The sequence below is a fragment of the Eleutherodactylus coqui genome, chromosome 9 (genome assembly GCF_035609145.1).
Source record: "Eleutherodactylus coqui strain aEleCoq1 chromosome 9, aEleCoq1.hap1, whole genome shotgun sequence".
NCBI classification, from domain to species: Eukaryota; Metazoa; Chordata; class Amphibia; order Anura; family Eleutherodactylidae; genus Eleutherodactylus; species Eleutherodactylus coqui.
This window is the reverse complement of record NC_089845.1, coordinates 157,144,196-157,216,284: the sequence shown is the minus strand read 5'-3', so window position 1 is coordinate 157,216,284 and position 72,089 is coordinate 157,144,196. Positions and strand designations below refer to the sequence as shown.

Here is a 72,089-nt window from a genome sequence, read left to right as displayed (position 1 = left end):
TCTTATCGGTGGTCTGGGATTTTCAGGTGCTGTGAAGTCTTCGGTTATTTATGGTGAAGCCGCTCTATATGTATCCAGTAAATTAAAGATGGGGCTCCATCATTCCCGGCATTGATGACGGATGTTTTTGTAACGGGCCACGCAATACATCAGGAATCTTTATGCCAAATTTGCAAGAATTACTCAGAGTCGGCATTGATTTTTCTTTGAGTGGATGTAAAAACGAAGGCTTTTTATATAGGACGGAGCGGGAAGTGAATTTTGTCTCCTCGTTTAGCTTTTCAGGCTTTAAAAAATGTAATAAATAATATTTGAGGTAATTTAATTTTTTTTCTATTCTTTAGGGATTCATTTTTCATGTTTTCTTAGTTTGACTTCATAATGAGTTTATTAGGTTGTTAAAATTAGATTTTAAAAAATTCTCACTAATTTAAAAAAAAAAAATATTTTATTTTTTGCTGCATTTTATTTTTTTTAAGTCAGTACTATTAATTGCCGTTTCATACTGGACCGCTCCTTGGTTACTGATGTTTGTGCTCTGTATGGCCACGTCCTCTTACTGCGGCTTTGACACTGATTTTCTATCCGGACTCTCTGCGTGTTAAAACCAGAGCGCTTACAGTAGCAGCAATGTGGAGAGATGTTCAAAATGTCATCCACATACTGCTGAAAAAATCCGCATGAAATCAGTGCAGAAATTGACCTGCAGAGGGGTTTTAAAATCCCCAGCGTGTCCAGTCTATCAGTAGCTCTGCGCTGCAGTAAAATTTGTACCAAATCCACAACAATAGCCACAGATTTGAAAATCATCCGTGTTTGATGGATATTATAATGCACTTTCATAGCTATTGTGGTCCATAAATACGTTCCAATGTGGGACATGCTATGTTTTCTATGTGGGTGCTCAATCCATGTGAAAATCGCCAATGTGAATTGCCGAATTTGCTTTAATGGGTCCATCTGTTGTCAGTTGTTCAGTCAGTTAACGACACAGACAGCACACGGACGGGACATACACCATTAGTGGACCCTCACAGAGATCCAGCAGGCAGGAAGAGGATGTGGGTTAGCAGGCTGGCTAGATAGTTCTCAAGTCTCAGCCTCTTGACTATCACAGCTCTTCTTTTGTTCCTAAGTTCAGCCTATGTTAACCCCTTAACGACACGTTAGTAAAGTTATGTCCTGTGCATTTGGGGTTTGTATAGAGGGGGATCGGGAGCCGATCACTTGCCATACAATGCGGGTGCCTGCTGTTTCTTACAGCTGACACTTGCCCACAACAGCCACAATCAGAATAAATGCTGATTTCTGCTGTTAAACCTTTAGGCCTCATGCCCACGGCCGTGTTGGACTCCGCCAGCGGAATATCGCAGCGGAGTCCGACACGGCTCCCCCAAGGACCCCTACTCACCACTCTGGATCTGCCTCATGGCTCCCATCTGATGCAAAGGCGCGCATGAGCAGTACAGCTTATGACCTGGCAGCAGTGGGTGATGATGCGGCTGGAGGTGGGCGGTGACGCGTAATCACGCGATACTTCTGCTGTGCTCACAGCGGAAGTATCGCGTGACGGTCGGCTTCCATTGACTACAATAGAAGCTGGCCGCGGGTTTTTCCGCAGCAATTAGAGCATGCCGCGATTTCTTTCATGCTGCGGAATTCCATGGTAGAATTCCACAGCATGAACATCCAGGTATTAGGTTTAATAGAACCTAACAGCTGCGGGATAACGCCGTGGATTTCCGCCAGGGAAACCACACTTAAAATTTCTTTAAAAGTTAATGGTACCAATAAAAAATACAATTAGTCTCACGAAAAAAGCCCTTATACAAGTATGTTGACAGAAAATGTTAAAAGTTATGGCTCTAGGAAGAGGGATGAAAAACATGAAAACAAAAAACTGAAAAATGGCTGTTAGTTAAAGGGTTACAGAGGTTGTCTGAGATTAGAAAAAACTTTTTTTCCAAAGAGGGCCCCAGTGTGTAAACAATAGACCTCTCACAGAGCTCATACTACCCCATTCCCGCTTGTCCCCCCGCTGGTGGCTCTGGTCTCTCAGCTAATATCATCTTTGCAGACTGCAGTCAGCCTGAGCTGACTCATAAACAGGCTGCTGCAGTCAGTGACTGAGCTAAGTGATTGTTGCTGAAGCCTATCATTGGCTGCAGCAGCAGGTTTCCGAGATGGCTCAGGCTGACTGCAGCCTGTGTACACCACAGCACAGTGCATACCTGGGGGGGACAAGCGGGGAGAGGTGCGTATAAGCTCTTTATTATGTTTATATACTGGAGGACCCCTTTTGAAAACTTTTTTTAATTTCGTTATCTTGGTCAACCCTTTTAAAGACTCTTTCACATTGGAGGTATATTTCCACCAGGACCAAGTGGAATTTGCAGATTTTGCCTCAAAATCCATCACAGAATCGGATTACACAATTTCAGATCTGTGCATATGAAGCAGGATGGATTCATTTTCGAGTCAGATTCTCAGTTTGTGTGATGCTGTTACATGGATCTACCGCAGAAACTGCCTAGAGGGGGGCACAGGAACTCTTATCACAGTTACGGTCACACAGGTATAATAGAAGAGATCACAGCTCATCCTACTGACTGTATACTTATGGTCTGTAGCCTATTTTGGTGAATACAGAAGGTAAGGATTATTAAACTGTCCCTCAAGCAAGCAAAACGTTTTAGTCTGCTGTGCTGATGAATCATGGGATGGATGTGAAAGTAAAAAAATCTCACTTTCAAGATGGTGCCTGATAAGTATCAGAGAGGGGCCAACAGACTGACTAACGCACTGGAAGAGAGCAAGTTGGAGCTGTCCTGTAGTTCTTCATATCATTGATCACCAGTGCATGTAGAAAGTCTCTTCAATTGTGCTACAGTACAGCTACCATAAAGAGTTCGTAAGTGAGGTCGGACCTCAGTAGAAAAACTGGCGTGTGAACCTGAAATGATACACTGATAGGGACTATGCAGGCCTGCTAGTCACCATACATGATTCAGTCCCACCCAAGTAAACTTGTTGGCTCGTACACATACTGAAAGTACAAGAACATTTCCAGAGCTGAGCCAGTTCTTTGCAGGATTTTTAGTATAAGTGTGTACCCATTACGGACTAGCTTTCAGACACTTATCTTGTTAACTTGGACTGAGTGCAGCAAACCACCATTTAGGAATCTTAACTTATTGACGTTACACTCATTGTCAGAAAACAACAGGCAGCCATTATACTCCCTCAACACAATACAGTCACGGTATAGATTTCACTTAGATCTCAAAGCAGAGTTATCCGAATCCTCATTCTGTTCCCCTTCCTGTTTTTTTCCACCTCTTATATTATCCTCCCTTCCATTTTTTCTCTTTTTTTTCCCCTTTTTTCTCTCTCTTGCTGTACATATTCACAATTGCAAATTTTGACACCAAAGATATAAGAAATCTTAGTGTTTTGTAAAGCTTGCATTTCCCCATCTCCATTTTCTTTTTTTGTACCCAATCCAATTTTATTAATAAAAAATGTATACAAAAACTTTAAAAAAAAATTCTTTCACCTCGCCTAGACAACTCATCCGAGTGCTTGATTTTCTTGACAATGAGTGTATATAACCTACTTATTGTTTGAAGAGTGTTACCAATATTGCAACCACTAATTGCTAATTGCTGAGCACATACATCAGAAGTTGTTAGTGCCAGTTGGCTAGCGACAGAACTTTGGGACGGAACCGCTAACATTGCGTGACTTGTCAACAGGTTATCATTCAGACTTAAAGGGGTTGTCTCGCGAAACCAAGTGGGGTTATACACTTCCGTATGGCCATATTAATGCACTTTGTAATATACATCGTGCATTAAATATGAGCCATACAGAAGTTATTCCACTTACCTGCTCCGTTGCTAGCGTCCTCGTCTCCATGGTTCCGTCTAAATTCGCTGGCAGCTTGCTTTTTTAGACGCGGAGTCCGGTCTTCTCCTTTCAGCACGAGCCGCTTCAGTGTGCTCCCCGCTACAGCTCTTCTGCACATGCGCAGACGAGCTGTCACTGCTCGGGAGCGCGCTGGAGCGGCCATTCTGTACCATCCTCTGTTAGAGGAAGGTGCAGAAACTGGAGCTGCCCAGCGGAGAAGCCCAGCCCAGCCCAGCAGCCCCGAGAAGCCGCCCAGGTAAGTGATGGGTCGGGGGGTGATCTTCTCTAACAGGTGAAGGCCCCGGAACCTAGCGCTGGGCTCCGGAACCTAGCGCTGGGCTCCGGAACCTAGCGCTAGGCTCCGGAACCTAGCGCTGGGCTCCGGGGCCTTCACCTGGGCTCTGGAACCTAGCGCTGGGCTCCGGAACCTAGCGCTGGGCTCCGGGGCCTTCACCTGGGCTCCGGAACCTAGCGCTGGGCTCCGGAACCTAGCGCTGGGCTCCGGGGCCTTCGTCTGTTGTCAGGGTCTAGCGCTGGGGAGCCAGGAGTGTAGCGCTGGGGAGCCGGGAGCGTAGCGCTGGGGAGTCGGGAGCGTAGCGCTGGGGAGCCGGGAACGTAGCGCTGGGGAGCCGGGAGCGTAGCGCTGGGGAGCCGGGAGCGTAGTGCTGGGGAGCCGGGGGCTAGCACAGGTTACCTGCTGCCTGGCGGTGGGTGACTGGTCGGCGGCTGCAGGGCGTCTGGTGGCCATGGAGACACAGCTGGTAGCGTCTCGGGAGCGTGCACGTTGGGCTACAGCAAGCGATGGGAAAAGAGCTGGCGGCCATCTTGGGGAAACTTTTATAAGTTGCTGAAACGCTGGAACGGTAAGTACAAACCAGCTAGAAAAGTCATTTACAGGGGTAATTAGTAATGTATGCTTAATTAGGGGGACTGGGCAAAAAAAAAAATTCACTGCTTCCTTGAGACATCTCCTTTAATTATATTTCACTGCTGTTAATAGTTGTAATAAACATTCATATTCTTGTAAGTCTGATGTCTGCCTTGTACCCTGATATTTGTGTCACCCACCACGTGCCGCAACATCCCTACCCAAAGCCAGAACTTCCACCACCCAGTAGGAGCTGGATCCTTCACACAAGACGCCCAACATAGTTTACGCCACTTACAACCAGGGTCTACCTCGCTACACCTCCTGCTCTCAAACTCTGTCCACGTCAGGTGAATTTCTGCACCATGAAATCACACATTTATATATGTATCACATTAATCGATAATAGCTATGTTCTCTATGCAAGATGCTACTACCAATAACAAACCCATCCCCCCACCTGCGAACCACCTAAGGAACATCTTTAATGGTGTGCACACCTAGCTGAGGCTGAACCTCACTCACATTTTCTTAATACACCCCCACAGCGCAGCTCAGTAAGTACAGCACCAGAACCAAGCTCAGTTCATAAATACAGAACCAGAATCAAGCAGTACATATATATAGAGCTAGTAAAGTCAAGTCAGCCTCTGCTATTCTAGTCTGTACTTACTAGTACAATGTGTATAATGGCAGTTGTTACTCAAATCATCACTCAAACAGACCGCACTCTACAGACTACAGTACTGATCAGAGGCAGAATAAACAATGACATTGTGACTCATATGTCACATAATCTCTAATTAGCATTGCGTTTTTCTTCTCCATCCAGTCCAGACCGACATGACAGCTTCTCACGGATGCAACTTGTCTCTTCTGTTGTTGCCACACAGATGTTTTTAGTTCTTTATATATATTTAATAATGCCACACATGGCTACCCTAGATACTATATAACAGGGCAACTGTAACCCCCCAATACACTTATAGTTAGTATGGCCGGAGGCCTTTGGTTGTCACAGTGACACTGCACTCTATTTGGTCACTCCGGATGATGATGACGCAGAAATAATGGAGACCAGTCCAGTATAGCTTAGTAAATTGAGAGTGAGCAGTTTTTCTAACTTTGGTATAGGTAAACAACAGGTTAACTTTACAACTTTCTGTAGAGGTCTTTATCTTAGGTGAACAAGGATGCAATACAAGACAGGCAAGATACAGTAAGATGAATTTGATGATTCGCTGGTTTTCAATGCTGTCTCTATCATTTAGCTGAAGACTGATTCACGAGACAATTTTCCCCACTACTGAGTTAGATTAACAGGTTTATGTTTGCTTTGACTGAAGGTGTATTCTGTGCTGATCCTGGCTTTCATTTCACTGAGCAGCTGTAACTCACTGAAGATGCACCTCGGAAAGGGTCTTCTGGAACTCTGCTGTGGAATAGCAAGGGAGCAGGCGGTGCACCACGCTCTACCTTGGCTAAGAATGAGGGCTCACACTCACTTGCGATAACGTTTTTGCGAGAAAAAAAATTGCAGCGATATCGCAAGTGAGAACTTACGTTTTTTATGCGATTGCGATGCGTTTTTGTTCTCTGAAAACGCGCATCACATGGTAGGAGTATTTAATTAATGCCTCTTGCATTTTTTATGGTCTTGCTTCTGTCCAAACTTCCTCCGCTCTGCTGATGTACTGCTGTTTCCTTGTAAAAGCCCGACCTTCCCATTAGTCACTGTTCCACACAGAAAACATAGCATCATCGCATCGCATTCTCGCACAAGTTATGCGTTTTGCGATGCGATATTACAGCACTCCATTGACTTACATGGGAAAGAAGAAAATAGCACATCACAAAGAAATAGGACCATAGCACGCAAAAAAAAACCCTCACAGACGTGAAAACATCGCAAATGAGCACGGCTACATTAGACTCAATGCATTTCAATGTCATACAAAAAAAGCAGCCTCGCAACATCGCAAAAACGCTATCGCAAGTGAGTGTGAGCCCTAACTTGCTGAATACTCCATCTTGCCAACTACAGAAACTGCAACCTTCTCCTTACACACTCTTGGCTGAGTCTGCTAACTGCTCTGCGTCACTTCCTTTTATCATCTCTCTCTCTACCCGCCCACTTGTATAGGAACTTGTATCTTTGTTTCCCGCTCTTGGGCTCTGTACCAGTAAGATTAAACCTGACTGTCAGCCAATGAGAGGCCAGCTGACATCAGTGATGAGCTCTAGCTTAGAGCAGAAGGGGAGACACAGGGTCTCTCCCACAGACGGCACCTTCTGTATCCAGGGACAGCATACAGACAGGTGAGACAGGACAAGTGTGCTGTGAGTGTTCTGTAGAACCCGCTGGGCCACTACACAACTAACAGTCCCCTGAATAATGAACAACAAGCCACACTGCCCCCTGTAGCAAATAAGGAGCCAGTGTCCCCCTGTAGTAATATCTAGCCCTAATGTCCCCCTGTAGTAACGTATAACTTTATATCGCTGGCTGCACCTAGTGTGCTCTTATAACTAACGGAAGGTTCAGGAACTAAACAGATACTTTTATAAACTTTTGGATCCTCCTGCAGCATAAAGCTGAGGAGCGTGAGACAGATGCTGAATGATGCTGAATCATTGGGGCCCCTCTGTTCCCCTGATTTTAGACTCTTTGGTTCTCCAATGACCTCCTCCACTTTAACCCTATAGTGGCGCCAATATGCCTTTTTACTGACCTTATTAATAGCCTTTTAAGGCCTCGGTCACACGGGCGTTTTTCCCCGCGATTTGCGGATCGCATAACGGATGTGCATCCGCAAATCGCGTGACCGGGCCGACGATTCACTGAAAAAGCTGCACCTAGCAGCGTTTTCAGTGAAACTGCCCCACACTGCCCGCTATCCTCTGCCACAGCAATACAGCCGGCTCCATTGAAAGCAATGGGCTGCTGAGGGGGCGGGAGCTCAGTTCCTGCTCCTGGCTCTTCCATCCTCCCCCCCTGCAGATGAGGATGACGTATATCGGCTCGGCATGAAAACCGAGCCGATATACATTCGTGTGAATGCAGCCTTAGAATGCGGCGATGCAGAGTCAGTTATTTTTCTTTAAAGATGTGTTTTTATTGTCCAAAATTAGTATAAAAAATCTGCTACTTGTGGGTTATCTGTCACCACTTTTTAAATTAATTTCACAAATATTTCACCAATACATATGCGTTAAAAAAAACTATTTATTTCTTAACCCCTTAGTGGCCAAGCCTGTTTGCGCCTTAATGACCAAGCCAAATTTTGGAAATCTGACATGTCACTTTAACATGGAATAACTCCGTAATGGTTTTGCATATCCAAGTGATTCTGACATAGTTTTTTTCGCCACATATTGTCTTCAATTAGTTGGTAAAAATAGTCTGATAGAATTTGTGTATATTTATTAAAAGTGCAAAATTGGGAACATTTTGAAAAAAAGTGTCATGTTTTCACATTTTCAACGGCAATATGTCAAATATGGGCAAACATACTGTACAAATTACAGACATATATTTTCATCTGTTTACCTTATTCTGGAAGCACATTTGAAAAACTTTAGTTTTTTTTTAACTATTTAGGAGATTACAAATGTAACATTAATTAGAATTATGAATGAATAGCTAAGCACTAGCTGTAATTAGCTGAGCGCTCAGCCAATCAGTACAGCCCTTTCATGAGGCGGGGATTTTTAAATCCCCACCTGTTGAAAGTGCTGGATAGCAGTGTCGGGGAGCCAGCCAGAGGATGCGTCTGAGCGGTGGAGAGGTGAGTAATTTTTTTAACTTTTTTTACCAGTTAATGATGATTTCCCGGGAAGGGCTTATATTTCAAGCTCTTCCCCAAAAATCATACTGCAGGGTTTGCCACAAACCACTGCTTTCAATGGGACCTGCAGCAGTGCCAATCCCGTTGAAAGCAATGGGATAGCATGCTGCACTTCTGCCACAGCTGTCACAGCTGTGGCAGAAGTCAGCGGTATTCTCCCTATCTTTTCAATGGGGCTAGCGCTGCTGCTGCTGCCACTGGCCCCATTGAAAAGACTAGCGAAAAGGATGTGAAAAGAACTGGTATGGAGGCGCAACACTCTAAGCTACTAGAAGATGTAGATCAAAGTCCAATGTGTGATGGTGAAAGCACTTCTTTTTTATTATTTTTTCAGAAATTAAAAACCAGCAATGGAATACGCGTTTCGGGGAAGAACCCCTTCGTCAGTTCGGCTGGATAGGACAACAGGATGCCTAGGGGTGACACGATTCCAAAGATGTATAGAATGTGTCAGAGGTCCTGTGTGCAGGAGGACAGGGGAGAAAAAAAATGCTTTAACCTTTTTTTTTCTCCCCTGTCCTCCTGCACACAGGACCTCCGACACATTCTATACATCTTTGGAATCGTGTCACCCCTAGGCATCCTGTTGTCCTATCCAGCCGAACTGACGAAGGGGTTCTTCCCCGAAACGCGTATTCCATTGCTGGTTTTTAATTTCTGAAAAAATAATAAAAAAGAAGTGCTTTCACCATCACACATTGGACTTTGATCTACATCTTCTAGTAGCTTAGAGTGTTGCGCCTCCATACCAGTTCTTTTCACATCCTTTTCGCTACACTTACGCCCACACTGGTGGAGCGTCATCTGGTTGGCAGCACCTCCACCATTCAAAATACTCAATCATTGAAAACTCTTTGTACTCCATAAATATTCCACCACCCTCACTGGGTCTTGCTCCACCCTCCTTTTTCATTTCTTTTACTCCCATTGAAAAGACTGGCGATATCCCGGTCTCATCCCAGCGTCTTTCCTGCACTGCGAGTCGAGTGTTTTCACTTGCTCTAGCAGCGCAAGATAGAAAAAGATCGCCAGTGGGTTTCCACCCTCAGGGTGCCTACCCACTACAGTTCTTTTTCACTGCGAAAATCGCAGTGTTTTTTTTTTCTCCAGAGGTCTATGGGACTTGTTAATGTTAAAATCGCATCGCGCAAAATCGCGATTTCGCGAATGATAGATACCCCCACAAGTGACCACATTTTGAAAACTAGACCCCTTAACAAATTCATCTAGGGGCTGTATATTTTAAGCCCACAGTTTTTGAATGAATCTAAGCAAAACAGAAAAAAAATGGCGGAATTTCTGAAAGTTTTTTTTATTTCCCCATAAAAAATGTAATCTAAGTTCTCCAACATGTTATGTGAACCCCGGAGTGCGGCCAGTAACATATACAATGTGTCCCAAAACCAAAACCCCCCATATGGCTATCCATTAGTTCTGGTTCTTGTAATGCAACGATGACAATCTCTTGGTCTTTAAAGCACAAAATAGGGCGGTCACTAAGGGGTTAAACATCTATTCGGCCCATTTAACAGAATCATCACAGTAATAAACAGTTTAACACCATTAACACTTTGCAGTGACAAGTCTGAGTCACTACACTTTCAGTAGGGGACGTACCTTTAGGGGGTGGGGCACCCTTACGTTTCAGGATTTTTTTGGAACTTGGAGGAGGGCTTCCTTTATCTGTCGCACATCACATGTTGTAAGAAGTGAGTCGCTGCCAGTACGCCGCGCCTTTTATGTATTATTCGCCAAGACCTCAACCACAAAGCTCACACTCCCATTGGTTAGAATAACGCTGACCACACCCTCCCATGTGACCACCACAGTTATTATATATCACTGGTGATCTTTGCGCGCATAAAAAACAAAGTTTCTAGAATCTTCCTGATACTTTTTGACATCACGTCAAACTTTTTTGGGACGCAGAGTATGTACTTTTCACAGGGTGCACAAACTGTCTGGGGAGGAGCACAAAATTCTTTAGGACAGAGAATATACGTATTTTTCAGAGCGGTGCACATATTTTTAGGGGGACACATATGCCTTTTTTGATGGGGCATATAATTTTGGGGGGCAGAGCATGTACTTTTTGGGGGCTATACATAGTTTTCAGAGGGCACTAATATTGTTTGGGATGCACATACTTTCCAGGGAAGAGCACATACCATACTTTTTTTGAGGGGGAGGGATGAGCAACACATAATTTTTTAGGGGGAGGGGGGGCGCACAAACTTTTTTGATGAGGGCATATATTTCTTTCCGGAGGGCGCTTACTTTTAGGCGTGGGGCAACCATACTTTCCTTATAAGGGGCTTCCCTTATCTGACGCACATCACATGACATAAGTAGTGAGTCGTTGCCAATACACAGCGCCTTTTATATATTAGTTGGCGATTCTGACCCAAACCACGAAGCTCACAATCCTATTGGTTAAAAGTGTCCAGCCACACCCTTCCATGTGACCACCAAAAGTAAGTGCGCCCCACACCCTAAATATATGTTAATGAGCTCCACTATATACCAATGGTGATCTTTCTGCCCATAGAAAACAAAGTTTCCAGAATCTTTCGTTACCTGGTAATGCAGAATTATCGGCTTGTCGGCGGAATTTATATCAGCACCTGATAAAAGTCTTAAAGCCGCGGCGCAGCGTATATATCAATAGCTGCCAAGCGCATAACAATAACAGGAGTTATACCCGGAGAAAGATTGAGAAGTCAGCGGTGGAGCATGATGTACGGGCTGCTCGCCGCCGCCTCCCACCAAACAGGTAGTCTTGCATTATTCATATGTGAAATTTAAGGCTACGAGTCATTATGGTATCCACGGAAACAGATTTTAAAAGGAACTTGATTATGGAGTCGGATACCTAACATATTTCTTACTGAAACATTCGTAACATAGGAGAAAATACAGAAAGAATCAATTGCGGACCCATAAATAATCAGTCGCCTGTCAGCTGCGACAATAAGGCGATCAGCGGCAAACACTTAGCAAAAATATTTAAATTCTTAGCGGGATACGGGTATTTTACGAGACGAGTTTCTATTGAACCAAAACAACAAATAATATATATCTCCAAATAACGGCTTTCAGGAAAACAGTAATATTTACAACAGTCTCCAAATGTAGCAGCGGAGGGGAAGGAGCCGGGACCGTGACAATGGCGCGATCGCCGCCGGAACACTCAGCTTTGCTGCAGTGCAAAAAAATAGCAAAATGAGGTGACGGCTTTGCCCAATTTCATCACAACTGTCTTGTAATACCGGCCGCATGTTTGTTTAAAGGCTTTTATAAAGTACTTGCCCCCCACCCCCATGATATCCGCTATTAACCCCTTAGTCACTCAGCCTATTTTGGTCCTAAAGACGCCCAAATTTGGGGGGGATTTTCATCTCAACTTTCAAAAGCCATAACTTTTTATTTTTCCATTGACATGGCCGTATGGGGGGCTTATTTTTGCGTAGCGAGCTGTAGTTTTTTATTGTTACTATCTTTTAGGTGCATACGCTCATATTAACCCTCTAGTGACCACCCCATTGCCCTTTTACGACCTAGCTTGCTGGGATTTAATTTTTAGGGATGAAAAAACATGTTTCCTCTGGGGATGAAAACCCTGCAAGCTGTCGACGTGACAGCTCCACGCTGCCGATTACTGGAGGTAGCCAACAACCTGGAGCTGTTATCCAGGGCCGCGGGAAGCCCCCCCTCCCAGGTCACGCGATCGGAGGTATCCACCGGCGATCACATTAAAGTCAATGAGAAGTAAAAAAAAGTTAAAGTTTCAGCTCCCCTTACAAATCTGATCCATAAGGGGAGTTGAGAATATTCACGCCTGTCCTCTGCGATTTCCAACGGCGTTCTCATCCTCCAGGACCTGAGGCCGGCGTCTCCCCATGTGCACCAGACATCACTATGTCGCACACATGCGCAGAAGCCCAGGAGACCCGGGAAATTTAAAACTCCCACGTCCTGGCTAGTATAAGTAGCCGAGAGCACAGAGCTGTCACCGGGAGCTGCTGTATGCGGTTCCCGGTCACATGATGTAAAAGTTAAAAAAGTTTAAAAAAAGAAGTTTCATCTCCACTGATGGGTCATATCCGTGAGGGGAGATGAAATTACATACCTAAGGCCCCCAGATTTATCCGCGAACCTTACCCCAGCTTCTGTGCACGCATCTGTAGCCAAAATGCCCACCGCATGTGCAAAAGCCACGGATTGCCGGGGTAATTTAAAATCTCCCCACTCGTGGCTACCAAATGTAGTCGAGAGCCTGGAGATTTCACAGGGGGCTGCGGTGAGCGGTTCTTGCTCATGTGATCACCATTATCCAAAGGATAACTGCAATCATGTAAAAGTTAAAAAAAAGTTTAAGTTTCACCTCCCATCACGGATGTGATTCGTGAGTGGAGGTGAAATTACCAACCTAAGGCCTCCGGCGATGTCCCCTGATGGGATCCTTATCCGCGGAGCTTTTGCCAGTTTCGGCGCATGCACACATTGCCAAAATGCTGGATAGGGCCCGGGAAATTTAAAGTCTCCTTGCTCCTGGCGACTAAAGGTACCCAAGAGCCTGCAGCAGTTACAGAGGGCCGCGATGAGCGGTCTCCGGTCACATGATCGCCATTATCCAACGGCTTATGGGATCACGTAAAAGTTAAAAGACAGTTGAAGTTTCATGTTCCATTCCATCTGGGCCCCGTTGTGCAGCCATACAAAAGATTAGGGCCACAGCAGGTATTTCTCTGAACACAGGACAAACAGGGAATCCATTATGAGGGGAAAGTCTTCATTCCTATGTGTGCTTTACAAAAAAGACTGTTTTTAAAATGACACCTTTCTGTTTTGCTTCGATTCATTCAAAAACTGTGGGGTCAAAATGTGCAGTACACAACTAGATGAATGCGTTAAGGCGTCTAGTTTTCAAAATGTGGTCATTTGTGGGGGTTCTCTATCATTTTGGCCGCTCAAGGGCTCTACAAGTGGGCTATGGGGCCTAAAACACCTACAAGAAAAAATGTCTGTTCTGAAAGTCACTGGCTGCTCCTTTTGGTTTGGGCCCTGTTGTGCATACAGACATAAGATTGGGGCCACAATGGGTATGTTTCTGATCACAGGACAAACAGGGCAATCCTTTTTGGGGTGCAAATCCTCATTTTCATGTGCACTATAGAAAAAAAACCTGTCCTTAATTTAAGATATGATACGGGCCGGTGTGTAGGTTCTAGTACCCTGTTGTACCACCTGTAGCTTGGATACAAGATGCAATATGGGTGTTCTTGGAGGCATACAGGGTCCGTATTGTCCCATTCATGTTCTATTGACAATAAATCTGGTGATTAGGCAGCAACGGAAGTGTGATATTGTTGTGGGGGCATTCCTGTGACACCCTTGTGTGCCCCCACACATCCACTGGTCCCAACACCTCCTAACAGTCTGGTCAGCCGATCCTCTCTACTGGTGGTCTGTTGGGTGTCCTGAGCCCTGTCACCTTGTGTGCCCTCACACATCCACTGGTCCCAACACCTCCTAACAGTCTGGTCAGAACGGCACAGGTGGGGGACTATTCCTCAATACAATCATCCAGCTTCTCACATCCCAATATTGCGCCCCCTCTCAGACTCTGGTAATAGGGTAAAATCTATTTGACTCATCGTAGAGGCATCTAGTGGTCAACAAGCTCTACACAATCGGAAGAAGAGGTCACTACACACAAGGAGCCTCCGAGAGCCTCTTATAGGCTAAGGGGGGAACCACTTTTAGGGCCTCCGGTGACAAGACCGTAATCTAATCACCACAACTGTCATCATTATAGATCTGCCTGAGATGGATCTGCAGGACGAGTTTTACAGCAAAATGACAACTTCTTCTGGGGGCCACATGTTTTTACAAAGAGTAAGCGCTGCTAGGCCTCTTCCAGGCAACACCGGGTAGCAGTTACCTGAATAAGTGTGGTGAAATTCAAGTTGTCACTCGTGATGCTATTGTTCCTTCACACCGTTAAGTATCCGGCGGTTAAATAAAGAAAGTCCACACACACAATTTGAACTTGATAACCCAGTCACTGGGAACAGGCAATGACCGGTGAACTTTACTGCAAATCAGGATACTCGCACATGCAGGAAAGACAGCTTTTTGGGCGATTTGGGCCTACAGTCTCAGTTATCTGCATCGCTCCACTCCTGGACACACACACTATCCGGGATTCTGAATTACTCCGGAGGAGAAACACGACACTCCACTGACACTCACTCAGAACTCTTGAGGACGACTCTGCATGGCGGACCCCTTACTCCTCAGAGGTGCTTCCTGGCATGGAAGGACTCAGGGTACTTCTCTTCGTCCTCCATCGCTTCACCACATGAGGGTTGAAGGTACCCCCATGTGGCCGGCACTCCTACTCCACTCACAATCCTTGAAGATTTTGATACATTCCCAGACATGTCCCAGCCACTTTTAGACATTAACCTCTCACATGCTGCAGCTGTGCAATACACAACAGCAGACAAGACACTTTGCACAGTACATCTACATAAAAGACATGACATGTATGACATTTATGGAGGGGCCAGAAATAGATGTTTTGGGCCACTACATAATGAATTGTAGAACTTCCATTAATTTAATTTGGAGAGCAGGGAGAAAAAACACATCAAAGCTGCCACTGTTTTTTTTTGTGTTTTTTTTACAACGTTAATCAAGCAACATAGATGACATGATACTTTTTTTTCTGCAGACCGGTATGATTACAATAATACCAAAATTCTATCTTTTTTTCAGCTTTTTTTTTTTTTTCTTGCAACACTGCATTCAAAATCCCATAGCTTTTTTTTAATTTTTCCATCGACAAGCTGTAGTTTTTCTTGGTAGAATTTTGGGGTTTACATGGCTTTCTCTATCACTTTTAGGCTAGTTTCACACGACCTGATATCGCCCCCGCCATCCATGTGAAAGCCCTGTAGGTGCGAGACATTTTCATGTGAAAATGGCCTCACATGCATGGCGATGCAGGGAATCCCTCGCCGCAGCTGTCACAGAGGAGAGGATCGCGGGGTACTCCCATTGTTTTCAATGGGGCTGGCACTGCTGCCACCGGCCCTATTGAAGATAATGGGGCTGCTAGCTGCTTTCTCGCAGCTATGTAAAACAAGGCACAATTTTTCTCCTGGATAGCATTGCATTACGGTGCCATGCAGGAAAAACATTACTCATGTATATGACCCCATTCAAAAGATTGGACTTCATATTTGTGCACGATTTTCTCGGCTATGTGGAAACAGCCTAAGGGCGCCCACCCACTGGCGTTTTTTTACCTGCGTTTTGCGTTTTTCCTGCACAGGCATAGAGATAACATGTGTTCCTGTCCACTGGCGTTTTTTTTGCGTTGCGTTGCGTTTTTTAACATAGGAACTGTCAGTTGCATATGTGTCCTTATTTTTCTCCTAATGCACCCATGAATGTCAATGGAAATTAACGGAAAAGCCGCGAAAACGCCGTTTTTTTCCCGCGGAAAACGCAAACGCCAGTGGGTGGGCGCCCTTAGGCCTCCTTCCCACGAACGGATTTACGCCGCGTAAATTCGCGGCAAAAATCCGCTGCGTGGCCCCCTGCTATTAGGTTCTATTGAACCTAATAGCTCAATGCTCACGATGCGGAATTCCACCGCGGAATTTCGCACCGTGAAATCTCCCGTCCTCACCCGCGGCATGCTCTATTTGCCGCGGGTGTACGCGCTGACGGCTTCCATTGCAGTCAATGGAAGCTGTCCGTTCACGCTATCTCCCGCTGTAACACAGCAGAAGATAGCGTGAAAACGCTTTCCCGCCTACCGCCGCCGCGTCACGTGACACGGCCGGCCGCGTCATGTGACGCAGTGGGCGTGTCACATGACGCGATGGCGGTGGGCGGGGAAGCGTCTTCACGCTATCTTCCGCTGGTAAGTATGGGGTCTCTGGGGGGCGCCGTGACGGGCTTCACTGCGGAATATTCCGCTGCGGAGCCCGTCACGCTCGTGTGAATCCGGCCTTATGGCATTTTTTGGGACTCAAAATAAACAAAAATGTATCACAGAAAGGGAAATATAAAAACAAACAATTACTGAAAATGGCCATATACTTACTGACACAGGAGGGCAAACATGTGCACCACCTCAGCATGCAGGCAGCCATACTGCAAAATGAGGGAGCCAATTACACCTGTGGAGGATACTGATGAGACAGCCACTCACACAACACTCTATGTAGAGATGGGTGGCTGCTTGGTGTATACTCCGACACAGAGTGCCAGACCTTCTGATACATGTAGTGCTCCATGCAAACAAGCAACCTATTAATGATGCCATAATAGTTCGGCGGCTGCCCTGCACCTTAAAAAGTGAACCTCTCCACAGCTGTTGGGGCTCAGGCACGTCTATGCACTTGGCCCCCTTGCACTGCTCTGAAGCTCATTCATTTATTCAATGAATGGCTGAGCGCTGCCTGTGATTGGCTGAGTGCTGTGACCAATCACAAGCAGCGCTCAGCTGTCATTCAATGAATGGCTGAGCGCTGCCTGTGATTGGCTGAGCACTCAGCCAATCAGATATAGCCCTTCAGCAGCTGGGGATTTTAAATTCCTACTTGCTGAAAGTGCTTCAGAGCAGTACGGGGGGACCAAGCAGCTGGACGCAACTGAGCCATGACAGTGGCAGAGAGGTGAGTATATATATTTTTTTATTGTTTTACACAAGCTAGGGATGATTTTTCAGGAAAGGGCTTATATTTAAAGCCCTTCCCCAAAAAATTACTGCACGGATTGCCAGCAGCCCATTGCTTTCAATGGGGTCACCGGCAGCAGCAATGGGAGAACAGCACGAGATCTCACTCTTCCCCCCAAGCCTGCTCGGGTGAGAATGCAGTTACTCGAGAAGAGCGATGCTTGCTCAAGTAACTGCCTTATCCGAGCGTCCTCGCTTATCTCTAATTATAACAAAATATCAGGACAGCAAAGATTTGTGCTGCTGTGTTTAGCTCACTGAGGGTTGTGTAGACTGGATATAATTGTAACAAACCCCCCAGCTGTGAGAAGCATTGGGTTGAGAAGGGTATAGTTTTTTCTTAGGAAGAGCACCTAAAAGGTCTGAGGAGACTTATAAGGCCATGCATGCTCTTCTGGAAAATATGCAAATGGGAAGATGAAACAATACCTCTGCAGCGCCCCCTGAGGAAAGATGGCATTCCTGCTAATCAATGACAAACATTTTAAAGAGGTTTTCCAGGGAGAATACTATTGAAGACCCATCCTCAGGATAGGTCATCAATAGTTGATCAGCTGGGGTCTGCCATTCGATCAACTAATCAGGCATCCACCAACAGCATCAGAAATACATCGGGGTTTGATTGATTTTAATGTCACTGTGACATGTCAAAAGTTTTGAAAAAGTTTAGTTAAACTTTAAAGGAGTTTTATAACCAAAGGCATTTCTTCTCTATCTACAAGACAGGGAATTAAATGATTCATTGCTACGAGTCTGACCGCTGGGACCAAGAGTGATCCAAAGACTGGCGCACCCTAATGCCCTAAGCCGATTCACTGGGCAATCTGCACCCATCCTGTGGAAGTGAATGAAGCAGTGGTAATCCCACATGTGCAAAGCTACTCCATTCACATAGGGCACTCAGGTGCGCCGGTCTCGCTGTGGCTCCCAGCAGTCAGACTCCAATCAGACAGTTATCCCTTATCCCTTTAAGCTTCATTTACATGAAACCAGATGACCTCTTTAACCTCTCAGTATGGTCATGTGGACGGATCTGTTCATTAGGTGACCGCTCCGCGGCCTGGCGTTGGCATTGGCGTTGTGCTCTACACATTCATCACCCATCAGACAGATATAAAGCAGCACTCAGTATCTATGATTCCACATTTCATCCTGCAGGTGTTAATATCCCCTCATCCATCTGTCAGGCTGAGCGACGCCGCAAGAAGGCTGCAAATCAGAAGAAAATTGATTCTAAATTTACCCGAGTCGATAGCCGGTATAAATGTGCGCGTCTCCTGACAGGCGGAGATTCTGCGGGACGTTCTCACCGAGCATACAGATCAGGCAGAGCGCACATAGCAGGAGTACGGGGGGCTCTGCCATCAGCAGTGTGGTGACCCCTTTAATGGGGCACGGAATTGTTCCATAAGATTAAGCAGAATATGGCATTGTGCAGAAAATTCTCAATTAACCCCTTCACATCCCAGGGTGTACATTTGCATCCTGGGCATGCAGAGTTTGTATGGAGTGGGAACAGGAGCCAATCTTGCTCCATACATGGCAGGCGTCAGCTGTCAACTGCCTCAGTTAGTGTGTCAATACTGACAGCTGCATTTAAATGCCTCAATAGCGTTTTTTTTTCGATTTCACTCCACTTTTTAAAAGTTTTTCAGTATTATATTGACACTAAATAGCAGCATTGAAAAATACAACTCATCCCACAAGAAGCAACAGTCCCATTAAGGGCGCCCACCCACTGGCGATTTTTTTTTCTTTGCGTTTTGCGTTTTTTCTCAAGAGCAATTAGAATTGAATGTACTCCCACCCACTGGCGTTTTTTTTTTGCGTTGCGTTGCATTTTTTAACATAGGAACTGTCAGTTGCATATGTGTCCTTATTTTTCTCCTAATGCACCCATGAAAGTCAATGGAAATTAATGGAAAAGCCGCGAAAACGCGGCAAAAAACGCTGCGAAAACGCTGCGTTCTTCACGCACGAAAATCGCAAACGCCAGTGGGTGGGCGCCCTAATAGATAAATATGCTAGTAATTATTAGGAAATTATAGTACCAGAGTTTCTGGTGGTGCCGCACAGCTCTGCTACACACACGTCACACATACACAGCTCTGCTACACACACAGCACTGCTACAAACATTGTTCATCCCTTACAACATCACCATCATGCGCCGCCCCTGATCACATGACAATGATGCTCACCCCGAGTGAATGACTCACATGCTCCGCCCCTTCTCATATGATGGTGATGCCACGTGCGTGCAGGACCTATGATGATGTCACCATCATTTAATCATGGGCGGAGCATGTAACTCCATCACTAGGAAAAAAGGACCTTTGGTGACGTCACCATCATTTAATCAGGGCCGGAGCATTTAAGTAACACACAAACCCACTCACTAACGCACGGACAGGGCGTTGTTAGTAGTTTGATAGGAGTTATGATTTTTTGAAAGTGGGGAGGAAAATCTGTAAATGAAGAAAAAAAAAAGATTGTGGCATTAAGGGGTTAATCATAATCAATGCTTTGGGCTTAAGAACCCATTCAGATGGATGACGGACAATATACGCTGCCCCTCTCTGCAAGGGTAAGAGGCGGGACGGGATAGGAGCTAGCGCACTGAGCTCCCGCCCCCTCTCTACCCCTCCCACTGTTTGCAATGGGAGGGGCGGGACGGGAGCGGAACTTTTTTTTTAACAACGTCAATCCCACAGCAAAAATGACACAATACATTTCTTCTGCGGGTTGGTACGATTATAACAATACCAAAAATGTTAAGTTTTTTCACTTTTGTACAATAAAACCCCTTTTAAAAAGATAATTCTTTTTACATCATTGCATTCAGAGTCCCAGAACTTTTTTATTTTTCCATGGATGGAGCTCTTTGGGGTCTTGTTTTTTCGGTCACAAGTAGAGATGAGCGAGCGTACTCAGAAAAGCACTACTCGCTCGAGTAATTGGCTTTATCCGAGTATCGCTGTGCTCGTCCCTGAAGATTCGGGTGCCGCTGCGGCTGACAGGTGAGTCGCAGCGGGGAGCAGGGGAGAGCGGGCGGGAGAGAGGGAGAGAAAGATCTTAGCTCCGTTCCTCCCCGCTCTCCCCTGCAGCTCCCCGCTCCGTGCCGGCACCCGAATCTTCAGGGACGAGCACAGCGATACTTGGATAAAGCAAATTACTCGAGCGAGTAGTGCTTTTCCGAGTACGCTCGCTCATCTCTAGTCACGAGCTGTAGTTTTATTTGTACAATTTTGGGGTACATATGGCTTTTTTGATTGCTTTTATTGCACTTTTTAGGAGGTAAAAATAATAAAATAAGCATTTTGCCTTCATTTTGTTTACGGTTTTTGCTGCGCAGGATAAATAGTGTGCTCAAATTATAGTATAGGTCATTCCGGACACGATGATACAACATATCTGGGTTTTTTCTTTAATTTTTAATTTTTTTCATACAAATGGGGAAAATGAATAAAAGGGTTTTTTGTTTTTTTTTTACACTTACACTATTTATGTCCCTGAAGGGGACCTGAACCATAGAAGCTATGATCCCTATTATAAAGCATTGCAGGACACTGCGATCATAGGCAATCACAAGCCAGGACGCCTGTATCTTGCGCCCTGTTGCCATGGCAACCTGTCGGCCCTCCGTGATTACATCGCAGGGACCCGATAACATCACAGAGGGAGTGCCCTCCCTCTGTGAACTCTTTACATGCCATGATCTACATAGATCACGGCCTGTAGGGGGTTAACAGTGGGGGTCACTGTCCCCATGTTGTTGCAGGCCAGCAATCGGTAACAGCCAACTTCCGCTGCACAATGGCGCGGGCCCACTTTTGATTCCGCGCCATCCACAGGGTGTAAGCTTATGTCCTGTTGCGTTAAGGGGTTAAGGAGGGCACCTAGAAGGTATGAGGAGACTTATAAGACCATTCATGCTCTTCTGGGAAATATGCAGATAGAAGATGGAATAATACCTCTACAGCGCCACCTATTGGAAGTCAGCATTCCTGCAAGTCAATGCCAGACCTTTTAAAACGCCTTGTACCAATGTCATACAGTCATGTGAAAACTCCTGTGCCTTATCGCTGCCGAGGAAAAGTGAAGATGAAGTATGTGACCGCAAGCAACAACGCTTGACGAAAAAGTATATATTTTGCGTTGCAGTAGATATCTCAAATACTTCGCTTTAAGAGAGTTTATGACAAGTTATTATGTAACATTTAAGTCTCTGAACCCTCCTATGGAGCGAAATATGGTTATTTGGTTGGTGTGTAGGAAACTTATTTTTGATACAAATGTGCCGCCTCCATCTGCCATCACTGCATAGGGTTGCCAACTTTATCACAAAAATATGGGCCAATATAAAAGGGGCGTGGTTCGGAGGCGTGGCTTATAATATATGGTCTTACCTTAGTTATTTTAGTGTCTATAACTAGTAATCATGTCCTCCTCAGTGTCGCGAATCGTAGCAGTGCCTCCATTAGTAATAGTAGCCCATGTAGTGGCCCCAATAGTAAAAGTACCCCCAGTAGTGGACCCAAATGTAACAGTGCCCCCAGTAGTAATAGTACCTCCTGTAGTGGATGCAGTAGTAACAGTGCTCCCAGAAGTGGGCCCAATGGTAATAGTATCACCAGTAGTGGACCTTGTAGTATCAGTGTCCCCTGTGGTGGCCCCAATAGTAAAAGTACCCCCAGTAGTAATACCCTGTTTCCCTGAAAATAAGACATACCCTGAAAATAAGACGTAGCATGATTTTCCAGAATTTTTGAGGATGCAAAATGATTTTTCAGGCTTTTTGAGGATGCTTGAAATATAAGCCCTACTCCAAAATTAGGTAGTACCTCTAGTAGTGGACCCAGTAGTAACAGTGCTCCCAGAAGAGGGCCCAATGGTAATACCAGTAGTATCTTCAGTAGTGAACATAGTAGTAACAGTGCTCCAGGAGCCATCCCAATATTAGTAGGGCCTCTCCTTGTGCCCTACCCACCATGAACCTGCAGCCAGCCACCATGAACCTGCCCTATCCACCATGAACCTACAGCCAGAGTCTGCAGCCAGCCACCTTGTGCCCTACCCACCATGAACCTGCAGCCATCCACCTTGTGCAACACATTACCATCCCGTTTGTCAATCACTCTGTCTAGCTCCCATCCTCCCGCCGCTATTGAAATCCGAATCGGTGACCCCTGACTTCTCCTGCTGGCATCTATGTCCTGTATACTGCGCAGATGCCGGGAGAAGTCAGGGGTCCCAGACTAGATACCATGGGGTTGCTGTCTGGCTGCAGGTGCTCTCAGCCAACATTTATGTTTTACCAGCCATTAATAAATACCGGCACCGGCCTTCAGACATCATTACCGGCCAGGCTGGTGAGTCACTGGCCAGATGGTAACCCTATTGCCGCGCCATCATGTAACCTGCAACATGGGCATCTACCGCCTGCTCGTTACATAAACATCCTCCCTCTTTCTACTTGGGGTGCCCCTTTACCATATAGTTCACCGTTTGAGGTTCGGCTCCCGATTCTCGTAATTTGTCATTGACCTTCAGGAAAAGTTTTCCTCCTTTCTGCTGGGGCGTCAGATATTATATACACGATAGCCCCCACTAATGAGGAAACAGGAAGAGATAATGAACGCCGGCTCCGCGATGAGTTTCTGGCTGAGATCTCACAAAAACAAGGGTCTTTTTGAAATGCCAATAAATAAATTTCCATCCTAATCGCCGGAGAGCGACACGTGGAATAATCCTCAGATACAAATCTTTATTAATAAGAAAATAATTAGAAGCGAGCGCGGATTCCATTAGATGCAGAACTGATTGCATTTGCTAATTTGTTAGCGTAAGATGTATCTGAAAAAAACCTCACCGGAGCCCCATCAGCTTTCAGAGCCGCGGCAATTTTCTGCATTTCTACGCAGAGCAAATATTAATTTTTACGCCTGATGCATGAATGTGACGACTTCATGTGAGGATGCGCCCGGGGGTGTGAATAAATATGCAATGATAAGAAAACTCTCCTGTTAAGAATGTAGAATAAATAAAGTTTTTCAGGGGCCGCTAATAACACAGCCTGGGGGGCGTAATAGTGCGGGTGTGTTATAAGAGGAGCGGCTGATATCAGTGAAACACATGGTGAGATAAGTCCCCAGAGGTCTCTGCACAGGAGATATATGACATTAAGCAGTGATTATGGGGGCAGGGAGGAGTCTGCGCTTTATATCTCTCATATGCATTGAACCACATTACTGATGACCTCTGTCGGCCCTTGGTAGATGGCACCCTGTGAGATCCAAGACCAAACTCGACACATAAATACAGCAATAGAACCAAGCTCACTATATAAATGCAACATGAATCAACTTCAGTACATAGATACACCACCAGAACCACACTCACTACATAAGTACAACACCAGAACCAAGCTCAGTACATAAGTACAGGACCAAAACCAAGCTCACTACATAAGTACAGCACCAGAACCACGCTCACTACATAAGTACAGCACCAGAACCACGCTCACTACATAAGTACAGCACCAGAACCAAGCTCACTACATAAGTACAGCACCAGAACCACGCTCACTACATAAGTACAGCACCAGAACCACGCTCACTACATAAGTACAGCACCAGAACCAAGTTCACTACATAAGTACAGCACCAAAACCAAACTAATAACATAAATACAACACAAACCAGGCTCAGCATATAAATTATGCACCAGAACTAAGTTCAGTACATAAGTAAATATGCAAGCAATTTGCAATCTGCCTTTTTTATGCTTGCTCAGAAAACAGTAAGAGAGTAGAGTACCCACACTAGAGAAGCTCAGTGAATAAATACTGTACCAGAACAGGCTCCTTACATAATACAGGGCCAGAATCAAGCTAATAACATAAATAAAGCACCAGAATCAAGCTGATAACATAAATAAATCACCAGAACCAAGCTCAGTACATAGATAAAGCATCGGAACCAAGCTCAGTATATAAATACAGCAACAAAACCAAACTCCTAACAGAAATACAGCACAAACCAACCTGAGTACATAGCTACAGTACCAGAACCAAACTCAGAATATAAAAAAAATGTAAGCAGTCTACCTAAATTCTGCCTGCAGAGAAAGTAGCAATATAGCAGCACCAGAACAGCAAGGTGATTAGAAACTGCACCAAGAATCACCATTTTGCCACAATATGTTTTTTGTGAAAGTCAATAGGATTTTTTAATGTTAAAATCGCATTGCGACGCAAGTTTGGTGCATTGCGAAGCGATAAAACGCAAGCCCCATAGGGAAACATGGGTAATAAAAAAAACTGCACATCGCAGAAAGATAGAGCAGCCGCCGTTTTTTCTTCTTTCAACATCTCAGATGGCAAGGAAACCATTGGAAATCATTGGCTTCATAATCTGCTTTATAACTATCACAGCAGGCGAAAATCGCGCAATTTTTCTCGCCCGTGTGGAGCCACCTTCAGGCCACATTTACATTTGCGATTTTATCTCGCCAACTTTTATAGATTGTGAGACGCACAAAACTTCCTCAAAACTAAAGCCCACTATTTACAATGCGTTCATCTGTACGGGCGATTCTTCTCTCAAAGCTCTAGAAAAGTCGCCATGTCCTATTTTTGGGGCAATATGTCTCATTATTTCGTTAGGAAGTAAAAAAAAAGCATTACACTGCAATCCAGAGGCGATTTTCACGCAAGAGTGATACGATTTTTTAGTTTTCCTCTTGAATTAACATGCAATGTAAAAAACGCACACTCACACCAAAAACGCAAAACCCACCAAATATGCGCAGTAAAAAATGGTCGAACAGAATGTTTAACATTTAACAATTTGTACATTTAGTTTTTTTTAACACGTGAAAAAATATTTTCGACTTTTTTTGACCTTGAATCGCAACTGCTGTAAATCCCGACCGTTCTCCGCTCTGATTCGTACCCAAACGCCGCGCATTTCAATGCAGAACCAGCGAACGTGTCTCCTCAATATGCAGCAAGTCAGGTCCGGAGAAGAGGACGACATACATCACCCATGCTTAAAATCACTGAGGAGCCGCCGCTGCATTGTGGGTAAACAGCGTCAAGACGAGAAAATATCAAGTTGTCTGAGCGCCCGGTGACACGGCGTGAAGCGGCGCGGCCGATTGTAATTCAGCCCCGGACTCCTGGATTTAAGTAATAGGTGAAGTCAGATAAGGCCAAAGGCAAAATTGATAATCTCTATTACCCGCAACAGTGATGGTGTCCGCGTTATAAATGATGCAATACTAAAAACGTCTGCGGGCTTAATGCGGCCCATTGCTCAGGGATGTGAATCTGTAATCGCAGGCTGCACGCCGCTCGGCCTCTCATGATCAGCCGCCTGCGTCGCGCTTGCTTTAAACAACCGTCATTACTTCCCCTGACACTGTCCTCAAGTTATTTCAGCTTCTCTTCGTCTGGATTATTTGTGCGCCTTTTTATTATTTGCTGCTCGTTCTCGGAGGAGGCGGGGGAGGGGTTAATAAATGGAAAAGATCATAGCAGAGGTCACGGATAGACGTAAGGAATGGCCGCCGCCGCTCACCGACAGGACTCATCGCCTCGCTGTATATCTGGGCCGCATCAGCATCACGCTTCCTTCAAGAGGCTCATTCACCGGGGCGGGTTTGCGCAGAGAGAAAAGGGCCCGTTGATGTCAGCGAGTCTGCACACACTTTCCGTTTTTACATGCCCTTTTTTGTTTGCCTTTGTGCAGCAAATTAACGCGTCCTGCGTGCGCAAAAGTACATTAAAATGCGACAATACACATGCAACTCAGCAGCGTTCATAGTGAAAATGCATTACGCTGAAGCATGCACATTTGCGCATATCCCCGTATAAAGAGGTCTTTATGCTTGCCTTCAAGGGGCCGCTTATAAGGGCTCATACGGGCGGAAAAAATACCTCTGATTTAATATGCTAATTAGCCTAATGAGGTGCTGGGGCTCGCTGGTATGAGCCGTGTTTTGTGCATACCCGCACATAAACATATGCACTTTTGCGAACCCCTATAGACCTCTATGGGGATCTTTGGTGCTCAAGTCGCACAAAAATAAAGCACGCCGCGATTTTTTTCACACATGTGTAAAAAAACGAACAGTGAGAATGAACCCGCTGAAGTCAATGCGTTCTATTCACTCACGCAAAAAGTGCTCGTACAAATACGCCTGTGTGCAGCTGCCTTCAGTGAGGAAAAAAAAGGGCGGATGCAGACGAACGTTTTCTGCCTGGATGAATCACCCGCATGATCACCGGGCACAACCACTGATTTCAATAGGATTTCAGTGGTTTTGTTTTCAATATCGGGATTCTCGCCCGTTATTTGTACGGGTAAGATAGGACCCGCCCCGTAGGGATGGCATCGTGTGGGAAAGAACGGGCGGCACCTGTCTTCCCGCAGTTACATACAAACTCCTGCGCTCTGGCGCGAAGTTTAAAAATCCGGCGAAGTGTAGTTGTGGCTATTAGAGATGAGCGAATATACTCGTTTTGAGTAATTACTCGATCGAGCACCGCGATTTTCGAGTACTTCCGTACTCGGGTGAAAAGATTCGGGGGGCGTCGAGGGGCGGGGGGAGGTGTGGCGGAGCGGAGGCAGCAGCGGGGAACAGGGGGGAGCCCTCTCTCTCTCTCCCCCCCCACTCCCCGCTGCAACCCCCCACTCACCCACGGCACCCCCCGAATCTTTTCGCCCGAGTACAGAAGTACTCAAAAATCGCGGCGCTCGGGCGAAAAAGGGGCGTGGCCGAGTAGGTTCGCTCATCTCTAGTGGCTACGCTTATCTGAATTACCGCTCAGGCCTCTTTCCACCGTCATCAAAAATCGCATCTAAAAAAACTCCTGGTTTCTTATCGGTTCTTTCAGATGAACGATATTTTAATGCGCCAAAAAAAAGTTGCACGTCACAAGATAGGCAATAGGCGAGTTTTTTTGCCGCCAGGATTTTTCTGTTTCAAAAGGAAGAACATGTAATATCTTTTGATGGCATAGCGCCGGTGGCTCCCATAGACGCCTATGGGAGGCGACTGGCAAGGGGAGGGGGTGATGGGAGCTGTGACATGCTCGTGGCTTCTATTCGCTCACCTGATTTAATGCTCAGATAGCCATATTGTATTAGTGCATCAATAGTGCGGCGATCTTAGGGTTAAAACAACGTTCGCGTGAAAAAACCCTCAGTCTGTGGACCAAAACCCCATCCGCCCGTGTGAATGAGCCCTTACATGTCCGTGGAGCTCTCTGCACTATGATGGGGTTTCTCCTCTTCCACCTCTTTAGCGCGGAGCTTCCTACCTTGGCGGGTGCCCAGTAGAGCAGACAGAGCTGTGCCACCGCCTGTGAGCTGCTGAACAGAGTGGTGTGGCGGTGCGCCACAGTTCAGAATCCAAGATGGCAGCCGTTCCCTCTGACAAGAGCTGGATGCTTCTTCTGGGGAGACCCGGTCCTTCTGCATCCGACCCTCGTCGCAGGCGACATCCAGTGACTCTGGCATTACATTATTTCACCCCTGTCTATAGATATTATTACACTGTGTATGGTACAACTGGCTACAATGTAATCAGCACTGTAGACAGACGTGTAACAATGTAACAATGTACAGCTGGGCTCCTGCTCTGTAGTGGGGCACATTTAACCCCTTAGTGACAAGCCTATTTTTTCCTTTAACCCTTTAACACCACAGGGCATAACTATACGTCATGGCAGGGTGGTACTTAATGCAACAGTACGTATAGTTACGCCCTGGGGATACCGCAAGATCAGAAGAGATCCTGCACTATCCGGCAACAGTGGGGGTGCAGTGGGACAGCGCCGTATCACCCCAAAACGGCGTATCTGCGTACCTAGTTATAATCTACGTCATGCTTGATATTGCTGAATAAATAAAATCGTGACCAGAAATATGCAGGGCATATATTCCCGATCAGAAAATCTCCTGCAGAGATATGGCCAAAATGGGGAATTATGGTTTTTCCGAGGTAGTACGTATCTACCCACCCCTCTGTAAAAGACCTCAGAGGGGGTAGGGGCAGGTGTGTTCTGGGGAATCCTTCATAACTCAGGGCTCAACGAACCCTAGGGTCAGACTTCGAAGATACATTACAACAAAAGGCTTTCCCATTTGCTTCAGTGACTTCACACAAACATAACCTTGGGCCGAATATCCCCAAACTGCAATTTATTAGGCAAGCCTTGTATGTTTTAAAACAAACTAGAACGCCGAAGATTGTGTTCATAACTCATAGTCCCGATTCTAGCTTACCGGAGATATACAAGCTGGTGGTGGTAGCGAGTGTGTGTGAGTATTGTAGAGTGTTGGAGATGTTAGACCGGATCAGGGGGTGATTTGAGCTTCGCTCCGCATGTGTGCAGAAGCTTGGCAAAGCTGGGTACACATCCATCTGTATTCTAATGACTCTGCGCTTGCAATCTCGCTAGAATGATCATCTCAACAGAGTATCACACATGATAGGATTAGATACATCATCTCAGCAGACAGTATCACACATGTGAGGTTCTATTCTCTCCTCTCCTCGCACAGTGACCGGCAGACATTTGGTGCGGGGACGGCACTGACTCTTTATTCCCCAGTGTTCAGACACAACACAGTAAGTGATTAATTATCTCCGGCTTTCAGTTATTAACATAAGTCTGAAAAACAACGACAAATTATGCAAATTGTATTCATAAAGGGATGAAGCCGAATCTCCTGAACTCACCTGAACTCCGAGCCGCCTTCTGCTGGCTGCGATTACCAGAGACGAAACACGAAGGAACAGCAATGCAGAAACTGGAGGTCCTTTCATCAGGTGTCGATGAGGTACGCCTCGGGGCCTCACACGGACGTATCTGCGCACATATTTGTGCGCACTATATGCAGTGAATAGAACCCATTTATTTCAAGCAGTTTGTTCAGTTGCGCATATTTAGCATGCGCATTTTTGCCCATGCAAAAAAGATAGAACATGCTTTATCTTTCTGCTCATTAATGCGCCAAAGGTCCCCATCAAAGTCAATGAGGGGTGCGCAAATATGTGCATAATGTGCAAGAAGATGTGTGAAACGCTGTGTAATTACACTGGAAAAAGAACACATTTGGAACTAATTAGCCATTTCAATCAATGCGCTTGCGGGCAACTGAACACGTCCTGCGGGCAGAAAAAGGGCAGTAAAATACGCCGATACGTGTGCCAAAAGCCTAATTGAGGGCTTAAACAGACAAAGTTTTTGCGCACCTGAAACCCACGCCCACAACACGTAATGAAGCTAACCCATTGATTTCACTGGGTTTGTTCTCATCAGTGTGTCTCCAACGCGCAATTCCTACACACAAGGAAAAAACAGCACCCGCCCTATCTGTCTGCATTTAACGCAGAAAGCTGCCATAGAAGTCTACAGCAGGTTAGAAAACAACAAGATGAAGGGTGCGACCGGCGGACAATGCGTGACAGAAGATGGACAGCCCTCACTAAGCTTTAATTAGCCGTTACACGTAAAGTATTATTCGCGTGAACTTCCCCTATGAACACAAAAATTACGGTACTAGCGCGTATCCGCATGATTATCGCCATCTCAAACCCTCGTTCATGCGCCGACACGCTCCATGCAGTAGGCGAAAGAATTCCATTGGAAAACAAACTGAAATCACTTAGGGCGAAAACGCACGGCTTTACCAACAACTACGCTCGCCGCTACGGTCTGTAGCTGCGCATGAATGAGGCAAATTTCTTCCTCTTCGTCGGCCGTTCAAACTATACAGCAGAGTGCAGGGAAAAATCTCGGGAAGGTCTGTGCGTCCTTATCTTCCCCGCATGTCACCTCGTGCGGGTGGACAGCGCAGGTACTTGCTTTTCTCGCTCACAATATTCACAGCCGAGAAATCCCAGAGATGAAAACAAAACCGCTGAACTTCCATTGAAATCAGCGGTCACGTCTTGTGCCGTTAGCGGCCGTGATGGGGGGAGAAAAACACAGTCATATGTTTTTGCCCTTAAGATGGAAAAACCAAAATGACAAAACTAAAATATTGTTTTCACACCCTCTTCTATTTGGGGAGGGGGTGTGTTCAGAATCAGCCAATCACATGTAAGCTCCTGATAGATGGTAGTCAGCACTCCGCTGCCATTACTTACAGGGATGCTGATTTCTCCCATATAAAGTTCGGCTCCCAGTGTCCCCTGATGACGCTACTCACACCGTTGTCCTAGAGAAGTCACCAACCTGTCATCTGTATCAGCATCTCAATGCAAGAACTAAGGAGATAAGAAGCGTCCAGTCATCTCCCACAATGCACTGCTCAGCCTTCTATGCAGATGACAATACAAGTCCTGGACAGTAATATCCAGCAGTGATGGCGGTGCAGATATTCAGGGTCATTATATTCTCACGTCATTCATATTGCTCCTTACATTTCCCCAATTAGTAATAATAATCGTCTCCATAATGTTACTTTTCCCTGCAGGTTCGGCTACAAATAGGAGCGAGTGACGACTTGATTCCTGCCCAGATGATCCTCAGTGGTCTGGGGTGCAGGCTTCAAACCTGTAGCTGTCTAGGGAAAGAGTGGTTCAATTCTACCCTCTGGGCAGTGCCCCCTTGAGCTAAAATATATATATTATCCTCTATAATTCTAATGTTTTTGGTTTGTAGCTAGAGAATTTTTGCCACCTTAAAGTTCTTTTCATCAACCCCTTAAAGGTGTTCAACTTCTCCAGGCTGAGCTTCTGCAGTGTCCCAGGTCACCTCACCACATGCTGGCCTGGCTTGTTATGAAGGCTGCATTCCTCACATTCCTTCCGGCGGGGTCAGTGAACGTCAAATCCCTGTGCTGTAGCGTTTACTGCCTATGAAGGAATTCTAATCTATTTCAGAGTCAGCTGGCATGAGCAGTCTCTGAAGTAGATAGTAACTCCCCCTGCTGGCCCGTAAGCTGTGACGTAGCGTACATTGCCAGGTAGGCAGAAGACTGCCAACCAACATACGTAACCTCACAGGAAGGAGAAGAATCAGGCAGCTGAAGGTGAAGTGATCCCCCTGGACTGCATGAGACAGGAGAAGATACGGGAGGTGAAGATCTGGTAAGTAGACTGATGGGGGAGGAATAGGTAATGACAGAACACCTTTAACCCCTTCCCTCTACATGACATAGGGGTACGTCCTGGCAGTGGGGTACTTCCCGCAACTGGACGTACCCTTATGTCATGTGGATAGCGCAAGATCATAAGAGATCTTGCGCTATCCGGCAGCGGAAGCTGACTGTCACTGACAGACGGCTGTTAACCCCTTCCCTCTGTGACGTCATTGGGCTCTCGCGATGTAAACGCAGAGAGCCCGGCTGGTTTCCATGGTAACATGATGCCACCTACAAGTGTCCTGTATTACCACTGCCTATTATCGCTATAATAAGCGATCATCGGTGCTATGATGTAAGTCCCCAGAGGGACACAAATTGTGTAAAAAAAAAAAAGATAGAAATAATGTACAAAAAATAAAACTGTAATAAAAAACTTTTGGGGGGCTTTTTCTCATAGTAGCATAAAAAAATAAAAAAAAATAAAAATCCCACATATTTGGTATTCTCGTGTACGTAACAACATGTACAATAAGTTGAACATGCTTTTAATCCTGCAGGGCAAAAAGCGTAAAAAAAACTCTAAAAAAACGGAGGCAAAATGCTAATTTTTTGCATTTTGCCTCCCAAAAAACACAATAAAAATGATCAAAAAATCCATATGTACCCCAAAATGGTACTAATAAAAGCTACAGCTCATCTCACAAAAAATAAGCCCTCACAGAGCTCCATCGATGGAAAAATAAAAAAGTTATAGGACTTTGAATGCAGCGATTTAGAAAAAAAAAGGATTTCCAGAAAAAGGGGTTTTTATTGCAGAAAAGCGGAAAAACCTTAAAAAAATTATAAGAATTTTGGTAACATAATCATACCAGCCTGCAGAAAAAAATGTATTGTGTCATTCATGCTGCATAATTAACATTAAAAAAATAAATAAAAAAAAAACATGGCAGAATTGATGCGTTTTCTCTCCCTGCGATCATAAAAGAAATAATAAAAGTTTCACAATATAGTCTATGTAACCAAAAATGGCACCGATAAAAACTACAGTTCGCCACGCAAAAAACAAGCCCCTTTTACGGCAGCGACTGTGGAAAAATAAAAAAGTTACGGCTTTTGAAAAATGGAGATTAAAATCTGCCAAAAATCGTTGCATCCTTAAGCCCAAAATATGCCATGTCCTTAAGGGTTTAAGGACCAAGTACTGTAAATTCATGCCGCTTGGTCTTTGGTTTTAATCACGGCCGATAGCAACATACTGCGCAGGATTAAAGCCTCTGCTCCTGCAATCAAACAGGAGAAGGTCGGGTGCTCGGTTGTCAGACACAGCCTTGGACCTGGAGGAGAAGGTAGAAGCATTTTTTAACTGCTTCTGCCATTTCCTTTCCAGGCTACATACCACTCAATGAGCACTATGCACTAAAAAGTGAAAGCAGAAGTGTTTTTTCCACTATGTGACCCAGTGACTGCTGGGTGCCCCCCTGTTACAGCAGAGCTGCAGGGTCCTTGCAGACCCAGATCAGCACTTCCAGTGACTATTGTCACTACAGGGGGATGTTTTTCTCTGTAGCTGGGGCTCATATTGTCAAAACACAGCGATATCACGCAGACCACCAATGCGATATCACTGCGATTTTCTCGCAGTGAGATCGTGTCGCCCTAGTGAAGGCCTTAAGGGTTAATGAAAACAACTTTAAAGTTGCAAAAATTCTTTAGCCACAAACAAAAAAGAAGCATAATTATAGAGGATAAGGTATAGAGCTGCGCCCAGAAGGTGGAATTGAACCACTCTGTTCCTAGACAGCTACAGGTTTGAAGCCTGCACCCCAGACCACTGAGGCTCATCTGGGCAGGAAACAAGTCATCACTCGCTCCTATTTGTAGCCGAACCTGCAGGGAAAAGTAACATTATGGAGACAATTATTATTACTAATTAGGGAAATGTAAGGAGGAATATGGATGATGTGAGAATATAATGACACTGAATATCTGCAATGCCACTGCTGGATATTACTGTATATGATGTGTATTGTCATCTGCATAGAAGGCTGCAGCAATGCATTGTGGGAGATGTCTGGAAGCTTCTTATCTTTCCAGTTCTGGACTGAACTTTGTTCTTGCACTGAGATGTTACTACAGATGATAGGTTGGTGATTTCTCTAGGACAATAGTGAGCAGTGTCATCAGAGGACACTGGGGCAGAAAAGGCCACAACAGCTCCAAGTATCATCAGCAAACAGTAAGATATTGTATCAGTGACATCACACATTGTCGGGTAACATCATCACTTGCTGCTGGGTAATGAGCCCTAAACTACTTCAGGATGTATTCACATGGGCGACTGCTATATCACTCTGAGGAACTCACATTGCCTCACTGAACATGCAAAATGTGAGTCAAAATCTCATGCATTTTCAATAGGAAGAATTAGAAAGTGCACTTTCAGGAAACGTCCATGTACAGGCGCTTGCGGTGGGACTTTTTTCTCACCCACTTTAAACCATGTGCGAGAATTCTGTGGACCCCCATAAAAATAGAACATTCTGCAATTTTCAGTGAATATTCCCTGTGAATGTGTCCTACAGGGGTATTGCTGCTAGACTGCAAACATAGTCATCTCCCACAATGCATTGCTGCAGTCTTCTATGCAGATGACAATACAAATCTTGTTCAGTAATATCCAGCAGTGATGGTGGTGCAGGTATTTAGTCTCATTATATACACAATATCATATCATCCATATTCCTCCTTATATTCCCCTAATTAGTAATAATAATCGTCTCCATAATGTTACTTTTCCCTGCAGGTTCGGCTACAAATAGGAGCGAGTGACACTTAGATTCCAGTCCAGATAACCCTCAGTGGGTGCAGGCTTCAAATCTGTGGCTGTATAGGGGCAGAGTGGTTCAATTCCACCCTCTGGGTGGTGACCCCTTGGACAGAGTTATATGCATTGTCCTCTATACTCTAATGTTCCTTTTTCGTTTGTAGCTAGAGATTTTTTGCAACTTCAAGATACTTTTCATCAACCCATTAAGGACCAAGTACTGTGAATTAATGGCGCTTGGCCTTTGGTTTTAATCTCAGCTGATGGCAACATACTGTGCAGGATTAAAGCTTCTATTCCTGCAATCAAACAGGAGCGGGTCGGTTGCTCAGTTGTCAGACACAGCCTTAGACCTGGAGGAGAAGGTAGAACTGGTTTTCAACCATTTCTGACATTTCCTTTCCAGGCTACATAACACTCAATGAGCGCTATGCACTAAAAAGTGAAAGCCGAAGTGTTTCTTCCACTATGTGTTCTGGTGATCATGTGACCGCCGGGTGCCCCCCTGTTACAGCAGAGCAGGAGGGTCCTAGCAGACCCAGATCAGCTCTTCCAGTGACTATTGTCACTATAAGGGGATTTTCTCCCCTGCAACTGGGACTCATATTGCCGTGGGAAAACACAGTGATATCACATGGACCACGGTTTCGATTTCGCTGCGATTTTCTCGTGGTGATATCGTGTCGCTTGTGTGAGGGAGGCCTTAAGGGGTTAATGGAAACAACTTTGAAGTTACAAACATTCTTCAGCTGCAAACAAAAAAGAAACAGAATTATAGAGGATAATATATATAACTCCACCCAAAAGCTAACCGCCCAGAAGGTGGAACTGAACCACTCTGTCCCTAGACAGCTACAGGTTTGAAGCCTGCACCCCAGACCACTGAGGCTCATCTGGGCAGAAAACAAGTTGGCAATCGCTCCTATTTGTAGCCGAACCTGCAGGGAAAAGTAACATTATGGAGACGATTATTATTACTAATTAGGGAAATGTAAGGAGGAATATGGATGATGTGAGAATATAATGACCCTGAATATCTGCACCGCCATCACTGCTGGATATTACTGTATATGATGTGTATTGTCATCTGCATAGAAGGCTGCAGCAATGCATTGTGGGAGATGACTGGAAGCTTCTTATCTTTCCAGTTCTGGATTGAACTTTGTTCTTGCACTGAGATGTTACTACAGATGATAGGTTGGTGATTTCTCTAGGACAATAGTGAGCAGTGTCATCAGAGGACACTTGGGCAGAAAAGGCCACAACAGCTCCAAATATCATCAGCAAACAGAACTCTACTGTAGTAAGATATTGTATCAGTGACATCACACATTGTCGGGTAACATCATCACTTGCTGCTGGGTAATGAGCCCTAAACTACTTCAGGATGTATTCACATGGGCGACTGCTATATCACTCTGAGGAACTCACATTGCCTCACTGAATATGCAAAATGTGAGTAAAAATCTCATGCATTTTCAATAGGAAGAATTAAAAATCGCACTTTCAGGAAACTTCCATGTACAGGCGCTTGCGGTGGGACTTTTTTCTCACCCACTTTAAACCATGTGCGAGAATTCTGTGGACCCGCACAAAAATAGAACATTCTGCAATTTTCAGTGAATATTCCCTGTGAATGTGTCCTACAGGGGTATTGCTGCTAGACTGCAAACATAGTCATCTCCCACAATGCATTGCTGCAGTCTTCTATGCAGATGACAATACAAATCTTGTTCAGTAATATCCAGCAGTGATGGCGGTGCAGGTATTTAGTCTCATTATATACACAATATCATATCATCCATATTCCTCCTTACATTTCCCTAATTAGTAATAATAATCGTCTCCATAATGTTACTTTTCCCTGCAGGTTCGGCTACAAATAGGAGCGAGTGACAAATAAATTTCTGCCCAGATGAGCCTCAGTGGTCTGGGGTGCAGGCTTCAAATCTGTGGCTGTATAGGGGCAGAGTGGTTCAATACCACCCTCTGGGTGGTGACCCCTTGGACAGAGTTATATACATTGTCCTCTATACTCTAATGTTCCTTTTTCGTTTGTAGCTAGAGATTTTTTGCAACTTCAAGATACTTTTCATCAACCCATTAAGGACCAAGTACTGTGAATTAATGGCGCTTGGCCTTTGGTTTTAATCTCAGCTGATGGCAACATACTGTGCAGGATTAAAGCTTCTATTCCTGCAATCAAACAGGAGCGGGTCGGTTGCTCAGTTGTCAGACACAGCCTTAGACCTGGAGGAGAAGGTAGAACTGGTTATCAACCATTTCTGACATTTCCTTTCCAGGCTACATACCACTCAATCAGCGCTATGCACTAAAAAGTGAAAGCCGAAGTGTTTCTTCCACTATGTGTTCTGGTGATTATGTGACCGCCGGGTGCCCCCCTGTTACAGCAGAGCAGGAGGGTCCCTGCAGACCCAGATCAGCTCTTCCAGTGACTATTGTCACTACAAGGGGATTTTCTTCCCTGCAACTGGGACTCATATTGCCGTGGGAAAACACAGTGATATCACATGGACCACGTTTTCAATTTCGCTGCGATTTTCTCGTGGTGATATCGTGTCGCTTGTGTGAGGGAGGCCTTAAGGGGTTAATGAAAACAACTTTGAAGTTGCAAACATTCTTCAGCTGCAAACAAAAAAGAAACAGAATTATAGAGGATAATATATATAACTCCACCCAAAAGCTAACCGCCCAGAAGGTGGAATTGAACCACTCTGTCCTTCGACAGCTACAGGTTTGAAGCCTGCACCCCAGACCACTGAGGATCATCTGGGCAGGAAGCAAGTTGGCAATCGCTCCTATTTGTAGCCGAATCTGCAGGGAAAAGTAACATTATGGAGACGATTATTATTACTAAGTAGGGAAATGTAAGGAGGAAAATGGATGATATGAGATTATAATGACACTGAATACCTGCACCGCTATCGCTGCTGGATATTACTGTCCAGGACTTGTATTGTCATCTGCATAGAAGGCTGCAGCAATGCATTGTGGGAGATGACTTTGTTTGCGGTCTAGCATCTATCTAGCAATTATGCTTCGAATAGGTGAGAAATGTTTTGGGCTGCAATACCCCTGTAGGGCACATTCACAGCAGGAGGATTTGCTGCAGATAATCCATCTGCCGTGTTCATTGACCTGAGTTGTGGATGTAAAATCCTCAGAATGTCAATTCCTGCTGCGTGTTTGCTGCAGATTTTAGCTATTCGGCTCGATACAGAGGTCATAATTCACAACGAATCCCAATTGTTGCAGATTACCCACAAATAACTAGGAAAAAGCTTTTACTCTCTTCCTTCCCCCTCCCACCCAGTTGGTTACTCACTCCAGCAGTTCCAGTCCAGCCTCCACTGAGCTGTTTGCGGAGACCCTGCCTCCTTCCCCGTCATCTTCGCAGTCACTGTAAGAGCTGATCTGCGTCTGCTAGGACCCTCCTGCTCTGCTGTAACAGGGGGCACCCGGCCGTCAAGTGATCGCCAGGTCACAAAGTTGAAGAAACATTTCTGCTTTCACTTTTTAGTTCAGAGCATTCATTGAGTGCTATGTAGCCTGGAAAGGAAAAGGCAGAACTGGTTAAAAACCGCTTTTACCTTCTCCTCCAGGCCCGAGGCTGTGTCTGACAACCGAGCACCCAACGTTCTCCTGTTTGATTGCAGGACCAGAGGCTTTAATCCTGTGCAGTATTTTACTATCGGCCAAGATTAATACCAAAGACCAAGCGCCGTAATCTTAAAGTCTTCAAACCTGTAGCTGTTTTGGGACATAGTGGTTCAATTCCACCCTCTGGGCGGTGACCCCTTGGACAGACCTATATACATTATCCGCTATAACTCTAATGTTCCTTTTTTATGTGCAGCTAGAGAATTTTTGCAACTTCAAAATACTTTTCCTCAACCCCTTAAGGACCAAGTATTGTGAATTCATGGTGCTTTGGTCTTTGGTTTTAATCTCAGCTGATGGCAACATACTGTGCAGGATTAAAGCTTCTATTCCTGCAATCAAACAGGAGCGGGTCGGTTGCTCAGTTGTCAGACACAGCCTTAGACCTGGAGGAGAAGGTAGAACTGGTTATCAACCATTTCTGACATTTCCTTTCCAGGCTACATACCACTCAATCAGCGCTATGCACTAAAAAGTGAAAGCCGAAGTGTTTCTTCCACTATGTGTTCTGGTGATTATGTGACCGCCGGGTGCCCCCAGTTACAGCAGAGCAGGAGGGTCCTTGCAGACCCAGATCAGCTCTTCCAGTGACTATTGTCACTACAAGGGGATTTTCTCCCCTGTAACTGGGACTCATATTGCCGTGGGAAAACACAGTGATATCACATGGACCACGTTTTCAATTTCGCTGCGATTTTCTCGTGGTGATATCGTGTCGCTTGTGTGAGGGAGGCCTTAAGGGGTTAATGAAAACAACTTTGAAGTTGCAAACATTCTTCAGCTACAAACAAAAAAGAAACAGAATTATAGAGAAGAATGTATATAACTCCACCCAAAAAGTAACCGCCCAGAAGGTGGAATTGAACCACTCTGTCCCTAGACAGCTACAGGTTTGAAGCCTGCACCCCAGACCACTGAGGGTCATCTGGGCAGGAAACAAGTCATCACTCGCTCCTATTTGTAGCCGAACCTGCAGGGAAAAGTAACATTATGGAGATGATTATTATTACTAATTAGGGAAATATAAGGAGGGATATGGATGATGTGAGAATATAATGACACTGAATACCTGCACCGCCATCACTGCGGGATATTACTGTCCATGACTTGTATTGTCATCTGCATAGAAGGCTGCAGCAATGCATTGTGGGAGATGACTTTGTTTGCAGTCTAGCATCTATCTAGCAATTATCACCTATGCATTGAATAAATAAGAAATATTTTGGGCTGCAATACCCCTGTAGGGCACATTCACAGCAGGAGGATTTGCTGCAGATAATGCATCTGCCGTGTTCATTGACCTGAGTTGTGGATATAAAATCTGCAGAATGTTAATTCCTGCTGCGTTTTTGCTGCAGATTTTAGCTATTCTGTTTCTATACTGGAGTGAGCAACCAACTGGACCAATTGCTAGATAGATGCTAGACTGCAAACAAACAAAGTAATCTGCCACAATGCATTGCTGCAGCCTTCTATGCAGATGACAATACAAGTCCTGGACAGTTATATCCAGCAGTGATGGCGGTGCAGACATTTAGTGTCATTATATTCTCACATCATTCATATCCCTAATTAGTAATAATAATCATCTCCATAATGTTACTTTTCCCTGCAGGTTCGGCTACAAATAGGAGCGAGTGATGACTTGTATCCTGCCCAGATGAGCCTCAGTGGTCTGGGGTGCAGGCTTCAAACCTGTAGCTGTCTAGGGACAGAGTGGTTCAATTCCACCTTCTGGGCGGCAGCATTTTGGGTGGAGTTATGTACATTAATCCCGTTTCTAATGTTTCTCTTTTGTTTTTGGCTAGTGACTTTTGCTACTTTAAAGTTGCTTTTATTAAAAGGGTTTTGCAGGAGAAAAACCTTAGCTGTCCTGTCCTCAGTTTAGGTCACCAATTGCAGTTATGCCAGGGATGACCCATTCAGGAATCTAAACTATACAAACGCTGTTTGCCGCACAGTGGGCTGCTTTATTTCCACAGCACTCTTCCATTCACTGCAATGGAAAAAAGTTGCAATACCAAATTGGACCACTATGCCACCAATGCCATTTTGACAGTTCCAGCCATCAATAGCAGCTTCTCATCAGCTGATCAGTGGGGGTCCTGAGAAGCAGACCAGCACCAATCTGTTTTTGGTGATCCAACCTGAAGATTGGTCACCCATAGTTTTTCTTCTATAACACCCCTTAAAGTATACATTGAATATTCTAATTTCATGCCCCATGTCCCCTGATGACGCTGCACACACCATTGTCCTAGAGAAATCACTGATCTATCATCTGTATCAGCATCTCAATGTGTAAACAAAGTTCAGTCCAGAACTAAGAAGATAAGAAGCTTGCAGTCATCTCCCACAATGCTTTGCTGCAGCCTTCTATGCAGATGACAATACAAGTCCTGGACAGTAATATCCAGCAGTGATGGCGGTGCAGGTATTCAGTGTCATTATATTCTCACATCATCCATATTCCTCCTTACATTTCCCCAATTAGTAATAATAATCGTCTCCATAATGTTACTTTTCCCTGCAGGTTCGGCTACAAATAGGAGTGAGTGATGGCTTGCTTCCTGCCCAGATGATCCTCAGTGGTCTGGGGTGCAGGCTTCAAACCTGTAGCTGTCTAGGGACAGAGTGGTTCAATTCCACCCTCTGGGCGGGCAGCATTTCATTGGGGTTTCTCTTCTTTTGGTGTAAGGTCTGCTATATTTCAGCCACCGTTTTGCATCAGAAGTGTGTCCTTGTCTGACCTGAACTCTGCGCATCATAAGAATGTATAGTGCTCCAGGTTTGGCTCAGGAGATCCGCGGTCAGACAAGGACACACCTCCATATTACAGATGCAAAAGGGCGCCAATATTCGGTACTATGTCTCTGCCTAACTTTGGCCTAATTGTGATAAATATTAGATCGATGGCGTTCATATCATGGGAACCCTCATGTGTTTTGGGGCTTTGGTATTTTCTCCAATTCCCATCATGCCCTGCGTCTGTCGTTTTTTCAGGCATTTTCCCACAATCATCATAGGAAAATACCTGAAAAAGCCCTGCCAGACCATGAAAAATGCCACTAAAATGTCAATAGAAAATGCAGTCATTCTCCAAAATACTCATATGAAATCTGCAATTCCTTCCCCAAACGCAGCCACAAAAAGACTTTGGCTCAATGTCCACAGGCGGATTTTAATTATAAAATCCGTGCATGTCTCCTGTACGGGAGATTCACACCTCTTGCCACCCATAGGGATGCATTAGCATCCACACCGCAAGTAAAAGCATGCGGATGTGATTTTTTTTCTCGGCATGCGGATCATACACGCGGGAAGAAATCGCAGCATGCTCTATTTTTCTATGGATCCCGCAGAGACGGCTTCCATTGAAGTCAATGGAAGCTGTCCCCGTCATGGCACAATCGTAGTTGTCACTGTGGAGGTGCCGCGGAAGCCCTGGAAAGCAGGGGATTCAAAATCAAAAAAGACAGCACTGCGCATGCGTCAGGTGCATCGCCCGACGCTACCAGACGAATCCACTATGCTAAAGAAAGAAGATCTGTCTGGCTCAGAGGAGACCCACGCTGGACCTGGAGAGGTAAGAAAATATCTCATTCTGTCCATGTCCATGGGCACTGCTGGAATCCGGCGTGCAAATGGACATGAGGCCTTTCAGAAGGATAATTCAGAAGTTTATTCAAATCGAGGAAGTAGAAGGTGTCACTAAAATATGCAAATGATCACATTTTCAAACACCTAGTTCCAGTCTGTGACATGTGGGAGGGGCTTCAATGGTATAAAAAACAGATTGAAAGCAAATTTTGAAAGCAGTGTCTACACAAACCATCATCAGATGCTTGCATGACATTGGCCAATGAACCAGACGTCCATCGATAGGTGATCCATTGACCTCACATCACCGCTCTCAAAGGCTATCATGCTACAGAGTAAGATGGCAATGGGGTCTGGAATGGAGGTCTGTCCTCTTCAGCGATGAGTCCCAGTTTTGTGTTGGACGCAGTGATGGCCGGAGAACATTGGTCTGGAGAACCCTGGGACAATGCCACGAGGAGGCCTTCATGTGGGAACCACACATCGGTCCTAATAGATAGGAGTCAGTCATGGAACCAGTGGAACCGTTTTTCACCATACCAATGCCAGATCAACTGTAATCAGCCTACATGTCCTAAATGTGCTACTGCAGTGTACAAAAGTTAATGTGCGCGTGTCCTGGACGTTTCCGGATGGTCTATGTTGTCCTGTGTTTCTGTGTTTCTCCCCTCTCTTCTATGTGTATGAATATGATGTGTATTGCACCTTTTCAGCACTGATTAGGTTACTGTCTGGGTTATGTCTGGGAAAGTATCTATTTGTATGTCATGTGACCTTGTTTTATATATGTGGATGCAAGGTGCATGAAAGGGTTGTTGCTGAGTTAAGTTTGTGGAGAGAGGAGTCAGTAGTTAGTGAGCTAGGACTGGACTAGGCCAGTAGTCAGACACCTTCAGTCTGAGTACTAGAAGAGAAGGGGCTGAGCGGTTACCCCTTTAGGCCGCGAACCCTTTCTTTTCCTTCCCCTTTTCTGTGGAGTACAAGTGGAGTTTGCCCGCTGTGTGGTGTGAGGTGACAAGGTTGCAAAGATCCGTGAGAGTGGACCAGTAGAGTGTTGGTGGAGTTTCTCAGGAGTTGGTGTCTGGGACGATGGAACCACAGATAACTAGGCCTGTGTAAGTCACTTTGTTCTCCTGTGTTTCCTCCCTGTCGCTTCACGTGTTGTGAACCCTGACTATTTTTGCCGGTGGATGTAAAGAGGACTGTTGCGAACTGTTATTTCAAGGTTCTCAGTAAATGGCTTTACCGACCGTCCCCTGTTTGGCCTTTTGAATTCTACTCGTGTGTGTGTGCTCTTATTTATTCTCCGGAGAGATCACCGTGGAGGAGGGAACGGTGGCATCACGAGTGACAAGAAGGACTCAGGTAATCCAATTGAGGGTTTCCTTATTTAATATGGTCTGCCCACGCCCCATGGACATGTCCCTGGTTACCCTCCAGGTGAGAGACGGTAAAAGCCACCGTGACAAGTGAACTACTCAACCCCACTGTCTCCTAGGCTGGGGCCCGCTCCTCAGATGCTACCATGACCAGCAGCATCTCCGGACTTATCTTCCATCGAGCACATCTGGGACGTCTTTGGTCGGCAACTGTAAAGAGAGCAGCCAACAGCACAACTTGATGACTTAGGCGCCCAAGAGCATTCAGCATGGCAGAACATTCCTCAGACAACCATTGATAGCCTCACTGATAGCATGCCAAGGCATGTAAGTGCGGGCATTTCTGCATGTGGCGCTCATACTTGATACTGAAGTATAATTAACGTGACTATCGATCCTGCCATTTCCATAATTGCATGACTTTTCCTTCTTGGTGTTACAATTTCAATGCTGAGGAGTGTATTAGACGGGATTAGTAAATCTGCTCCACCGTATGGTCTGTTTGGCACTGAATGAGTGAGCTGAGCTTTGTTCAGTCCTCTTCCATGCTGCGCTGATTTACATAGGGGGTCTGTTATTTGGTGCATGAGTTGAGCCTTCTGACTAGTTCTGCATTTTGGCATTCTTTACTTTTTCAAACTTCAGAAACCACGAAAAAAATGTTGAGTCTGGTGAAACTTTTTGCCTGTTTCTCACTCTGAATGGGTGACGTGATCGGGTCAGTATAACACATTGCTTTCTCATATCATATTGCATAAATCTATTACTAAAGCTCCGGCACATTCATCCCCGAGGTGATCGGGTAATTGTATGCTAAGCTGCTAATTCTGCAGAAGTGTAGATACTTCCGATTCATTTCATTTATTTCCATGCTATGGGAAGATGTATCATCTCTGAATGAAGACAAGCTTCTTAGGTAGCCCATGCATTGAAAATGAGTATTTTACCATTATGCTAAAGTAAATAGCCATTTATATTTATTCAGTACCCGCAGGAAAAATCACAGAGCGGCACCACGGCGCGCAGGGAGCGGATTGTCGTAAACAAGCGAGATTTATGTGGATATGTTTTGGAGAGGAGAATGTTAAGAGTTAATTATCTGCATCCAGGTGGACGCTGCAGGGGGCCGAGGGAATCTGAGAACATATTGTCTCTACTTGTAGCTTCATCCTATATTCCCGGTATAGATAAGTTAGCCTATAAATGTTGAATGGTAAAATCCAATGATCTGAGCGAATTACAATGAGGCCTGCTCATCAGTGTTAGACTAGCCGTGGCTGGGATTTCACTGCCAATTTTGTGGCATGACCGAGCAAAAGTATCCAGCAAAGGACGAAAGGTGTCAGAGTAGGATGTCAGGAATTGATCTGACCAACAGACACTGTACAGTTAGCCAAATACAATGCTGGAGCTCCGACTAACATGTCCGAACACTCAAGTCACCGTTCCTCCGCACGGAATGGCTATAATGTCAGACAACCAGTTCCAGCACCATTGTGTCTAAGAGAAGCAGAAAGTCGAGACTCCAGTGGGCAAAAAAGCGCAAAAATTGTATCACTGAGGAGCGCAAAAACATCTCCTGTTTGATGGATCCAGATTTCTGTTGCTCCGTGCTGATGGGAAGTCATAATTTGGTGCAAGTGTGTTGGCCCAAAGTCTATATGTCTAGCAGCTCCATAATTGTCATACATGCCATGTCCTTTCTGTGGATGCACTGTGCAAAGTGTCTTGTCTTCTGTTATGTGTATTGCACAGCTGCAGCATGTAAGAGGTTAATGTCTGAGAGTGGCTGGGATATGTCTGGAAATTGTAACCGATTGTCATGTGATGATTGAATGCTATACATATGAGTGCAAGGTGTGATAGAAGGGTTCCAGTTCCATTCCATTGTCTTCTGAGTGGCAGTGCCAGCCACATGGGGGTACCTTCAACCCCCATGTGGTGAAGGGATGGAAGCTGAAGAGAGGTATCCTGAGGTCCTCCTTCCTGACCATCTTCTAAACTGTCTTTCCTGCACTGCCGTGTAAAGCTGTATTGTACAGGTGAGAAGTAAAGTTGTCCAGTCACTGTCCGTTCCCAGTGATTGAGTTCCCAAAGTTAATCATGTGTGCACGCTATCTAGAATCAGCGGTGTGAAGGGACAGTGGCGTCACAAGTGACAACTTCTCAAGTCCACTACACATCTATACAGGTAACCACTGTCCCAGTGTGGCCTGGAAGAGGCCTAATGGTACTTGGGCTGAGGTTGCACACGTTCTTCATGAAGAGGAGTCTGGTAGAGCCACCACCACAAGTGACATCTCTGTCCCGCCAGCTCCTCAGCGTGGGCCTTGTGTCTCAGTCACTGCACAAGCAGCATTAATCAATGACATCTTCCTGTCAGTCTGGTGGAGGTGAAATAATGGTGAGGCCGCTTTCACACAGCCAAGAAAATCACGTGAGGTTTGTTTGTTGCAAGACGCACAAATCTCGCACGATTATGAACCCCATTCGAATGGGATCAAACAGTTGAACGATTTTTTTTTTCCGCATCACGGTGTGGGAAAAAGTTGTGCCATGTGCTATCTTTGGGCGTTCCCTTGGAACGCATCACTTATTGTTTCCTATGGGGCTGAGAAAGGCATCCCATGGCGTGTGAGGTGCACATGAGTGCAATGTGAGGTTTCCCATTGAAAACAAAGGGGAAACACTTGCTGATCCAGCCGTGCCAGAGGATCGCTACTTCCCTGAAGTGATGCAAGACATTTTTAACATAAAAACCTGATTTCGCACTCACCCATGTGAAATTAGCCTGAAGTGATGTTTTTTTTGGCACACCCTGGGTCCTTTGATACATGTGGATGGACATCACAGCAATTGATGCAGTTCTGAAAGCCCTAGAAGGTCAAATGCACCACTAAATGGGGGTCTGATAAAGGGGCCGCTCAGAGTACATGGAGAGTATAAGAATGACTGAGGATAACTCCAGACTCAGAGACAGGCAGACAGAGTAGGAATTCACAGGACTAAGGCTTCATTCACCCGAACATATATCGTCCGCGCTTTCACGGCCGGCCGATATACACTGCCATCTGATGCATTGGTTTACAATGCATCAGTTCAGATGGGCGTATTCCTGCGGTGTGTAATGTCCAGCCGACAAAGATAGTGCATATGGTCCGTATTCTAGTCGCACGTTTTTATTCCAGACAGAGATGATAGTTCAGGAACTATCTTTCGGACGGAATACGGTGGCGGCTCCCATAGACTCCTATGGGAGCTGACGGAGAAGGGAGTTGGGATGTAGTTTAGCTTCGTATCTGCTAAATTCCCACCCCCTTCCCTCCTCCTTTCCGCCCCTTCCCATTGATAGCAGCCGACAAGGGGTGGAGAGGGGGCGGGAGCTTAGCACACTAGCTCCAGCCCCGTCCTGCTCCCTCACCTTACCGAGAGCCGGCGAGGGGGCGTAAAAGGGGAGGCAATTTAGCAGAGCTAAACTGTCTCCCCCCGCCCAACAGTGTCCCGGGCTCGACATATACTCGCCGACCCCGGCCATCTGAACAGGCGCACAAACGGGAGATGCAGCCGTGACTTGGTCACAGCTGCCTCTCGTTAACGCGATTTTCAGTCGCTCTATGGCCGTGACACAGCCGAGTGAAAATCACCTAGGCTTATGTAAAATAGAGCCCTAAGAGTGCATTCACATGAACATGTTTTTCATGTGGGTTTTGTACGTTGCAAGACGCACAAAACTCACAGGGAAGTAGAGCCCATTGTTTTTCAATGGATGCATTTACATGTGTGATTTTTCTTTGCAGCATGTTCTGTTTTTCTGCGAGTCCACAGAAATCTCACCAATTGTTTCCAATGATTGAGAAAAAAAGTAAGTGCAAAAACAAGGTCTCCAGCAGCAAAGAGTATTTTAGGAAAGGACAGTGCTCAGACAAACATGGGTCCCTGGGCTTCAGTGCAAAATGTAGGTTTCTACCTACCATGTGTCATCTATAATACTCACGCAGTAGGTGCTAGGTGTGACTGCTACATCTGCTGTTACAGCCTAATCTTGTGGGAGGTTACAGAGTAACAACCATCTATACCTCTTTAATTGCTGTTGGTCAAGCATTCATCTGGCTAACCACTCTACGGCTTCTTTATACACATGAACATTGAGCTTGGCCAAGTAATCGTGTTAAAAGGTGAAGCCACAGCCAGTCAGCCATGATAGTGGCTTTTCTTCAAGGAGGACAAAAGGGTCAGGTGTTGAAATGTAATATGCCAGAGCCTTTTTTTCCCTAATATCATCTGTTGGGGTAAGTTGCGAGACACCAAAACTGGCAAGTATGGACAACTAAAGTCCAATGTGAGTTAAAGCTACCTATTGGATGTATGTCAGCCAAATCTTAATTTCTCAACAATCACGTTGTAGAGGCAGGATTTATGAATTCGCTGAGCCATGGCATTGATTGGCCAATTCATAAATCCCGCCTCCACAACGTGATTGGTTCTTCAAACTCTGCTCAGCGAATCAATTCAGAGCTGGATGAACCAATCACAGCCCTCGGATTGGTTCATCAAGTGCTGTATTGATTGGTTGAGTAGCACTGGATGAACCAATGACAGCCATCGTTTCCTGGAGACAGGATTTTTGAATACCGCAATCAGGAAGTGATCTTCTGTGGGCGAACGAGTACGAGCAGGATGCATTGCAGAGCTCTGCAGATCGAGCGTGCTATGTAAGTATTCCCTTTTTTTGCCTGGGAATGCAGTTAGGGCTTATTTTTGGGAGAGGTAAATGCATTGCATCTCACGAAAATTGCTAGTTCGTTGGTTGCGATAAACAAAGAGGGTCCATAGGGAAACATGGGCTACAAAACATCGCAAATTGCGGCAGTATAGAGCATGCCGCAATTTTTTCTCTCACAGTATCGCATCTGACCAAAATCATCAGTGTGAAGGAACCCATAGGAAAGCATGGGCTTCACATACATGCAATTTCTAGCACTGTCGCATCGCAAGAAAATAGCGTTTTTATCGCCCGTGTGAAAGCGTCCTAAGGCTGAATCTTTGTCAGTTCTCCCCTCATCACACTTAGGCCTGTGTTACACAGGCGTATTTGCGCACAGAAATTTGCGCGCGCAATATGCGGAAAATAGAACTCGCTCATTTCTATAAGTTTGTTTACATGAGCGTATTTATCACGTGCAATTCGGTTGCACAAAAAATACGTAGGAACGCTCTATTTTCCTGCACTATCCTTTTCTCAATGGGTGAGAGCATCGCTGCGTATTCTTTTTGCGTGTGCAATTGCGCACAATTTGCGCACATAAAGAGTACAGTAGAAAATGCTTTGTGCAACCCAATACACAAACCAATGCACACAAACTCTGAGCAAATGCGCATGTAAATACACCTACGGTCATGTGACACCGGACTTACGGGGCATCGACAAACTTCACCCAAGTTCATGTCCTCGGCCTCCGGCTCCGGAGTCTACTCCCTCGCTGTGTAATCTGAGGTCACGCTTCGTCCTTGGAATGTTCTCCATTTACCTAATGAATTCATTATTAATTTCCCGTTGTGCGATGTGATTAGCGGCTGATTATCTCGCTCTGATTGGAGTGGATGTAGACATTGTGCTATGTTGTACTTCCATAATAAGGGGATAATAGCTGATCTTCCTGCTAGCGATTGTATCACTGAGATGATTGTAGCCAATTAATGACACCAGAGATCAGTTCTGTCAAGGAACAAATGTGACACTAATTATTTGTAAATACGAGAACATCTTACAAGGGTTCTCCGCTTTTATCAAAATGTTTCATCTCTGTATAATCGAAAATTTAACAACTTTCTATCATACTTTGTGTTTAATTCTTCACTAGAGATGAGCGAGTATACTCGCTAAGGCACATTACTCGAGCGAGTAGTGCCTTAGCCGAGTATCTCCCCGCTCGTCTCTAAAGATTCGGGGGCCGGCGCGGGTGACAGGTGAGTTGCGGCGGGGAGCGGGGGGGAGAGAGGGAGAGAGAGGGAGAGAGGGATCTCCCCTCCGTTCCTCCCCGCTCTCCCCCGCCCCCCACTGGCCCCCAAATCTTTAGAGACGAGCGGGGAGATACTCGGCTAAGGCACTACTGGCTCGAATAATGTGCCTTAGCGAGTATACTCACTTATCTCTATTCTTCACCATTATTAAGATTTGAAAGAACTTTCTTATTTCCTTTCCAAGACAGTAACCCTGTATACATCTAGTCCTGCGCTCAGCTGAGAAGTGATGCTATTGTATACAGTGTAGACAATGCTCTGTGAGCTAAGCAGCCAGGACTCCAGACTGATACATTGTACATAGCTAGTCCTGCGCTCAGCTGAGAAGTGATAGTATTGTATCCAGTGTAGACAATGCTCTGTGAGCTAAACATATTAGCAGAAGCTGCACAAATCTCTGCTAATTTTCTATAATCTATCAGTCTGGAGTGCAGGAGGTTTAGCTCATAGAGTATTGTCTAGACTAATACAACTCTATCCATTTTTTAAGCTGAGAGCAGGACTGGTTATGTACAATGTATCAGTCTGGAATCCAGGATGTTTAGCTCACAGAGCATTGTCTACACTAGATACAATTGTATCCACGTCTCAGCTGAGAGCAGGACTAATTATGTACAATGTATTAATTTGGAGTCCTTGTTGTTTAGCTCACAGAGCATTATCTACACTATACAATTGTATCTCCTTCTCAGCTGAGAGCAGGACTAGCTGTGTACAATGTATCAGTCTGGGGCCCCGGCTATTTAGCTCACAGAGCATTGTCTAGATCTATAGACTGGATGCAGTTGCGATCACTTCGCTGTTGAGAGCAGGAGTTGCATTTAATTTGTAAAGAGCTGTGGAATATGTTGGCACTATATAATTATAATGATGAGGATGGTTATTATTTTTATGTCTCCCAAACATTCCGTATTCGGTGGGTTGGTCCTTCATTTTGTCCCACTGTCTCAGGAGGCAGAAAACATTTGCTTCAGGGAAACCTAATAATTAAATAAAATGAAGAACAGCCTCTGCTCACCCTTTTTGCTCCTCCTGCTGCTTTGGTTTCCTTCTCACTTCCAGGTAGTGCCGTCACATGCTGTCTGATTCGTCATTGTTTTGGCTAATCATTGGCCTTAGCTATACCAACTGAAAGCAATCACATGATTGCTTCACCCGGAAGTGATTGGGGGACTGGAGCGGAGTTGGAGGGGGAGCAAAGAGGTGACTACATGCTACTTTTTTATACTGTATAAAAGGAGACATCAATGAGTTGGGACATTGTTACTGCTGAGAGGGGAATGCAGAGGCATTATTACTGAAGGGCACGTAGGGGCACCATTAGTGTGAGGGGGCACTGAGGGGAACTATGACTGCGAGGGGGCACTGAGGGGAACTATTACTGTGAGGGGGCACTGAGGAGCAATATTACTGTGTGGAGTTCACTGAAAGGCACTATTACTGTGAGGCGATCTTTGTACCCATAATAGTGCCAGCCGCAGTGCCCCACTAGAGGGAACCTATCATCACTTTTGTTATGGGGCTTAAAGGTGTGTGTCATACTCACCGGGTTCACGGTTTCTGCACTTTGGCCTTGCAAAGTTGGAGAGTGGACAAAAAGTGAGTCTTTTAGCCAGCTGTGCACACATTCAACCAATCATCTCAATGGGAGAGCAAATGCACAGAGCAGGCAGTAAAGAGTTACTTTTTATCCACGCTCCAACTTTGCAATGACACAGCATGGGAATGGGAAAGCCAGCGAGTGTGACTCAGCCCCCCCCCCCCCACCCGACTCCCCTCAGTCCCATAACGCAGTTTTTGGGGCTAAAAGGTGATGACATGTTCCCTTTAACAGTGGCATCTAGAAGGACCCTATGACAGTGCTAGACACTATACCCCCATAATGCTGGGTTCCCACGGGTCAGTTTCACCGCAGAAATCTCACGGTTTTGATGCAGCGAAAAATGTAAGATTTCCGCAGGACAAGTGCAGCTTCAAAACCCGCGTCACTTAGCTGTGGGTTTTGGAGCATGTTTTTCTGTTGTGGCGCTCTCTCCTATAAACAGGAGCAAGGCCGCAAAAAAAAAAAAAAAGAATTGACATGCTGCATTCTAGGAATACCCGCCGCAGCGCTGGCTAATGCCGGCTATGCCGCGACGGATTAGCCGCCCCGTGTGGACGAGATTTTTGACAAATGTCGTCCACATGGCTGGCTGAACCCTGGATTAGTGGCCGCATGTGGATCTGCTGCAGTGAAATTCCACGGCAAATCCGCCCTGTGTGAACCCAGCCTAATATTGCTCCATGTGCACAGCGTACCCATAACAGTGCCAGCCACAGTGCCCATATAACACTGCCTTTGGCTCCTAATAGTGGCAGCCCGCCAGTGTCCATGCGTCATTGCCGGCCACTTGACCCTATAGAGGTTACAGCCACAGAGCCTCAATAATAATGCAAGACTTGTGTAACTATTACCATGCCAGCCACTGTGCCACATAACAGTGCCTGCTACAGGGACCCCATAAGAGTACCAGTTACAGAACCCCTATGACAAGTCTTTTCATGCCGCAATCAATATTGATCGCATTTAAGGGGTCAACAGCGGGGATCAGTATTGACCGATCCTCGCTGATGCAGAAGGAGGCTGGCTGTCAGTCACAGCCAGCTCTCGCTTCTGCATCTTCTGAGCCCGTGCCATGCACAGGACGTAAGTTTATGTCCTTAAGTACCACCCAGCTAGGACATAAACCTACGTCCTGTGGCATTAAAGGGATAAATTTGGAAAAACTCTTGCAAAAATGTTCGTTAATTGTAGATTTTGAATTTGTGTCTCATGCAAAGTTTTTGGCCCCGAACTTAGTTGCCTTAAGTGCATTTTTAACCCCTTAATAACTAATTTTTGCCATAATAACCGGTAAATCGTTTCCCATTTTATGTTCCAGCGGTGAACTTTTTTGTTCTTTTTGTCAGTGTAGCTGTATGATACCTTGTATCCTCCAAGACGAGTTCTAGTTGTCATGGGAACATTTATTACGTCTTTTTTTGCGGGACAATGGAAAAAAAGTATTTTACTGCAGATTTTTGGGATTTATGTTTCTGTGATATAAGTATTTTGTTAACTCTTCTACGGGTCATTACGATTCTGACAACACGAAATAATGGAGGTTTTATTATGTTTTACTACTTTTCCACAATATGATCCCACTTTTATTGTCTCTACAAAGACTTTTTATGTGCCTCCGTGTCATTTTTCGATTAGCAGGGTACACAGGGGCCTTTTTAGTGGGACAACTCTAGTTTTTAGGGCGCCCACCCACTGGCGATTTTTTTTCCCTGCGAAATTCGCAGCATTTTTTTCTCTGCAGGGGTCTATGGGACTTGTAATGTTAAAATCGCGATCGCGCAAAATCGCGATTTCGCGGTAAATTGCGATTTTGCGCGATCGCGATTTTAACATTACAAGTCCCATAGACCCCTGCAGAGAAAAAAATGCTGCGAATTTCGCAGGAAAAAAAATCGCCAGTGGGTGGGCGCCCTTATTGTTACTATTTTTGATTACTTTTCATTCCTACTTTGGGGAAAAGAGATTATCAGAAAATGGCTATTTTAGCATTTTCTCTTTTTCTTAATGGAATTTACCATGCTGGATAAGTAGTGTTATATGTTAGAGTTCAGGTTGTTATGGATGTGACGATGCCAATTTTGTTTAGGTTATTTTTTATTTTTTAAAGAAAACCTTTAAAAAATGTTTTTCTGTGGAAGACGGAAACCTTAAAAGTCCCCCTCCTGGTTATTTCCCTTTTTGCATTTTATTGTGGGTTTTTTCTCTTTCTCTTTTTTTTTTTTTGTTTCTTTTTGCCTAATTTGAAATCAATGGATTTATACGAAGATAATAGGAGGATTGAAAGTAAGGAGTAAACCATAATAAGGGAATAGTACAAGAGATCAATATGTTTAAGATTTTATTTCCCAAGGGGACAATGTAAGTCATATCTGGGAATGCAAAGTTTTTGAAAAATATTGTTCCAGGATGTACGTTATTTCAGTTTTTTTTCTTTAATTGTAATGCAAAAATGTTTACAAAAGCTCAAAGTAAAAATGATGTCTGGAAAAAAAAAAGAAAAATTGTTTTTCTGTAAAAACATTTTGGCGCTACAGTCAACAATGTCTGCAGCATCTGCAGGATGAGGGCTTATTCACACGAGCGTAGGCGTATTTACATTTGCACGTTCGTGGTGTATAATCGCCGGAAAGGACATTTTCCGGCGATCATGGACAGAGCCACTTAGCGTATTCTCGCCTGTTCATACTTTCAGAACTATCTTTTTGCCCACCGTATATGCGTCGGCGCGTATTTCTGATCCCGTATGTTCCATTTTCAGTGGGTCACCATTTTTACGTGCTGTATATAACGAATACATTGCAAACCAATGCCTCAGATGGTCGCGTATATACCTTCGGCCATGAAAATGTGCCGTATATGCACTTGTGTAAATAAGCCCTTAAACTGTGTAGAGGAGAGATCAGATGAGCAAGCCCTCATCATTTCCCTCATTTTCTGGAAAAAAACCCCTACATGTGACAATCAGAGAGCAAATATGCTCTTTGATTGATGGGGAGAAGGGGTGATAACATGAACAAAAATGTGCGTCCTCCCTTTCCTTGGACAGGTGGAGAGACAGAAGAATCACAGAGCTTCTCCACTGCTGGCTTGTCCGCCTCCTTTAACAAAAAGTGATAGCTGAAAATTCAGTATTCCTGACCCCATTTCAAACAGCTGTAGCTCCAGTTCTGTAAAGGCTATAGACTTGTGTTTGGTGTCATTTTAAAGCCAAGTATTGATAGCACTGATAGAACCAGAACTACAGCCATTTCAATCAGAATGATCTCTGTTCATCCCAAACTGTAATGTCTTTTTCCTGCAGAACAAATAGCGCTCGTCCTAAACTGCTGGGGGTTAAGTCTGATTAACCCCACCTTTTACTGTCCATCCAACGAGAAGCTTTTCCCACCTTCGTTTCTCCATTTTTTTGCTTATTTTTTTTAGCAAAATTCAATACAAATTAATATGCAGAACGTGCTCCTTCAGTTGAGGAAAACATAAAGCTTACCAAGCCCGAGATAAAACTTCTTCCTAATTCCTGCTGACATTGAAGAGGTGGCAGCTCCAGTCACTGCGAAACGTGTTGGTGTCTGCAGCTTTAGATGCTGATCTTAGATAAATACATTTTAATGCACTTGTCATTCCAAGACGGATGCTCCCGAAGAGAAAAATCATTGAGCTATTAGAGATTTACTGCCGCACAAAACTTCTGCTCCTCTTTCTCTGGACATCAATATTTCAGGGAATGATCAGGAATGAAAAGAATGGGAGATTACACGCTGGACGGCAGGCAGATGTTCTGTCCATATACAGCCTCCTATAGGTATAAATATACTGCTAATATCGCCAGATCTGCTGAGGAGACGTAATTTAATGCATCCTGATAAACCACAACCTAACCGAAAGGTCATTCCTTAACCCCTTCCTGACCGCATAACGTAAATATATATTATGTGGTCGTGTAGGATGTATAGAGTGGGCTTGGGAGCCGAGTCTACTCCATACCCAGAGCTATCAGCTGTTTCTGACTGCCGCCAATAACTGCCATAATCAGACTTAGCTGTGATCACGGCAGGTAACTATAGTGAAAGCTGACTGCGCTTGTAAACAGCCGGAGCCCCCTTACCATGCTCCGTTTGGCACCCCCCGCAACATGATCAGGGGGTGCCGATGGGCTAGTATGGCAGCCCAAAGCCTACTGAAGGCTTTCAGAGCTGCCATGCATAGATGCCTATGAAGTCCTGCCCAAGGCAGTGCTTAATAGGCAACATAAAAAAAGTGTTTTATACTACAATGTTGAAGTACTGCAGTATATTGTACAAGTGATCAAAGAATCACAAGTTCAAGTCCGCTGTGGGGACTAAATAAAAATGTGAAAAAGGTTTAATAAAGTCTTTTTTTTAACAGAAAAAAATAAAAAAAATATTGAAAGAAAAAAAAACCCTTTTCCAAATTTTCCCATAAAAAGCTCCACATATTTGGTATTTTTTTATGTACATTAAAGTCCAAACTATCACAAAATGTATTCCATACTATGAAGGCTGTAAATTAAAAAACAGGATAGAATGCCAAAAGTATTTCCCAAAATGATAATAATAAACACTACAGCTCACCCCGCAAAAAATGAGCATTTACACAACCCAATTGACGAAAAAAAAAAAATCTACAGCTCTCTGAATATGGCGATTATAAGGAATTTTTGTTTAAGAAAAAAAATTATATTAAAAAAAACTGTATAAATGTAATATTACCGTAATCATATTGATCTATAGAACAAAGTTCATACGTCATTTTTGCGGTATGATTAAACACTCCCCCAACAGAAAAAATGGCGCAATTGCATTTTTAAAAATTTCTCCTCACTTAAAAACTTTTTAATAAGGATGAGCGAGTATACTCACTAAGGCACTACTCGCTCGAGTAATGTGCCTTACCCGAGTATCTCCCCGCTCGTCCATAAAGATTCGGGGACCGCCGCGGCTGACAGGTGAGTCGCGGCGGGGAGCAGGGGAGAGCGGGCGGGAGAGAGGGAGAGAGAGATCTCCCCTCCGTTCCTCCCTGCTCTCCCCCGCAGCTCCTCGCTCCGCGGCGGCTCCCGAATCTTTAGGGACGAGCGGGGAGATACTCGTCTAAAGCACATTACTCGAGCGAGTAGTGCCTTAGCGAGTATACTCGCTCATCCTTACTTTTTAACTTTTTTCAGTACGTTGAATGGTGCTATTTAAAAAATACAACTTGTATGCAAAAGACAAGCCACCATATGGCCAGGACAATAGAAATTGTAAAAAACTAGGGCTCTTGAAGGCAAGGCGAAAAAACAAATATAAAAAAGAGAAATCTCAGGTTACAAAGAAGTTAAGGAGGTTTCCTGCTTTGAATTATAATAATAGGGCTCCTGCACTTTGGCGGGGGTGATAGACCGTGATTCACGGCCCAATATCGCCCTGGCAATCCTTCTGAAATCCCCTGAATGCGAAGTGTTTTCATATGGAAACAGCTTCGCATCCCTGCGGGGAATCTCCTCATCCCCACCACAGCTGTCACAGCCGCTGCAGGGGAACGCGATGTTCTCCCATTGGTTTCAATGCTGCAATTTTCTTTCGCGATTTTCTCGCCTCTGTGAAGGCGCCCTTAGAAGGGTCCCTTGACAATTAGAGTCTATGGAGGCTTCTGCGATTTTCTGCTACAAGATAGGTCACAACCTATTTCTTCGCACAGCAGGGAATTTCAGTTGCTGAATCCCGCCGCTGATGTTCTGTTTTTTTTTTGTTGCGATGTTTTGACGCGGCTACAAATCGTTCATCTGAAGGTTTCCATAGGAAATCATTGGTTCTATTAGTCACAGTTTTTTTAAGCATGTAACTTAGCTGCAGATAATCATCCGTGTGAAGGAGGCCCTACTGGCATATCACAACCAATGGGTCCCCAAGTGCTGCAACATTCTGCGGGAATATCGGCCCCTGTGGACTGGAAGCTTCTTGTAGTTGCTGCAGATTAGATGGAGGTGCTGACATGTTCTGACCAGCTGACAGGAAGTGGTCAGCGATTCATGCTGCTTGTGCCAAATTCTGCCCTCCCATCAGCAACAGAAATCTGGGTGCATCTGACGAGGAGATGGTTTTCCGCTGCTCAGTGATACAAGTTTGCGCTCTTTTATCCCCTCGCCATTGTGTTTCTCTAAGAGCGGCTTCACACGGGCATAAATGCACTTGCACGCACCTTAGCACACTGTTTTTTCACTATGAGCGAGGCTATTTTGTGCACATATCAGTGTATTTACTGCACTTTTTCTGTGAAATGACTGAAATGACTGATTAGTTCCAGATGTGTTCTCTTTCCAGCGCAATTCCGCAGTGTTTCACGCATCTCCTTGCATATTCCGTGTAAATTTGCACTCCCCGAATTGACTTCTATGGGAAACGTGGTGTGCAAATGCACAGGACAATAGAGCATGTTCTATCTTTTTTTTGTGCGCCTGAAATGCCAACACAAAGTACGCGCCTGCGAATGAACCCATTGAAATCAATGCATATTGTGTGCACCAATACACACACAGATGTCCATGTGAAGCGGCCGTAGACACAATGGCGCTTGAACTGATTATCTGCTGTTATAGCCCGATGTGCTAAAGATAGACGAGCGGCACAATCAGAGGTGTAAGGCCTCATGTCCACGGGCGGATCGGACCCTGCTCCCAGCCGACGACACTGCGGGTACCTATCTGGGTCTTCTGTGTGCTGTCCAGGTCTGCAGGAGCGCATGTGAGATATTTTTTTTTTAGCTCTTGCTTTCAATTCAATTGTGGATGGGCCGCGGATCGGATGGCTTCCATTGACTTGAATGAAAGCCGTCCATACGGGATCCGCACTGAAATGCAGCATGCTGCAATTTTTTTTCCGGACCAAAAGGTCCGCAAATCAAGTCTGCATGTTTTTTTTTTAATTTGCGGACACCTATGTATACAAGGGCGGCTTGATGTGCAGATCTTCCGTGCAGATTCCGCCAATTAAACCCGCCTGTGGATATTGGGCCTTAGTTGGAGCATTATATGCAGCACCTTACAGCACTTGTTGGTCACATTGATTCCTGACATCCTCCTCTGACCCCTTTCAGTGATGAGTTGTTTCCGTCCACAGGATCCCCTTCTGCTGGATGTTTTCCTCGATCACGCCATTTTCGGTAAAATCACCACACTGCTACATGAGAACCCCCCCCCCGCGGTTGGCAGTGAAATCCCGGCCCGGCTAGTGAAGCACTGATGACTGAGTCTCCTTAGAATCACTCATCTAATGTGGATTAGATGATGCTCTAATCCAGGTTACAACTGTGACCAACCCTCTGCTGTAAGACCCCCTGTCCACGGACAATGCGAAAGTCAAGCGGCAGATGTCCGCTGCAGGAGCCGCCGCCGAATCTCCACCGGTCAGCCCTATCTGATAGATAGGCTGGCCGCGGAGAATCGGAGCAATTCACAGCATGGACAGGTGTCAGCGCGATTCGCCAGTGGTTTACCAACGGCGATATCATTGCCGTGAACAGGGGGCCTAGGAAGTATTGGATCTTCCCATTCACTGACAGGAGGCAGAGTTCCACAAAATGCTGAAGAATTGAAAGAAAAAGTATATCAGAAAGTTGTGGATGTTTTCATTGTGGAGCGTTTAAGCCTCAATGACAAGCGGCGCCTCCCTTTAACGGGACGCTTGACACCTTAGTGCTTGCAGCAATCCTGCCGCCGGCTGAGCATTAAGCCATAGATACATTATTTATAAGACACTTTTAAATATTTACTCACTTTTTTTTCCATTTTTCCATTTCAGACCGAAAGACAAATAGGAGAAGCTATTATGGAATGTATTGGGAGCGTCTTCAGGGTATTACAGTTACAGATTACCAGCCAACCTTGTTTACAGCAATATGTTTTGTCAAAAGCTTTTTTCATTAAATTTCCAAGTTATTAATACTGATCCGCCGCGCAAACACGAGACGCGCCGAATGTAATTAATAGATTAGATTGGACCGCGCTCATTTCTCTTTTTTTTCAATGTACTTAAAAAATGATATTCTGCAATGTTTCTGTCGGGGATGTCTGACTGCAGCGGGCGTGTTATAACCTCATATCCCCGCGCCATTTGTAGCCGCCACATTTTGCTCCAAATGATTTTTTTAAGGCGACCCTCCGGTCTTGGACAAAGATGGCCGCACGGCTTCTCCAAATACACTGTGTAGGGGCTCTTGCAGACGAGCGTAGGCGTAAAAATGCTTCCTCCTGCACAACATAGTTGCACAGTAAAGGAGCCGGCGTACCCGCGGGTACATGTGTGAATCTGCACACCCCTATTGACTCCTATGGGGACCTTGGTTGTGCAAACGCACACAAAAATTGTGCGGGTAACAATAAAGAGTTACCCATTACAAAGAATGAGTTCTATTCTCTGCGTATTGCACCGTAAACACGTTCGTGGGAAGCAGCCCTAATAGTATGCATGGTTTTAGCGCAGTAGAGGCAAGCAAAAAAATCCCGGCTATACTGCACTAAAAATACCGAGAACGGGCAATTTTTCACGAGCAGAAGACCCGAGCTTCATGAAAATCGTGCATTCACTGGAACAGTGTGTTGCTTAAAAAAAGCGCAAATGCTCCAGGTTGAGAGACAAATGAAGCCCCGCAGAGCTTCGGGATTTCCCCATAATAAGAAGAGAGGAAGCGGAGCTATGGGGGATTAACCAATAGCCCCGCTCTCTCTCTGCTATGGGTTAATCCCCCATAGCCCCACTCTCCCTCTCACTGCTCTGTGGATCCCAGAGGGATATCCCCATAGCACAGAGAGAGAGGGCAGAGCTACAGGGGATCCCAGAAGGATATCCCCATAATGCAGAGAGAGGGAGAGGGCTAGAGGGCTCACAGGGATTCCCCCATAGCAAGTTGAGAGGGGGAATCTCTGCCGCTGCTCTCAGGAAAGCCCTCTAACTATGCCCCCCTCTCTCTCTGATATGGGGAAATCCCTTGGGGAGAGAGGTGAAGGGAGTGCCCTACTGCCCCCAGCTGCTGGGGAATCGCCTAGTAGGGTTGAGGAAATTTCCCGCTGCTTACAGTGGGGCATTTAAAACTTGCTGCCCAGAAGCCTATTTTAAACTCCTGTTAGTCCCCGCGGGGATTGAGGGAACCGCCGGGGAGATTAATGGAACTCTTGAGGCTTCCCCTCATCCCACGGGGACTAGCAGGAGTTTACAATGGGACATTTAAAATGTGCTTCTGGGTGAAGTGGCGCCGCTGCTGTGTGGCAGAAATCCTCCAAATAATTTCTATTCTTCTCTTCGGAGCGTCGGGCGCAGCTAAACTGCGGCTCCCATAAGAGTCTATGGAAATTCCTGTGCAGCACGCACCAAAGATGGGTCAGGTCCTATCTTTTTACGCAGCACAGACCTTAGATGTGAGCATTGCAGTCACATGTCCTATCTTTTAAAGGTGCAAGTTTTTTCGTGCTTCTAAAATTCCTTCATCTGTAGGAAACCATCCTACAGGAAACCATTGGTTCTAATAGACGCAATTTTGTCACGCGCCTACACTGCGTGAAACCGACGTCCATGTGAATGAGGCCTTCGTCTAAGTTCAGAATCACACAAGTGTATTTGCACGCACAATTCGCAGGGAATAGCACTTATTGACTTCAGTGGGTTCGCTCACATGTGCGTATTTTGCGCGCTCTAGTTTCCTGCGCATGTGCACATGGAAGGAGCACCTGTTGAACTCATTAAACTAATTGGCCATTCCAATAGCTTGGACCATTGGTGTGTGTTTTTTTGCATGTGCAAATGGGCACGATTTGCGCCCACAAAAAGTACAGTGCAGAGGCACGTGTGAATACGCAGCGCCCATTCCACAAGTCCGCAGCATAAATGTGATTACACCTGTGTGACACCAGCCTAATACACTACATCTGCTTTGATTGGCCAGCACTGCCCATGTGAGTAGTGCTGGCCAGTCAGAGCAGCATGTAGTGTCTTAGACGGGTGTACAACTTTTTTGCGTGGAGAACGAGTGTACTATACACATGCCTGCACAAATACTGCGCAAATTTACATAGGCAACGCTAATTCAGATGGCCAGGGGAATCACTGCACCCTGATTTAAATGGCTATTAAGCCAAGCAAAGTGCTAACATTCGCAGGTATGTGCAAGGTTTCGCAACAACACAAATAGAGCAGATGCTATTTTTATGCGCCCGCGAGAACTGAGAATGAACCTTTTAAAATCAATGGCTTCCATTCCCTGCATTTTCTGCAAAACACGCTAAATTACGCTCATGCGAAGGAGCCCTGAAACATCAGGTAGAAGCAGTGCGGCCATTTTTTTCTCTCCAGGCCGGAGGGTCGCTTAAAGCCCTAACGCTCCACAACGTATGAAGGTTCGGGTTTGTATGGAGCGGGATCGGGGATCGACACAATGCGGGTGTCAGCCAACAGCAGCCCGCAGCAACTGCCACCAGCGCCCACGCTGATCATGGCTGTTAACCCTTTTTAGTGCTGCCATCGATTTTGGCAGTAGCACTTAAAAGCTCCAATCAAATTTTGGGGTCCAGAATGCCCCCCACCCTCACATTAAAATCACAACATTAAGAAATTCCTTTATGAATCTTCTACTAGAAAGAAAAAGTGCCAATTGCAAAAACATTTTGCGAGTCGTTACACCATCTGACAGGACTGGAAGTTCCATCGACATGTCCATGACAATATTGCGCACCTTCGCTCACCCTCCGGCGGCTGGTTGCCGCTACCATCACTTCGGTGTAAGCGGACTCCCGGGATGACAGACACGGAGGAGAAGCTTGTGGGCCGCTGAAGACAATGCAGATAATGCTCAGCAGCCCTTCACCGCTTTAGCATCGCATTAATCACCGTCCGCGAGACAATTACAGCTGACAAGACGCTGGATGGGACGCGGCGACATTGATAAAGCGCCGTCCCCCGCTACTAGAGCCTCTCAAGAAGAGACAAAAATTCATGTCACAAAACAAAAGGTCGTCATGAAGGAATCTCGTGCCGGAGAACAGTCTTACGTCTCACTGGAAGGGATGGGGGGACTCGCATGGCGGAAAAATCCACCGCGGGCAAATCTGCTGCAAAATCCACATTTTCCATGCAGAGTTTCATGTTGATTCCACAGCATGTCCACGTTAAAAGTCGCATATTAGGGGTCTTTCACACGGGACGGAATAGAGCGCAAAACGCACTGCAAGCCGCTGTGAATTCCGCACCAAAGTCCACAGGAGAGCTGCGGATTTTCATGCAGAATTGAAATTGGCTTAAAACCTGCCCGCAGTTAGACCTGCAGATCTTGGTGTGGAATTCTGCTGCTGCGGATTGGGCTGCGTCCTGCAGTATGATTCTGTCCCGCGTGAAAGGTCCCGAAGACAGACAGATTTTGCAGTGGATTTGTTTGTGGCACATTTTCCACCACGAGGGAGTCTGCCCTTAGGCTTCATGTCCACTTGAAAAATACAATCCGCACAGAATCTGCCGCGGATTTCCTTGGCGGATTCCGCAGCGGATTTTCTTTAAAAAGTATTTTTTTTGCATGCAGATATCCGCACACATTGCTATCAATGTGATAGCAATGTTGCCGATCTGCGCGGAATCCGTGGCAGAATGGAGCATGCCGCGTTTTTTCTCCCGTGCGTGAAAAACGCAATTCTTTTAAAATGCCATCCGTGGGTGCAAAAATCAATTTAATGAACCGCGGATGGCCAATGATTCCCTATGGGCAAAATCCGCTGCGGATTCCGCAATTCCATTTAGCTAGTGGAAATGAGGCCTTAGCCTGGGTTCACACAGGGCAGATTTTCTGCAGTTTTGTCGCGGATTGCTGTTGCATATCCGCACTGCGGCAAAACCGCTGCGTTTGCAGTGCAATGCAGCACAAATGAGTTTTGGAAAAAAGCTGTTCTCACAGGACGGATTTTTTCCACACAGCCGCAGTGCGGAAATGCAACTGCGGCGCGGTTTTAAAAGAAGCAGCATGTCCATTCTTCTGTCTTTTCCGCTGCGCTTTTTTGTCCATAGACCTCTATGGACGCAGCTAAATCCACACCAAAATACGCTGCAAAATGTAAAAAAGCGCTGCGGAAAAAAACGCTTGCGGATTTTTCCGCAAGAAAATCTGCAGACAAATCTGCAAGCCAAAATTGACCTTTGAAGTGGTTTTGCCGCAGAAGCATTTCTTCTGCGGCAATACCGCAACAGAAAAACTGCTGAAAAACCGCAGCAAATCTGCCCTGTGTGAACCCAGCCTTAGGCATTCTACCCACTAGTGTTTTTTTTAACGCTGCAATATTGCTGCATTTTTTTCAATGGGGCTTTCTAATGTTAAAATTGTGATTTTTGTGCGATGCGATTTTAACATTAGAAAGTCTAATCTAAAAAAATGCAGCGATATTGCAGCGTTAAAAAAACCACTAGTAGGTAAAAGCACTTATGCCGGTTTCACACGAGCGTATGAGCATTTGCGCACGCATGAGCGAGACAAACGAGACTTTTTTGTGCATGCATCGGCGCACTCTACTGTACTTTTTGCGACTGCAGGGTATGTCCGTTTACGTGCTGCAAACAAAGACGCATTGAGAGAAATGGCTAAATTTCCTGAGCAATTACACAGTGTTTCACGCATCTCCTTGAGTATCGCGCACACATTTGTGCACCCCCCCCCCCCCTTTCTTCCCCCATTGACATCTGTGGAAACTTTTGGTACACAAATATACTGAAAAATCGAACGTGTTCCATCTTTTTTGCGCAACAGGAATGCGAACGCAAAATACAGAAAAGTGAACAAACCCATTGAAATAAATGGGTTATATTCTCTGTGTATATGCGCTACACATGGCACATGAGCGCAGACTATTGCATTTTACCACTCACATTGGCGCAGTCCCAGCAGCACCATGTTTTAGTGAGCGGGACTGTGCATCTGGGACCTGTGGTTCTACAGGTTTCCATGAGCACAGCTTCACAAGAGAGGGTTAATTGAGCTGGCTGGGTGTGGTGTTTCTCCAGCCAATCCCCTCTGGTCTGCTGCATATAAATACCAGCATCTCTTGGTAGTAGATGCTGGTCATTTTAGTGTTTTACTCTGTATTACTCCCACTCAGAGCTGTATTATGCATGCTCTCTCTCACCATCCCTGAGGACAGTCTGGACACCTGCTCTCCCTCCCCTCCTTGTGTTTTGGGCTGCGTGCATTGTGTAGTGTGTGGTACAGTGACTGCACAAGTGCATACATGCGCAGGTTTCTCCCTTTCCCTTGGCAGGTACTGCTTGCAGACGTCTGATGTCTTATGGGTGTGTCAGACGGGTGATGCCTGACACTGTTCCCTGTATGTCAGCATGGTGGCTAACCCTGTATCTCCTTGGTGTGAGGACACTTGGACTACCTATGGTTTACCATCTGCATGCATGTGAGCTCTGAGCGGGGTTCCTGTTCTGTGCAGTATGCATTACCATGTGTGTAGGTGTGAACAGCGACTTGTCTTGTATGTCTGTGCAGGTGGCCAGACATTAGGTGTGAACTATTATGTTCTGTGTTTAGTGTGTGTGAACAGTGTCGTGTTCTCTGTGTTTTGTGCATCACTACAGGTTCCTAATCAGGAATAGCCAAGTCCCAGATGCAGTCAGTAGGGCTGTCCTTATCGGGACAATCACCCTGCTTTTAGGCAGGGGTTCCCCACTTTCCCTGATTAGTAAGAGACCGGTGTCCTTCGATCTTTACCTGGAGTGGTACAGTTGGTCTATGCAGCATGATGAGAGTTGTTGCAGTTTTATTAGGTCACCATCTTCTGTGCTTAGACATAGCGCTTTAGTGCATCACATGGACACAACACTTAGTAGGTGGGTCAGCTGACTCGGGAAAATGGCTTAGCTGACCTAGTAGGCCCTGGTGGTAATGTTTAACCCTGCAAAATCCTGCAGATTTGGGGCAAACAGGGGGCTTCGGTGCACAGTTGCGCCCAAAAATAGAGCATGTCACGTTTTTTCCCCTGCGCTTGAAATGCACGTGGAAAAAAAACATGTGTGAAGGAGCCCATTGAAGTCAATGGGTTCTATTTGTTGCTCATTGCGGGCACAGATTTTACAGCCGCAAACTCGGTGCAAATGCTCCTGAGAGAGGCCGCCCTTAGGGTTTATGCAAGGGTACATTTTCATCTGGATTGCTGGTAAGAGATGCTGGGAGAAGAGTTGGGCCTCCTGATGTTTTTTGCACACAAGAAAATTGGATATTACATGAAAAAATAAAACCAGACAGACGCAACGCAGACACGGACATGCGCACGGAGTGCAACCTGTCTGATTTTTGCAAACTGAAACTTAACGTGCTCCTCTGATTAAGACCGCAATGGGATTGCCCAGCCGACCCAGGCTTCTTATATGAAGCAAAGATCGGTCAAAAAGTTTTCCCTTCTTAGGACACTTTCAGAGGTGGCATAACATTTTGCCACAAACAAGTCTGCACCAAAATCCACAAGTATTACAGATTTGCTAAGGATGAAATCTGTGGCAAATCCATATGTAAGACATGCGTATTTTGGTGTTGCTTTGTCCATGATAGAATTTTCCAAAACCCGTGAAAACACCCTAAGGGGTCTTTCACACGGCCGTAGGCGTGTCTACGTGCGCCCGCCGGTGCCGTAGAAATGTGTGAATGGGTGCACAACTCTAACATTTGTGCACCCGTTCAGGCGGCATGGGCCCCTGTGCATAGACGCCGAGCCAGCAATGTCGTTGGGCCTCCCCTCCCTACGCCTCACCGACTCAGCTCCTCACGTCCAGCTGTTTGCAATGGGAGAGGACGGGGTGGAGCTAAGCTCCCACCCCTTGTCCGCAGCATTGATACAACACCTGTTGTATCATGTAAATACTTCTGAGCAGCACACTTTGTACTACAATGATGTTTGGGCACAGGGCATTGTCTTTGACTATGCAGAGTTGCACTCAAGTACACCATTGGGCTTATGGATCTATAGCTGAGCACTAGGTCCAAGTCCTAGATCCATCTCTTTGGGAGGAAAGGAAGCCCCTGCTACCCCTGACTGTGCCTGTCAAAGCCACTATGGAAAGAAGGCAAGACAAGATTAACATAGTAACATAGTATGTTAGGCTGAATGAAGACAAAAGTCCATCCAGTTCAGCCTGTTTCCAACACCCCCTCCCCTTGTTGATCCAGAGGAAGGCAAAAAAAAAACAATGAGGCAGAAGCCAAGTTACCCCCTTTGGTGAAAAAAATCATTCCCGACTCCATAATGGCAGTCAGAATAGTCCCTGGATAAACGTTTGAAAGTTTCTACCTGACTGCAAGACCCGGATCAACAACACCACTGGTTATTTAATGTCTATATCCTATAATATCATAGCGCTCTAGATAGACGTCTAGTCCCCTCTTAAACTCCTCTATGGATTTTGCCATCACCACATCCTCAAGCAGAGAGTTCCACAGTCTCACTGCTCTTACAGTAAAGAATCCCTTTTCTATGTTGGTGATAAAACCTGCTTTCTTCTAGACGTAGCGGATGCCCTCTTGTTACCGTCGCAGTCCTTGGTATAAACAGATTATGGAAGAGATCCTTGTATCGTCCCCTCATGTATTTATACATAGTTATTTGGTCGACTCTTGGCCGTCTTTTTTCCAGGTTGAATAATCCCAGTTTTGATGCCTCTCTGTGTATTCCAGTCCTCTCCTTAAGTTTATTAATTTAGTTGCCCTTCTTTGAACCCCCTCAAGCACTGTAACATCTTTCCTGAGCACCGGTGTCCAGAACTGTACACAATATTCCATGTGAGGCCTGACAAGTGCCTTATATATTGGGAGGATAATGTTTTCGTCCCTCACCCCTATACCTTTTTTAAGGCACCCCAAGACTTTATGTGCCTTTGCAGCAGCTGATTGGCATTGATTGCTCCAGTTAAAGGGGTTGTCCCGCGCCGAAACGGGTTTTTTTTTTTTTTAACCCCCCCCCCCAGTTCGGCGCGAGACAACCCCGATGCAGGGGTTAAAAAAACAACCCGCACAGCGCTTACCTGAATCCCGGCGGTCCGGCGTCTTCATACTTACCTGCTGAAGATGGCCGCCGGGATCCTCTGTCTCCGTGGACCACAGGGCTTCTGTGCGGTCCATTGCCGATTCCAGCCTCCTGATTGGCTGGAATCGGCACGTGACGGGGCGGAGCTACACGGAGCCGGCATTCTACACGAGCGGCCCCATAGAAGACTGCAGAAGACCCGGACTGCGCAAGCGCGGCTAATTTGGCCATCGGAGGGCGAAAATTAGTCGGCTCCATGGGAACGAGGACGCCAGCAACGGAGCAGGTAAGTATAAAACTTTTTATAACTTCTGTATGGCTCATAATTAATGCACAATGTACATTACAAAGTGCATTATTATGGCCATACAGAAGTGTATAGACCCACTTGCTGCCGCGGGACAACCCCTTTAAGTCTACAGTCCACTAGTATTCCTAGGTCTTTTTCCATATCACTTTTTCCTTACAGTACCCCATTTAGTGTATATTAAGCCCCTCGTGAACTTGAAAAGGTGCAATATACCATCCCCCCCCCCCCCCGACACCTTTGTTCCCCTTACAGCTACTGACTTTTTTAAACATAACTCTTGTGAAAAATAGAACTTTGGGACAGAAGGACGACCGCTCCCTCGCAAAGACAGACTAATCAGAAAAGATGATTTCCTTTCCAGAGCAGTGAAATAAACTTCTGTAACAATCAGCCTCCATACAAGCACGGGGATTCCTACCGCCTGTTCTTTACGTGGGTGGTTCCAGGAAATACAAAAAGATGTTTTTCAGAGAAAACCTGCATAATATTTATAAAGGTCAGAAAGAATTGGCAGAGCTAAAAACATGTTCATATCTGTCACTTCTGTCTGCTAGAAAAATACTTTTTTTCTTTTTTGCTTTTAGTCAAATCTGAATAATTTTCTGTATTGTTCTTTGCAATTCTCAATCAGCCCCATGCTGGGACCTAAAATGGCTTTCAGTTGGGCGGTATAGTGGGAGATAAAGCCTAACGCTTCCCGGAAAGTTATCAGGGACATAATAACCCACCAGAGAACTAGAACATTCTAGCCAAACTAGCCAAAGAACCGCAATGAGGTAGAAGCCAATTTTACTCATTTTAGAGGAAAAAAATGTGTTCCTGACTCCCATCTGGCAATCAGAATAATCCCCGGATTACCAACCCTTCTGAATTAATCAGTGACATAACATGTAAAACTGTAATGCTCCTTTATCGAGTTCACCATCACCCCGTCCTTGGGCAGAGAGTTCCATAGTCTCACTGCTCTTACAGTAAAGAACCCCCTTCTATGTTGTGTAGAGACTTTCTTTCCGCTAGATGTAGAAGGAGAGAATCTTCTGTGAGTTGCAACGGCTTCCTGTCCTGACCAAAGCTTTGTGTGAGTTATGTTGCTTAATGACATGGTTGCTGCCCAGCCCAGGAAGTTTATGTGTGGAGAGGGCATCAACAAGTGCACTATTACTGCTAAAGCCACTAAAGGGGCACTATTACTATAGAGACTAAAGGGGCATTATTACTATTGGGGGCACTATTAATATTGGGGCCATTAAGGAGGGCACCATTACTATTAGGTCCACTGAATGAGGCACTACTATTACTACTAAAGCCACTGGAATAATGGTGGTAAAAATACATTGTGATAAACCATGCCCCCTAACCACACATCCTTTTACTTTGGCGGTATTTCTTTTGGATAAGCCTACACTAGAACCAAGACTCTGGTTGTGGAAGAAAAGAAAGAATACATCGGCCTTGGAACCATCCAGTGACTGAGAATAGCCGAAGATGAGCACACGATGAAGCCAAGTGGTGGGGCATCAGCACATGGGAGGAGAGGGAATATCCCTGCCTGCTACTACCCATGATGACCAGACAATGGCTGCACTGATGACACAGCCGCAGCCCAGGCCAATGTCTGTCAGTGAGAGGCTGTCTGAGGCAAAGACCCTGCCTCTTAGGCACGAGTGGGAATGTAAGTTGGCTGCTGTAGAACTTAAAGGGTCACTCCCATTGTGAGCCGGAAATGATAGTGAGAACATCATCTGTGTATCAAGGAGGACCCCCTTGGGACTAGAACAGAGACACATTATCCTTTAGGGTGGAAAGCCTGTGTTATAACAAACTGTCCATGTGGTTGGCGCTAGACTCATGTGTTAGTCAGGTTTGATGTTTAGGACTGTATTGTACATATTTAAAGAGATAGTACCTCCTGTAGGACATATATATACTGTTATAGTACCCCAGAGTTGGGTACTCTAGAACTCTCTGTGTCAGATATCAGGTCCTAATGTGGTGTAAAATCTGTGGGGAATGTTATGATATAATTATTCCTTTATTCTAATTGGGTGTATATCCTTTTAAATGGTCAATGTCAGCAGTCCCGTGTTATCCTGCACTTCTACACATGTGATGCATTGCCGCTCATGGTCTCGCGATGGTGGCAAACCTCGCACATGCGCAGGGTGTGTGGCCTTTGGTTCCCGCTATATGCACTCCACTTGTGGCTCGCTTCTCCTATTGAAGGAAGGGCAGGACGTGTAGGATGGTGACAGTGGTGGGCGTTCCTGTGATGCTCCTAATATTGTGATGGGTGCTGCCTTTTGTGCATGCACGAGGAGTGTTACGTCTAGTTCCTGCAACACAAATGCATTGTACCACCACTAGATGCTCTCACATTGGCAATACGCATGCACAGTTATTGCAGGCACATGCCATAATGGACGCTGGAGATGGTGGACACACACACCTGAGGACTAATTTGGGATTATTTCAGCTAAAGCAGGTATACCTAGTAATCTAATCCTACTCCACAGACACTCATTGGTCAAGTTTTAACCTATTATGTCTTTTACGAGTGTACATATGTGGTGTGTAGTCTGTAACTTGGATAGGCTTGACAAAGGCTCCTGATATAGGAGCCAAAACGTTGCGCTTACCAAGCAGGATGTGGGAAGAATAAAGTTTCAAATTTTACCCTGTTTGCTGTCGAACATCTCTTTAGATGCCTTTAGATGGTCAATGATATGTTGATGTAATCTACTCCTGTATGACCTTGTAGAATACACCCTAACTTGCTCCTAGCCCTGCCAGCCACCTTTAGCTAGTTTAGGGATTGGATAATTATCTTCCCTTTAGCTCAAGATTGGGTAAAATTGAAGGTATAAAAGGTAGAGAGTGGGTGGGGTTAGTGAGTCCATGCTAGTAGTCTTTCCAGTCCAGTTGACAGGAAACTGAGTAGTGCTGCAGAGTCTTCCTCCCATCTCTCATTTGCATATCTGATTTCCCAGAGGGGTTTGCATAGACCTATAAGTCTACACATATCAACTTGAGGATCTCCCTAATGAGAAACAATGTGCTTCTTCCCCAGATCTAGTAAAAGTTGAAGCATACTACAAGATCTTGCTGACTTTCCCATAGTTGTTGACGTTATTGGCCATCTGTATGCATTCCTATGGGAGGTATAATCAGCATATCCTGCATCCAACATGAGGCACGAGTCTTGGTCCAACCTCAGCTTTCTCTTCATATTTGTTCTAAGCCTTTTTTTTTTTAACTTTGGGCGTTACAAGGGAGGAAATACTGCAAAATCATCTCTATATTCCTGCCTATTCGGAGTGAGTTGTAAATATCTGCATACCTCCTGCTCCGCTCTTGAGCATTAACATTCATTACAACAATGTATTATCAAATGTACAACAAGCCTGAGAAATTCCGTTCTACCTCCGAGAACAAACTCTGAAATGGCAAAAAAAAGTCAGATGGCTTGGAGACGTAATTTGGCTGCGGTTAATGTGCTGCTGTTTTGCTTTCTGTATCATTGCAGGTGTGTTAAAAATGATAAGGGACGTTCATCCGGCTCCAAAATGTCAGCCTGTGGGTGATTACTATTTGTCACATAGACGCCGGAGCTGATTCGGTCCATACGTCGTCTGTAAACAAAACTCTATCAGCAATAAAAGGAATCCGCCTGTCAAGCTGAAGGTTAGTTAGAACTGAGATAACGCAGAATTGTGACGGAAATGGTCACATGCATCATTTATTTCATTTAGAAAAGTCAATTTTCCTATTTCACACCTGTAGTGAAAAATCCCAGGGCTGATGTACTGTCAGTCGTATGCAAAAGTTTGGACGCCCCTGAACAATTTACATTTTACTGATTTTCCAAGGCTGTTTTTTTAGCTATCGGGGAAGTTGATAAAAAGTGACTGGTTTCAAAAATTTGGAGCGGCATAAACATTTGCAAACACTGCATTGTAGCATATTTAGGTTATCAGAATGTCTAGGCCATCATATAGGGCCACAAAACAAAAGTCACAATCTCCTCAATGACCCCACGCTTCACAAAGACGTTGACACGGAAATAAGGCAGGCGGTGGCAAGAACAAAAACCTTTTACTGTACTGTAGTGGAGTCTCTATAGGTAGAGATTCATGGAGCGAAAAGCAATAATGAAACCCCCATATGGGTTCTCTATAGGCCACCAAATAGGGGTGTAGGTTGGGGGGCACCTGGAAATAGTTACCATAATATAATACATTTCTACTTGTCTTTTAAAAGGAAGTTTTATTGGGCAGCTCCAAAAATACTAAACTTTAGGAAGGCCAACCCTTTCCAATCCAATTTGTATCCTGGTTTTCTTAGGGGGCTTACTCTTTTTCTGCCGTTATACAATGGCGCTATCTGCTGGCTAAAGCCAGTACTGCGTGAGGTGACACATTGGATAGGCTCCGACAGCAGAGAGGCTGGCAATATACAGTAAGAGAACCCCGGCGGACGTCTTCCAACATCGGAGCTGTACAGCCTTAAATCATAATGTCTTTAGACGTCAGACAGTGGATTGGAAAGGGTTAACCTTATTGTCTGAAATAATGTACAATTATAGTACATTATACAATAAGAGTACAAATAATAAATGGGAAAAATAAAGGGGCAGTAAACAACAAAAAAGAAAGCGTTTAAACTATTAAAACAAGAAGGCAGCAAAAACCACTAAAAACCTATAAAAATATAAATCTAATATAAATAAGCCTACATGCTTCTTCTTGCCCCACACTATGACCCCCTTGTTGTAACTTTGGTGTATGATGTTGGTGTCATTAGATGACACACACGCTCACCGCTGCCGTAAAATCATCAACAGACAGACGAGAGAGACAGACTGATGGAGAGAGAGCAATAGAGACAGAAAGAGAGACACAGACAGAGAGAGAGAAAATTAGAGTGACAGACAATGTGAGAGAGAAACAGACAGACAGAGAGAGACCTGTAGGCTTTTTTATATTAGATATCTGCTCTAAATACAGTGACACTCTAAATAATCCTCTAACCAAGCAAATTTAGACGTTCACAACCACCACTGTTGAAAAATGTTATGTTCGCATAGCGATCATTGGGTCAATCTAGTTAAAAATCAGATAAAAGCAGCAAAGATGGAGACAAGGA

At 45.2% G+C, this 72,089-nt stretch overlaps 8 non-coding genes across 8 annotated transcripts; 4 read left to right on the top strand and 4 right to left on the bottom strand.

Moving 5' to 3' along the window:
* Positions 1–30,914: 30,914 nt before the first annotated feature.
* TRNASTOP-UCA (transfer RNA opal suppressor (anticodon UCA)) lies at positions 30,915–31,001 on the top strand. The gene has a single exon. It is a non-coding gene; the product is annotated as a tRNA-Sec (tRNA).
* Positions 31,002–33,248: 2,247 nt separating this feature from the next.
* TRNASTOP-UCA (transfer RNA opal suppressor (anticodon UCA)) lies at positions 33,249–33,335 on the bottom strand. The gene has a single exon. It is a non-coding gene; the product is annotated as a tRNA-Sec (tRNA).
* Positions 33,336–35,123: 1,788 nt separating this feature from the next.
* Positions 35,124–35,210, bottom strand: TRNASTOP-UCA (transfer RNA opal suppressor (anticodon UCA)). The gene has a single exon. It is a non-coding gene; the product is annotated as a tRNA-Sec (tRNA).
* A 1,010-nt stretch (positions 35,211–36,220) lies between these two features.
* TRNASTOP-UCA (transfer RNA opal suppressor (anticodon UCA)) lies at positions 36,221–36,307 on the top strand. The gene has a single exon. It is a non-coding gene; the product is annotated as a tRNA-Sec (tRNA).
* A 713-nt stretch (positions 36,308–37,020) lies between these two features.
* On the bottom strand, positions 37,021–37,107 carry TRNASTOP-UCA (transfer RNA opal suppressor (anticodon UCA)). The gene has a single exon. It is a non-coding gene; the product is annotated as a tRNA-Sec (tRNA).
* Positions 37,108–38,836: 1,729 nt separating this feature from the next.
* Positions 38,837–38,923, bottom strand: TRNASTOP-UCA (transfer RNA opal suppressor (anticodon UCA)). Its single transcript has one exon. It is a non-coding gene; the product is annotated as a tRNA-Sec (tRNA).
* Positions 38,924–39,646: 723 nt separating this feature from the next.
* Positions 39,647–39,733, top strand: TRNASTOP-UCA (transfer RNA opal suppressor (anticodon UCA)). The gene has a single exon. It is a non-coding gene; the product is annotated as a tRNA-Sec (tRNA).
* Positions 39,734–40,564: 831 nt separating this feature from the next.
* TRNASTOP-UCA (transfer RNA opal suppressor (anticodon UCA)) lies at positions 40,565–40,651 on the top strand. The gene has a single exon. It is a non-coding gene; the product is annotated as a tRNA-Sec (tRNA).
* The last annotated feature ends 31,438 nt before the right edge of the window (positions 40,652–72,089 follow it).